The sequence below is a fragment of the Polyodon spathula genome, chromosome 14 (assembly GCF_017654505.1).
Source record: "Polyodon spathula isolate WHYD16114869_AA chromosome 14, ASM1765450v1, whole genome shotgun sequence".
NCBI classification, from domain to species: domain Eukaryota; kingdom Metazoa; phylum Chordata; class Actinopteri; order Acipenseriformes; family Polyodontidae; genus Polyodon; species Polyodon spathula.
In genome coordinates, this window is record NC_054547.1 from 20,497,371 (window position 1) to 20,569,459 (window position 72,089).

The 72,089-nt window shown below is 40.2% G+C and overlaps 1 protein-coding gene across 2 annotated transcripts; it reads left to right on the forward strand.

The window, feature by feature from the left end:
• The first annotated feature begins 11,917 nt into the window (after positions 1-11,917).
• On the forward strand, positions 11,918-50,314 carry LOC121327423 (rab GTPase-activating protein 1-like). Of its 2 annotated transcripts, none has more exons than XM_041271483.1 (8): positions 11,918-14,270; positions 27,896-27,988; positions 40,013-40,123; positions 40,917-40,970; positions 43,234-43,317; positions 44,585-44,656; positions 45,388-45,585; positions 48,967-50,314. In XM_041271483.1, the coding sequence occupies exons 1-8, from the start codon at positions 14,160-14,162 to the stop codon at positions 49,105-49,107; spliced, it is 864 nt and encodes a 287-aa protein (XP_041127417.1). In that variant the 5' UTR covers positions 11,918-14,159; the 3' UTR covers positions 49,108-50,314. The 2 variants fall into 2 exon arrangements, with proteins under 2 accessions (XP_041127417.1, XP_041127416.1); XM_041271482.1 differs by having other exon boundaries at positions 11,921-14,270; positions 40,866-40,970.
• Positions 50,315-72,089: the final 21,775 nt, after the last annotated feature.

A 72,089-nucleotide genomic window follows, 5' to 3' on the forward strand; every position in this document is an offset into this window, starting at 1 on the left:
CTTCCACAAGGGGGAAAAAGTTTTTATTGAGAAATAATTATATATTAAAAACAGAAAAAAACTGAAAGTTCATAATTGGATAAGATTCCACCCCCTGAGTTAATACTTGGTGGAAGCACCTTTGCCAGCAATTACAGCTGTGAGTCTGTTGGGATAGGTCTCTCTCAACTTTGCATACCTAGATTTGACAATATTTGACCATTCTTCTTTACAAAACTGTCCAAGCTCTGTCAATTTCCTTGGGGAGCACTGATGGACAGCAAACTTCAAGTAATGCCACAAATTTTCGATTTGATTTAGGTCGGGGCTCTGACTGGGCCATTCAAGCACATTTACCTTTTTGTTCCTTAGCCAATCCAATGCAGCTTTGGCTGTGTGCTTTGGGTCGTTGTCATGCTGAAAGGTGAACTTCCATCTTTCTTGCAGAGGGCGGCAGGTTTTCCTCAAGGACTTCTCTGTACTTTGGTCCATTCATTTTCCCTTCTATCCTGACAAGGACCCCAGTCCCTGCTGATGAGAATCATCCCCATAACATGATGCTACCACCAGCATGCTTCACAATAGGAATGGTGTTCTTTGGGTGATGTGCTGTGTTGGGTTTGAGCCAAACATAATGCTTTGCATTTAGGCCAAAAAGTTCCATTTTAGTTTCGTCAGACCACAAAACTTTTTGCCACATGGCTACAGAATCTCCTGGGTGTTTTTTTGCATACTTCAAACAAGATTTAAGGTGGGCTTTCTTGAGTAATGGCTTCCTTCTTGCCATCCTACCATATAGTCCAGATTTTTGGAGTGCTTGGGATATTGTTGTCACATGCACACTTTGACCAGTCTTGGCTATAAAAACCTGTAGCTCTTGTAAAGTTGCCATTGGCCTCTTGGCAGCCTCTCTGATCAGTCTCATTTTGCTCGGTCATCCAGTTTGGAGGGACGGCCTGATCTAGGCAGGGTCTTGGTGGTGCCATACATCTTCCACTTCTTAATAATCATCTTGACTGTGCTCCAAAGGATATTCAAGGCCTTTGATATTTTTTTATACCCATCCCCTGATCTGTACCTTTCAACAACTTTGTCCTGGAGTTCTTTTGAAAGTGCCTTGGTACTCATGGTTGTTTCTTTGCTTTGAAATGCACTACCCAGCAGAGGGAACGTATAGGAACTGCTGAATTTATCCTGAAATAATATGAATCACTACAATTTAACACAGGTGGAGGCCAGTTAACTTTGGTTACACCTGAACTAATTTAGGATTGCTATTACAGTTTTTATTTTTAATTAATTTCCTACAAATTTATAGAATATTTTTTTCACTTGGAAGTTGTGGGATAGGATGTGTAGACAAATGAAAAAAAAAAAACTATTTTAATGTCTTTTAATTCTAGGCTATAAGGCAACAAAAGGTGAACATTTGGAAAGGGGATGTAGACTTTCTATAGGCACTGTATTTATATAATATTAATTAACTTTTACAAGTATTGGATTCATGTATGTATTTATTCATACTCTTTCTTTCATTATCTACATATTACTAGACATTCTTTTTTCTTAATACAGTTGCAACTGGCTTGCGAGCATTCTTTTTTTCTCTAATATTCACACAAACAATTTTGTCATTACTTTATTACATTGTAGCATTTCAGTGGAACAAACAAGCAGAAGGCAGGTGACCGCAGCAAGATCTCGTTCAGATGTTTATTCATTCAACGTCAGGACACGACAACACAGCCCCTAGCTGCTCGCAGCTCCGAAATAGAGATCACCCGAGCCCTACACACACAAGTACACATTTACATACACACTGACCAATCGCTCAGACCCTCAGTCCCCGCAAGCAGCTGACTGGCGGAACTGAATACAAACCACAGTGCAGCAAAAACAGACCCCATCTACACAGAGCAGCACTGTGCACTCGACACCCCAGGCAGCACACAAGCACTGCCTAGACACAAAATGCTCTTTACTCACAGATTCATGCAGTGTGACACAAATGGCTGGAATGGCAGGACAGCACACATTAGGGTTGCCAGTACCACTTTAAAACCGCAGAATTGGGCTTCTATTTCCACGGAGTTGCTTACAATTTTACCTTGCCACTTTTTTTACTATATTTTGGGCTTCTTTTCATGCTTGGTCGCTTATGTTGAAAATAATACTGCAAAAGTCTGTTCAATTAAATATCATTCTTTTATACAAAAGCAAAACACATTATCTACCAGGTTTTTGTTTTCTCTGCAAGACATAGGGGGTAGATTGCAGCGTACCAAAATTTGACAACTTGATGTGTCTAACTAGTGGATTAACAGGTTTAGTCCACTTGCTTCGACTAATGTTAGCACACTTGTTAACCCCGATTGCAGCGTACCAGACGATAATCACTACAGGTGGATCATCCGCTAAATCGGACTAAACAAGATCCTGATTGCAGTAGTAGTAGCGTACCAAATCGGACGTGAGATGATCCTGTTCAGGTGGACTAATTTAGTATAACACTAATTTAGTACACTTGGTCATCCTACATTTACAGCTCCATTGTTCTCTGAAATGACATCTGAAAATGAAGCCTTTTTAAGTATTTTTTTAAGTAAGGTTCGCTCTCCAATGCCAAGTCGCATGAAGCGCTTCAGTGCAAGGTACTGTAGACTTCATATCCCAGTGTCTCAAGTGAAAGGCATCACTAAAATGTAACAGAACACAGAATTATATATAATATTTTAAATTATTATATACCTCCCTGTAGCAGGGGGAGATCTGTGCTGCCTCTGCTGGCATGTTCACAGTACTGCAGGAAGAGGGCGGCAGTCGTCCAACAACCGTCTGTGAGTCATGGCAGTGACACAGGGAGGTGGGAAAGTGCATGTGTGGACTTTCCTCCTCTCTGAATGGCTGAGAGGTGAGTCTTGGGAGATTGCTAGCCCTATAAAAAAATGCTGTTTCCTCAGGTCTGCCCTTTTAGATACGCCGTGTGTACAGAAGCACTGGTCGAGGACCGAGAAACCAGCTGGGAGAAACACGGCAACAAACAAGGCAGAGAGTGACAGCGGGGAACCCTTGGGCAGACCCCGAAGTATTGTTTAGAGCAGGCAGAGAGCCGCTAGAGTAGGTCGGTGATCAGGGTCGTGTGGGTAGCAGCGACTGGGATAACGCTGCCGAGTGCAGCACCTTTTATTTGTAGTTTTATTATTGTTATTTTTCCTTGTTCTTTTCGCCTTCTGTTTTCATTATTATTACTTTGTGCACCTGCGAGTGCGCCTGCTGTGAATTCGTTTACCAGCTGTGGTATTTCCGTGGTGCTGACTATCATCGTTGATATGCAGCCCACGGACAACAGTGCCCTCTGCCGGTGAAAAGTAAGAACTGTCCTGAAAATAAAACTGGGCACCTGGGTGGTGTTCCAAGTACAACTGTTCTGTCTCGTGTGTCAGTGAATTACCCACCACCCTTCCACACTCCCTTATTAAAAAAGGAGTATACTGCAAGTATGCCCGGGTCAAAATATTACGGTTTTACTATTTTACTTTCAGTATACCAATATTTTTATGAAGGTTGTCACATATTGCCCAACCATTTTTTTTTTTTTATTTTTATTTTCAAGGTCGGCTGTGTCATAGCCTCGATTGGAAGCTGAGATTTCCAGGTTATAGGGCTCATCCTGCACGCCACGTGGATCCTTCTATTTTTGTGTCATCTGCAAATTTAACAAGTTTGCTTACTATACCAGAATCTAAATCATTAATGTAGATTAGGAATAGCAGAGGACCTAATACTGATCCCTGTGGTACTCCACTGGTTACCACACTCCATTCTGAGGTTTCTCCTCTAATCAGTACTTTCTGTTTTCTACATGTTAACCACGCCCTAATCCATGTACATGTGCTTCCCTGAATCCCTACTGCGTTAAGTATGAGAATTAATCTTTTATGCGGGACTTTGTCAAAAGTTTTCTGAAAATTTAAATAAACCATGTCATATGCTTTGCAATTATCCATTATCGATGTTGCATCCTCAAAAAAATCAAGCAGGTTAGTTTTCAGGTTAGATTCCATTTTGGATCTTATTATAGTTTCCATAAGTTTGCATATAATAGAAGTCAGGCTTACTGGTCTGTAGTTACCTGGTTCAGTTTTGTTTCCCTTTTTGTGGATCGGTACTACGTTTGCAATTTTCCAGTCTATCGGTACCACCCCTGTGTCAAGAGACTGTTGCATGATCTTGGTTAGTGGTTTGTAAATAACTTATTTCATTTCTTTGAGTACTATTGGGAGGATCTCATCCGGCCCAGGGGATTTGTTTATTTTAAGAGCTCTTATTTTAAGATTTTAAGAGTCCCTTTAACACTTCTGCCTCGGTTACGCTAAAGTTATTTAAAACTGGATAGGAACTGGATGACATGTGGGGCATGTTGTCCATATCCTCCTTTGTAAAAACTTGTGAAAAGTAATCATTTAATATATTTGCTATTTTTTTTCTTCAGCTATGGTTTTGCCATTTGTATCTCTTAGACATTTAATCTCCTCTTTGAATGTTTTCTTGCTATTTTAATATTGGAAAAACATTTTGGAATTGGTTTTAGCCCCCTTAGCAATGTTCATTTCTATTTCTCTCTTGGCCTTTCTAACTTCCTTTTTGACTTGCGTTTGCAGTTCCGTGTACTCTTTCTGTGTACAGAATATTTTTTTTAATTGCTCTATTAAACCATTTTGGCAATTTAGTTTTACATTTAGATTTGTCTACTTTAGGGATGTAATTGTTTTGCTCCGCTAGTACTACATTTTTCTGTGGATGTTTTCTCTATTTTACTATAGGCTTCAAGACTGTTTCTTATGTATAGCGCTACCCCTCCACCTCTTCTATCCTGCCTGTCTTTCCTATACAGTGTGTACCCACAAATATTATATTAGTCCCCATCACTCTCAGACAACAAAGTTTCTGTAACACCTATCACATCATAGTTATTTGTTAGTGCATGCTTCAAGTTCTAAAATGTTCTTTCTTATACTTTTAGCATTTAGATAAATACATTTAATTGTTGTCTTACCTGAGTTGTTGTCCTTGTTTTGATGTGGTCTCCCTTGTGTTTTTTGTTGATTTCGCCCCTCATCCTTTCTAGTTTAAATGCTTCTGAACCTGCTCGAGGATCTTTTCTCCAAGTAGACTGGTTCCCTTTTTATTTAAGTGCAGTCCATCCCGTCTATACAGATACACAGTCCTTGTTGTAGAATGTGGTCCAATGATCAAGATAGGTGAAGCCTTCCCGTGTGCACCACGTCTTCAGCCATGCATTTAGATTAATTATTTCCAGCTGTCCATATGGTCCTTTGCAGGGTGCTGGTAGTATCCCAGAAAATTCCTAGCTCTCTAAATTTGTTTTGCAGGGATTTTGGTCTGTCTCTTCCAATGTTGTTTGTACCAATTTTGATGACTACTACCGGGTCATCTCCTGTTCGTTCTAGGAGCCTGTCCACATTCTCAGTGATGTGTGTGACAGAGGCTCCTGGAAGGCAGCACACTGTTGTAGTAAGGGGGTCCAAACTATGAATTGAACTTGCTGTGTTTCTCAATATGTCCCCAACAATCATGACTTCCTGTCACAAATACGGCCGGAGTGGGTGACGTCAGACCAGAAGCAGGAAATAACCGACAGGGAGAGGAGGAGTTTGGTGGAGCTGAGCGAATGGCTTCGCTCAACATTTAATGAGTGAACATAACAGACTGAAAATAAACGGTTGTAATAAACAAAAAACACATAGGACATGGCACATTCGCCAAAACAAAAGAGACAAACAAAATGGACTATACAAAACATGGTGAGCAGATATTTACTTATTTACTTTACGTTATTATCTCCGTCTCCAATCCCGTTCTCCACTCACCGAACACACAACCCTGAGTGAGTGAAAACATGCTGCTTTTATGCAGCTGTACCGAGACTCGACTGCTAATCAATCATTCAATTGGAGTCGCGGTACAACTGCACGTGAATTAATAAAGTGCAATTCCCTGTGCTCACATATTATTACATTTTACTTGCACGTGAAGTGCTGTGCAATCCTTGTGCCTAAATACAAATATACATTTTAAACACTCGTGTTACACAGACCCGTTTATATCCCGTGTACCAATGACTATACACCAATATTAACACACAACACAAAACACACACAGGGGCAGGCACTTTGCCACACCTCCCTTCTTTTTGTTGTCTGGTCACCACTGTTAATAGGGTCCTAGATGTTGTTCCTTTCGTTCTCTTGATGTTGGTTTTGTTCATCAAAATTTTGAAGTGGCTCAAATTTGTTTGACGTTTTGATTTCTGGTGGTTGTGTTTGACGAAGTTTCTTTTTTTCCCTGCTTCTGCCTACCTGAACCCAGCTGTTCTGACCTTCTATTTCCCTGGTGGCTTTCAGTCTGTTAGGGGTGGTACACACTTCCATCAATTGTGGGTGTGACAGCTCCTCAAGATCCTGTTGCTGTCTCATCTCTTCCAGCTCCATTTCTAGCACAGTTACTAGTTTATGCAAGTCCTGGATCGTGCAGCACTTTACTCACACTTGGTTTAGGTCTGCTGTGTTTTCTCGGATTTCCCACATCATGCAGGTGTCACTGATTACTGGCTTGAAGACTGTGTTAATTTTTTTTTTTTTTTAAGTTTGGTTTCTTCTGCAGCTGTCAACCTGCTTTCAAAATGCTTCTAAACTGCTGTGCACTTTTCCACGCCTGTACTTCTCCCACTCGCTGTCGCTGGGAAGACTGCCTTGTTTATAGCTGCGTTGTTCTGCTATGATGTTGGCTCCTCCCCTCCCCCGTGTCTCAGAATGCCGCTGAATTTGAATCAGCTGCTCCGAATTTCAGCTTGCCTGTTAACAGAACAAACATGCAGCTGTTTGACTTTGAGCTGCAGTGTTTTCCCAATGTCCTGTGTTTTTTGATTAAAGCAATTAAAGATGTAATTTCTCCTCACTGCGTTTAAATTGCTCTGCACTTTCCATGCCTGTACTTCTCCCATGCTGTCGTTTCGACTCGCTGTCGCTGGGAAGACTGTTTTGATTGTTTTTGATTGGTATGTCAAAGACCTGTTTAATTCTGCAGTCCAGCAAACGCTAGTTTACCTAGCGTAAACCTAGTTCCCTGAAAGAGAAGATTGCCACCAAACATCATTATGGGATACACTCCTGCCTATTGGTAGGTGTCACTGAGCTCCTATATCAAAGCTGCCAATAGGCCCTCTTCCCCCCAGTGACCTCCTCGGTCCCGATGCCTGAAGTTACTTAACCGTCACGCAGGGGAAGGAACACCCTCTTTCGCGACGAAACCGTGATGTCAGCCGAAGCGACCTTGTGGTTGGTGGCCATCTTCTCTTTCAGGGAACCAGGTTTATGGTAGGTAAACTAATGTTCCCTTTAAATTCGAAGATGGCCACCAAACATTGTTTTGGGAAACATGTACTAGAGCCGTCGCGAGGGAGAAAAGAATGGCAGCATATGAGGGACGCTAAGTCCTGCCTGACCAAGGTTAGTGGCATAAGGGTGTAACCTCGAGGACCCTAGTGCCCACAGAGGGCAATGAGGGATCTACCACATTCAGGCAGTAGAACCTGGCAAAGGTATGCAGGGTAGCCCAGCTAGCCGCACTGCAAATTTCAACCATGGAGGCACTTCAGAAGAGGGCTCATGACATAGCCACTCCTCTCGTGGAATGTGCGGCTATCCGCCCAGGTTGGAGTAAGCCAGCACTATCATACGCAGTCGATACTGTGTCTGCAATCCAATGCGACAGCTGCTGCTTGGAGAGGGGCTGTACCAGGGTCTGTGTTCCATGGCAGACGAAGAGCTGGTCAGACTGACGCAACGCTCTTGTCCTAGCCACATAACATCTCAATGTCCGAACTGGGCAGTGAAGCTTCAACTTTCTATTCTCGTCCGTCGCAAACGGAGGAGTATGGAAGGACACCAGTTCCACGGACTGATTCACGTGGAAGGCTGTAACCACCCTGGGGAGAAAAGCTGGGTTTGCACACAGTGACACTCTGCTACCATTATCCCAAATACGCATACAGGAGCTATGCACAGGTAGCGCCTGCAGCTCACTAAACCGCTTTGTGGAGGTGATAGCCAAGAGGAAGGACAGGTGCTTTAACTTGATGGAGTATATAGGCTCAAATGGGGCCTGCGTGAGAGCCTCCAGTACAATTTCAAGGCTCCATTCGGGGAGAGTGGCCCTCCTAGGAGGGCGTAATCGCCGAGCGCCTTGGAGAAATAGGGTAGCCAACGGGGGCATGACAAGCAGAAATAGCCTCTAGGTAAACCTTCAGTGTGGAAGGTGATCTACCAGCCTCAAGCAGATCTTGCAGAAACTGTGATGGGACAGGAGATTGGATCATGACATTTAGAATGGCACCAATCTTGAAACCGTTTCCACTTACAGGCATACAGTGACCTAGTGGAATGTGCCTTAGCATTCTGCAGCGTACACACGATCATGTCTGACAGTCCTAAGGCTGACCAGCGACCTCTTTCAGAGGCCAGACCCATAGCTGGAGCCTGCCCAGCTCCAGGTGCCAAAGTGTGCCCCTTGCCTGACTGAGAAGATCCCGGCGAAGCAGGATTTCCCAGGGCGGGCTGTTCAATAGCTGGCACAGGGATGAAAATCAGATTCTCCTGGGCCACCTGGGGGCCACGAGGAGAACTGATGCCTTCTCCGACCGGACCTTCTCGAGAAAGGCCGGGAGCAATGGCAGAGGTGGGAACGCGTAAAGGAGCGCTCTGGGCCATACGTGGGCTAGGACGTCGACACAGAGTGGACCGGCGTAGCAGTGGAGGGAGTACCATAGGGGGCAGTGTGTCATCTCTGCCGAGGCGAAGAGATCGACCTGTGCCTTCCCGAAACATTCCCAAATGCACTCCACCACCTGAGGGTTGAGCCACCACTCCGAGGGGTGTGGGCCCTCCCTCGAGAAGAGGTCCGCCGCTCAATTCTCCATGCCTGGAACATGCATCGCCTGAAGGGACTATAAGTTCTGTTAGGCCCAAATAAGCAGCCTGAAGGCTAGGCGGTGCAACCCCGGGGACAGAATGCCACCCTGGTGGTTGACATATGCCACCACTGATGTATTGTCTGTGCGGATGAGCACATGTCTGTTCCGCACCACGGGTAGGAAGCACTGGAGGGCAAGGAACACCGCTTGCAGCTTCAACATGTTAATATGCAGGGACATCCTGCGGCCCGACCAGGGTTCACTGGCTCCTCTGCCTTCGCAGACCGCGCCCCAACCCGAGTTGGAAGCATCTGTCATCACAACCCTGCGGATGTAAACCACTCCCATTTGGACTCCTTGCACAGGTGAGAGGTAATCCTCTACCAGTACAGGCCACAATACATGCGAGACACACTGATAGCCGACGATGCCTGTCGCGCTTGAGATGCAACCTGAACACATTGAGCCACGGGTCCTGCCTCTCGTCTGAGATGAAGCCTGTAGGCGGTGCCTAAGGTCACCTGGCGGGGCTATGGGAACCGGCACCGTCCGGGTGACCGTACACGGCTGCGCTCGACCTGACATCTTGACTGCCACAGTTGTCTGCACGCGACCACTTGGCCCGCCAGGCTCCAGCCGAGGGTCTGACCCTGCAGGCTGGAGATCTGGAGCAACGTGTGCGACAGAAGACACAGTTCCTTGGCCACTGGCTCTGGTAGCGGGGCATTACGCAAAACTCTGTCCAGGTATACAGTGAGCATGCTGGACGTGTCACTAGGTGGGTACTTTGGGCCACATAGGCTCTACGGACGTGTGTCTCCGTTATCATGCAAGGCCGCAATGGTGGAGTCCACAGGAGGAAACCAGGCCAGGCCCAGCTTCTCCCCCCCTTCCAGCGACGCCAGAGGAGAACTATGTCTTAATTGCGCCGGCGCTGTAGCAGGGTGGTTCCAAGAGGAACGCACCTCCTTCATAAAACCGCTTGCACTGAGCACCAGGTTACCGCTTGCACCACGTACCGTGCAGCGTCAGGCACTGCGCACACCGAGCGCACCGAGTACCACGTGCACCGCGTGCACCGAATACAGTGCCACACCGGCACGCTAGCCTATTTATCAGTACAGCAACAGTGGGCACAGTGCGCACCATGGTACCGAAGTAGCACGGGCAGAGTCTTGTGCACCGGGGTATTAAAAAACAACAGGGCACCCTGACCACGTGGTCACATGCCTGAGCAGTGCGTAGTGTACAACAGGGGGACAGGGCCAAAGCCGCGATGGGTGATTGACTTACACACACACACAGTAATAAAAACAGTTTTTAAACAGTTCAATATTACAGGACAGATGAGGGAGAGCACTCTTTCTGTTGATTGAGCGACCTACACCAAGGTGAAGGCCCGCACAGCCTGTTTACATCTCAACCCAACAACGAGGGAAGCCTCGGTGAGGAGTATATGGCCTTCTTGGCGAAAGCAGCCGTGGAGCTGCTAGCGCTCTACGCGAGTACGCAGACGTATTCAGCTACAATCAAAACAAGGCCCAACTGCGGCCCGCTGGCGGCTAGTGGGCACACTCGACAACGGGAACAAGGCAAGCCCGGTCCTGTGGAGTAATAGTGCTCTACGAAGTAAGAAGGGGTGAAAAACAATAATACTTACTGTGCTAAGACAGACCGACAGAAAGAAGCAGCCAGACATGCAGAGCGCGCAGGTGCTGATAGTCAGAAACAGAATAAAAAGGCTACAATTTTTTTAACTACTGATTCTGGAAAAGCGGCGATGCCAGCTTTCAGCATAAAGTGCAGGGGAACTAGCAGTAGCTTATGCAGCACTTTTTATAAGAAGACAGGGCTCAATGCAACACTGAGGTCTTACCTTACCAATGTGAGAAGCGGAAGAGGGTGTTCCTTCCCCTGCGTGATGGTTAAGTACCCTCAGGAGGCGGGACCGAGGATGTCACTGGGGGAAGGGGGCCTATCGGCATCTTTGATATAGGAGCTCAGTGACACCTACCAATAGGCAGGAGTGTATCCCATGTTTTAACGATGTTTGGTGGCCATCTTCGAATTGAAAGGGAACTAATCCGCCATTGCTAGAAGTTCCTCCTATGACGTCACTGGTTGGAGAGGCAGCGGGAGAAGTACGTTAACTGTGAAATAAGTGATTTCTCTAATGCAATTCTTTTGGAAAATGTTACATTTTAACATAGAATTCAGAGCTTTGTAATTGTGATATCTATATACACACAGTATATGCTGTGTTTGAAAGTAATGCATTACTTGTAACGCATTGCTATAATCTGATTATATTTTTCAGTAACTTTTTTCAGACAGGCAACAAAATGTGGTAACGCATTACATTTTATGTGAAAAGAACGTAGATAAGCTACTATTCGATACATTTAATGCATAACATGGAAAATTAGACAGCGCTTCAACAGTGCAAGTCGACATGTCACCTGAACATTGGCATCAGAGGAGGGAACAAGTGGGCTGCAAATCTGGGTCTTCCAAGAATATTTTGAGCTGCAGCCTGAACAAAAAAAAATATCTTTGTAAATTATAAACTGTGTCTGAGATGTAACTATTTGTAACTGTAGCTGCAAGTAGTAATATTTTTGTTCAAGTAACTGTAATGTATAACTTTTTAAAAGTAACTTCCCAACACTGTATATTTGTTATAAGAACAAAAAACTAAACAAAAACAAAAAAAACCTGTTGAAGCTAAGACGTGTATTCTAAGTTAGAAAGAGAGGCCTTTGCATTTGCAAACATTTAGAATTCTTCTTCCTTAGCACTTTGGTTTGTAGTGGGGAGGGGTCTGAGGCTCCAGGCTGTCAGAGTCACTGGTGCTTCCTGGTGCGATTAGACTACGCTTTGGGGTGAAGGAGAGTGAGACTAGAGAAAGAAGAAAGAAGACTAGAGAACTGTGAAAAAATTACTTGGGCTAATGCTGTATCAATTCGTTGGCTGGGAGTGAGTCAGCATTGGAGAGAGGTACTTTCTCATAGAGACGGTGATTCTGCCTAGGCACCTGCTTTTGGCTTAAAAACATTGCAAAACACTTTACATGAACCGTGGGACACCTGCAGAGAAGGGTGAAGTAACCAGGAAGTGCCGTTGCTATATCTGTTTTGGGGGTGGGGCCAGCAGGAATCTGGAAACACCCGCCATTTACTTAGGGCTAACCACATGTATTAGTTAATGTGATTTTTGAAATGCTGGTGTTTATCTAAAGCTGGAATGCTTGTATTTGAATGTTACACAGTACAGCTGTTTTAAAAGTATCTGCATTTTTTTTTTTTTTTTTAAAGGTATTTCACAAAAAAAGCGAACAGGAAATATGCAGGAAGGAGAGACGGTTACAGTGCATTGTCTGTGTTGATTCAGTAGCATGCTTTCTCTGGATATTTTTTTTCTCGGGATAATACATTGAAAAAGTTTAGCATTGGAGCTACAACCCTGAAAAGAAACTGCAGAGAGCTGTGGAAACTCATTTTCCCATGGGGGAGGCCTTTTTAATGTACAAAATAATCCTTCTATGTTTTTAAAATTTACCTGGATGTATCTACTTTATACAAGTATGGGAAACAAAACGTTTTGCATGTGGACAGTGATATCTCCAGCACCTGCTTCTGTTTGAAACTGAAATCAGACAGATGAGTTCTAACCTGCTGGGCTTTTCCACCAAAATTCTAATGTGATTACATTTTGGACTTCACAGCACGGCGCACTTTCAATCGAAATACCTTTATTAAATTGCTCCATTGATACTAAACGTTACATGACATTGTGGCCACTTAGCACCTATTTGAAAACATGCAGTTTAAAAAAGATAGTTATAACATATAGGGGACAATCTAAAGTGCGTCAGGACATTCGCATTATTGCTCTAAAACTGAATGAGATTTCGACATGTAGACTGTTGCTTTGCTACCGGGCTGCCTTCTATGCCTGCTTCAAGGACCTTTCCAACAGTGCTACAACATCAAGCAAGACTTGTGAAGTGCCTGATCAAAGGATATTGGAAAGCAAGAAAATTCAACAGAACTTTAATACTGTGACTACATTTTTATAATTTACAATATTCCTGCATTTCTAACACTTCTTCTGAAGTGTCTGAGTGAAGTGATTTTTTAGATGCTTCTCCTGAAATGGTGATGTATGGCGTTGCGCACCCATTTGCTTTTAAAGATGTAATACAGCTTTAAGAGAGAACTCTGGAGGCAAGACAGGAAACCAACTATACTAGTGTTGTGCTTGTTTGAGTTGATTTTTTATGCAAATAATCTGTATTTTCCTTGCCTTTGCTTTAGGTTAAAAAGATCGCATGCGTTTTGTTTAACAATTATTTTTGAAAATCTTTATCCATTCTCTTTCCTCCAGGGCAAAGTTATTGAGTTATAGGTTAATATTAACCAAGGAATAGGTTAACCTTTAATCGGCTTATATCGTAAGAACTCACTGGCACAGAGTATGTTCTAAAGGCTTTTGTTAATTAACTAATCTGGGATTATATAAGGAATTTGAACTTTCACATTCCCTTTTAAGAAAACAAAGCAAAACCTTTAAAATTGGTCTGTAACTTTTATTTATTTAAACCAACATGACTATGAAGGCTCTGGATTTCAAATTTAAATGAACCATTGCTTTTGTAGGAACTGGAATTTTGGAATTGGAAAATTAAGAATGGAAATATTTCTTATTGAGACCTTACTACTCTCTCCCTGGTTTTCAAAACAAGTGGGAAATCTTGCATTATTTGCTACATAGATCTGCAAAGATAGCAAAACTTGGAACAGAAACGAAAGTATATCAGGAATATGTCACAGAAACCACACTTGCTTGTGAGAAACTTCAGTGGTCATGACTTACAAAAAGAAGTCAACAAGGAGTTTTCCAAGGAGAAAACTAAACAAAAAAAACATGGAAGTCTTTTTTTAATATGAATTAAAAAGCCAGAAAGCAGCTCTTGGTCTCGCTAATGGAAGGAGCTGTTAGTAAAAGCAGGTGCCTTCTCAAATCATTTTGAACACGCCCCCTATCATCTCCGCCTAGTTTCACAGTACAGAGCGGGTGGGAACATTGAGTCTCACACACTCTGTTACAGGCACATGCAGACTTGCACAACCTCTTACTGTAATCTCTGGATATCTATTAGTTGTTGCTGAAGGAACTCTGTGGGAAAATGATGGAAGAGGTGTCCATAACGGTGGCCTATGACGCCCATGTTTTTAGCCAGATTTATGAAGAGGACTTCTTTGCAAAAATGGTGGCTGTCTCTAAACCCAAGCCAGTGGTAGGTACCGCATTTTTAAAGTGGTTTCAGACTATTAACAATATCATTTAATGTGGATGAAGGTGGTTTTATAATTTCTTAATAAACAGAGATTATGTAGTATAGGATGACTTTTGGTTCCAAACTTCAGATTGGATAAACAGAGTTTATATATGTATAAAATCTGTTTGTCCCTTTGATGTCTGTATGATGGGTGATATTAAGTTACGTTAAGTTAACTAATTTAGTAAGTTACCAGTATGACTGAAGACTACTTGAAACATGCGGATGCCTGCCTTTCTACAAGGTGTCTGTAATTCACTTGTATTGAAAAGCAGGTGCAGATGACTGACAATTTGGGAACTTTACAGTAGTCACACGTTGCCGTAAAATGACAGAGGTATATTCTTTGTTTTAGTACACTTTTGTTATAAGTGATTTGTGGATGTGATGGATTAGAATGCAGTGCCATTAACTTAGGATTGTAGCTGATGTTCTTTAGTAAGTCTTTAGTTCCTGTTGGGGTGTTGTCTCCAACATAAAGAATTGGGTATTGGTTTGATGACCTATTGATATTGGTTGGATGAAGTTACGCAAAACATGCTTGGCATCAAGTGTCCTCTAAACTGCATATTAACCAATTTCATATTTTGCCAATTGTGCATAAAGGGAGAGCAGGGTAGCAGGCATCATAAGCCCTGACATTATCACTGTGTCATCCTTTACAGCAATGTATAACACAGTGCTGTCTACACAGATAGGTATGATCAATGAAATTGCCATTTACTTTGGAAGCACATAAGAAATGTTTTTAAGCTGGTTTTAATTTGATCAGATAAAATGCTTTGTCTTTATGAAATTGGTGTAATCTGTTGTTAAAAAACCAATAACAAGAACCATGTCGAGAATATCAAAAACTAGTGAAGCTTTGTATAAAGTGTCCAACTTTTACAACTTTGTTTTTACTGTTTAACACCTGTAGTAATTAATGTAATGCAAAGTCATTAATGTGTGTATTTTACCATGCATTTTACATAATATTTATATATCAAACCATGTAATCTAGACATCTTTAAGACGCAGTCTTTATTGAAAACTGGGATGTTTGATGTGTAAACATGTAAACGTTTATACTATAAACTATTACCATCCCTAATTGAAAACAAGTAATACTGCTGACAATATACTGAGTGGCTGGAAAATCTGTTGGGATTTTCTTCTTGTTTGGATAATCGAATTACAACTATGACATGGTTCCAATCAACAAACCTCCATTAAATATTGTTATATGGATATTCTAAACAACAGTACCTCATCAAATTCCCTATCAAAGAAATAAGAGGAACACTCTTCAGTACAGTGGTTTTAGTGATTTCAGGCCTCATTTACGCACTGGTTTCCTTTGCATCTTTTCCTAAAAAAAAACTCTCAGGTAAAAGTGAAGTGTACCTAAAGACATATAGTAAAGATAAACATATTTTGGCCACGGCATGTTATTTGTGAAAGAAAAGTGCTTTAACATGTACTTTGAAAGGTAATTTAACCAGTTTCTTCATATATACTTATTATTGGTAAGCCTAGAAAAGTAGCTTTTCAACTGAAATCGGGGGAACTAGAATATCCCTACTTCTTTTAGTTCAACCTAACTGATTTCTCATTCTGATCCTACAATGAGGTGGCTCTTTAACTATGGGGGTGCTAGTATTTCAGTCAGGCAACTTGTCTCACTGTGTTTGTTTAAACAATAATGCCACAATAAACACCAGTTAGTACTTCTTTTGAACAATGCATTCATTTTGTAAGGCATATGGAGGGAGGTGACAACTATATATTTTAAGAGGTGAAGTATGATTTCACAGTAAGAGAATATTGAAGCAAGTTAAGGTAAAGGGATATAGTAAATTTGATGGTATTTGGCTGTTTTCCCATGTTTTTCCTATGGTTATACTAGGCATTTACCATAGCTGATCTTGTCTATTAATATGCTTTACTTAGAACATTTTATACAGATAATAACAACGATGGATAAGATTAATTATAAAAGCACAAGAAAATTGTAGAAGCTATGATGTGCTATTATTCATGGTGTTGATTTAGGTTTTGCTTTTAATGGTGTGGGCACCTACAATGTATATTATTTATATGCTTGGCAAGGGATGTGTGTTGACAAATCTTCAGAGTACATCTAATGCAAGTATACAGTTTTATTTAGTTATTATGCATTCACAACCCATTTAAACACACTATATCCTTTGTCAAGTGTTAGAAATCAAAGAATACTACAAAAGCCAATGTGATATCTGCTCAACCCTTCAGCAAGAAACCTCATTAACTTGAAACCTCCAGGACATGAATAGGTAAAGGATATGCTTTGCCACAAACAAAGTGACTACTGAAGAACATCCAAGTCTGAAAGCACAAAACACTGAATGATGTACATTGAATATGTATATTACACTGTAAGTATAACAGCGATCACTAGTCCATCAGCAATGCAAGTTACTGAAACAAAGTTGTAACTAGTTACAATTATAAGTAGTTAATATTTTATAGAAATATTTTATTCGGTTTGGCCAAGTTGTATCTCGTAATATTCATTGAAAATCATTCCATCCTCTGATGCCATTTCTAACAAGATAATATAAAAAGTGCATTCATGTGACATGTAACAACATAACTAGGTAGCCCATTCCATACCCTGTCCTCTCTTTGCTTGAAGAAGTGTCTCCTCCTCTCTCCTAAGTCTGTCTCCACTTAATTTCCAACTGTATCCTCTGGTCCTGGTTACTGTACTGCCCTTAAACTACTGCTATTGGGTCGGGTTAAGTATGTCAACTCTAATGGATATTTATATGCAGTTGATACCACATGTGTGATGTTTAGTGTGTGTTAATTTTTGTTCTGAATGGAAAGTTAGAATTTTGTCGGTTTGAACTTTAAAGTAGGGGGCTTGTTTGCTTAATGTAGACTGCTTGCTTCACACCTCCCCCTAAATGCTAAAACCACCAGCTACCATAAAGTATCTGTGTGATGTTTTATGAAAGCTCAAATCACCTGACCTAGCAGTGACGTTCTAATTCTGTGCACTGTGGGTTGATAGCGGCAGACAGGACTAAATGGAAAGTCAGATCTTAATCTTATAAATATGTTGTACTAAAAATGTTTTTAAGTAAACTCCTGTTTTGTATTTCTAAGTAATTTTTTTCTGGATTCAGAATTTATTACAATAATTTATAAGAAAAAATATATTTGGTAAACTGTGTTTAATTAATTGTAGTTCTTATTGTTTATGTTTTACTTTAGAATAGTGAATGCGTGTTTTCTATGGGCTAGTCTGTAATTGTCCATTATTATTATTTATTATTATTATTATTATTATTATTATTATTATTATTATTATTATTGGTACTACTAGTAGTAGTAGTAGTCGAAGTATTACTGCTACTAGTAAAAAAAAAAAAAAACACTAACCTCTACTGCTGTTATTAATAACAATAACAACAACAATGATAATAATACAAATAATACATTACATTTCACATCATCCATTTAAACTCCACAGAGCACAACAAACAACCTCCGCTCTACAAGCTTTAATACACATCCAATAAAAATGGATATCACAGCATTTCACAGGAAAGCCATTTCCAGCTTCCCAAGGTTAGTATGCAGAGTTGAAAGAATTTGAGCTCAGGTTCCTTTGAGAAACAGACAAGTAATGTGTGTAATGTGCTTTCAGATGTATGTTTTCAAAGGGCCAGTTGATGAAGAGAAATGCATTGTTTTTTTACAGTCTATTTGTAGCAATATTCAAGTTGTAGAGTTTGAGTCCTTGTCCCATTCAGAGATGCATATCCTTGGTGACCCTTCCATATACTATAGCTATTGATCTTCATATTGAATCTAGATGATGATAACCTACAGTATTGATGATTTCTGCTTTGTGATTATGTTAATGAAACATTACACTTTTCTAATCAGTTAAACAAAATACAGTCCTTGCAGATCACACCAAAAATGAGACCACTATGGTTAGCAACTTTAATAAAAACAGAACTAGCATTACTGTATGGCACTAATTTAATATTCCACAAAGATGTATTCTCTGTATCAGTACAGCTGACACTATCTGCTTTAAAAATACCTCTCAAAATTCAACTGTAAAGTCAAAATGGTGACATCACAATCAGCTGCATATCTTCTTGATTTATAGATATTGAATGCTTGAAATACATTTGTTATTCTGGGTCTTAGAAAAAGAAAAACGCCAATCAATGGAATAAAATGGTTAAATAATACTTTAGTGTGTGCTGTTTGCCTAGGAGACCAACAATGATTTGTATGTATAGGGGTTGTTTATCTTAATATAAAATAAACTTGATTGTAGTGCTGCGTTTGTATTTCTAACAGTATTAAAAGTATGTCTCTGCAAGCCTACCTGGAAATTATTAAAATGATCATATCAAAATATCAATACTTGTGCCCATCCCTAATTTAAACCTATATTCAATAGCTTATAACATCAAATTACTTTCCTTAAATCAAATGTATCTGGAACCTTGAAAACTTCTGGGAAGGTTCTAATATGCAATATATATTATAATATAAATATTTATATATATATATATATAATATAATATATATATACAACCAATAAAATTCTGTATTTGAATATCATTTTTTATGATTCTATGATTCTAGTTCAAACTTGAAACTTTTCCAAATGTATATTTTTTGGAAAGCATTAAAGTGTAGGGTTTCTTAAGATGAAGCTTCTTAGAGATGCTTCTTCTTAAGAAACCCTACACTTGAATGACAACAATAATAACATTCATGATAGGGACTTACATAGATAGTATCAGTCAGCTGTATAAATTCAAATTCCTCCTGGCTTTAGTTCTGGTTGGCAGGGCAGTGCTGTCACACTGGAAAAGCAGTGAGATGTGTCTTCTGTGCAGAAGGTAAGGCAGTAGAATTTGATTCCCAGTGCTGGGCTGCCAGCCCTTAAATCTAGGGTTTGCTATTGCAGTGGAGAATTAGATAATACTGCCTTTGCCACTGTAATTATAAACCACAGTTACCTCTTTTATTCAGTTTAATAAAGCATTTTTGTTCGGTTGTCAGACAACATTGTGTCTTGGAGTGATCGAATGGTGCTTGCAGGTTAGCATTTTTTGGTGGCTGGTTCATTGACAGGCCCGGTTTTAGCTGTACGCAGTTCTGATGGTATAAATAAAGATAAAATGTTTAAGAACATCGAGCAGACAAATGTTTGAATGTCATTTGTTTAGGGAGGATTAAAGGTGTAGTCTTTTCTGCCATGTTGTTTTAATTGTTTTTTCCTTACCGTGTATTTCGGATGTCAGACACACTACAACAGTTCCTTGGTAATACAGACGTTGTTATGCCATACATTTAGATATCACGACACAACGTATGTCCCTCTATAATATCCAATTAAGTGTGACGCTAGGTCACTGTGAATTGCATGATCCTAAGAGACACACTATAAAAGGGGCTTTTGTACTGACACCAAAGACAGGATGAAAATTAACTGAAGTTTGAGGAAACAAGTAGCTACTAAATCATTACAATTAAGTACATGATTAACAGAGGGCATATAAACTCAGACTCCATAGAGTTTGAACTAACCATGATCAATCATTTGGAAAAGTCGAGAAGCTTTTAGAAATGCTGTAATGACGGACTCCAGTGGTTCAAAACGCAGATATGAACTACGTAATTAAAATTCTGAATTTAATTGCTTTTGCAAAGAAAGTCTGACTCATATCAACAGAAAACAAAAGTAGCAGACAGGCTATGTGTTTTACTTGCAGCCAGTGAAACACCAACATTTTTAATATACATTTTAAAATGATTTGTTTCTGCAAAGTGTGTGCCATATATGTAAGATTCTGTGTAGTATCATAATGTGTCAATGTGGAATCATGATCTATTTTAGGTCCTGGCTGTGCCAAGTTGCCGGCCTATGCATTGACATTGGCTCTGGTGCTCCTGTGGGTTAGGAAGGCAAGATTGGCAACTGTGTACATACAAATACATACAAAATTATGTATTTTTACTACATCTAATCTGGTTAAGACATGTTTTACCACAAGTTATTGAGATTATGAAAATATAGAGATACCAGTGCATGGAGAACATTTTCTGTCTGTCATATGTCCCATTTTTATTTGGAAATAAGGTAGGTCACAATGATGATTATTATTATTATTACAGTGCACTCCGTTTATAAGAATCGCATCCATCCCAGATGATTTGATAATTATAAGCGGTTGATTCTTAAAAGTGGACCAATATGATTATTGTGGTGAAGTGCTGCACAATCAGTATGTTAGTTTCAGAATGAAAGCTTTGTTCCCTGCAGTGTAATGGGTTGACCACTAGATGTCATGAGTTCCCGCATGTATGCACAGGGACCACATGAAATATTGTTTAGTTTGGGCTCCAATTGAAATCTAGGTTTGTTTGTTTTACTAGTGGCTGTTTCCTTACCACACTGTAAGAAAAATAAAACCAACACCTGTTTTAAACTGTAAATCAAGACTCCAGCCTGATAATTTACACTGCCCTCGGCCACGTCACATTACAGTTAGCAAAAGCGCCTCTGCGCGTCAGCAGTTTAAATACGGTATACAAATGTCAATTGTGCTCAATCACTGAGGAAAATACATCAAAACAAGTCCTCGTGGGTAAGCAACTTGTTATGTGATCCCTATTATGTTTACTCAAGACTGCAGAATCTTATTTTACTATCTTATACTTGAGAAACAATCATCTCGTGAGGGTGCCTAGTTTAACTGCCGTGTGGTGTTACGTGTAATGGCCTTTGAATTAAAATTACATCACAGTACAGTATTTTACTGTCAGGACTACCATGGCATTTAAGCATCTATGGCTTATTTATTTATTTATGTTGTGATGCAAATCTCAGTTTTTCATTAAGCAGAGATGCTGGTACTGGTACAACTGGTGGTCCCTCCTGAAAACACTGGTACTGGAGTTGAAAAGGTTGAAAACCACTGGTATAGAGAAAAGAAGTTGAACTGCATGCTTATGCTATTTGAAACTACCAGTCCAATTGCAGAAAGAAGTGTTTCTGCAGCGCCATCTTGTAACTGAAACTGAAAAAGACGATGTGTTGTGTTTTTCCATCAGCGTTAGCCTTATAATAAACAGAGAGACATCAGACTTGTTCATGTATTTCTGTTTTGTATAAATGTGGCAATTTGGCTGGTGATTGTGAACAGGTGTAGAAGTGATGCAGTGCAGAAGAAATCACAAACAATTGTAATCCGGTAGGAAACGGGGGTTTTAATTATAATCCTGGTCTGGTGACCAAAAAGAAAAACACTACCGGCAATAAACAACAATGTGTAATGCGCGAAGCCAAACAAACGGGTTTACAGTCCCAAACAATAATCGTCGTCCGCCCCACAATACTGAAACACGATCACCAGTCCAGGGTGTGTGTATTAGTGCTCGTGGTGGGTGATAACAGGTTATTTGGTGACAGTTCATGCAGTGCAGTTCCGGCTTGTGTTGGCCCAAAAGCTACAGCTCCGGAACATGTTTAGCTGTCTGGTGAGCCAATAAACAAGACAATTACTAACACTCAAAACAAACAAACACTCACGAATATTCTTAGACAGTTACTACTGAAGCTCTCAGTCCTTCCAGGTTTAAAGCGCAAACCCCAAGCGAAGGAAAAGATTAGCATTTCTCTGGCCCCTTTTATGCTACCCCACATGACCCCTTGGTAAACGATTCAAGCTGTGTCTATTGCTTGCAGCTGCTACCTTGTTTACCTTCCGGGTCAATACGTTCCTGCAACAGTCTCTCTTCCATCCAGGCTGACCGACTTCCCGACCTCGGAAACAAACTGTCAGGCCAGCCCGCTATTTTGCTATTTAGCACCCTCACAGGTCGAAAGGGAGATTTACAATGAGAACTCACTGTATTTCTGTCACAGTAAGTCATAAGAATTAGGCCTATTTCAGTGAAAGATAAATACCGTTGTACATGCAGAGGTAGAAGGGGCTATCCAGCGCTATTCAACATTATTTAAAAGCTCAATTGTACACTATAAAAAAAAAGCTCAACTTTACACTATATATATATATATATATATATATATATGACATAGGATAACGACCCTAAACATACAGCCAAAGCCACGCTGGAGTGGCTTAAAAACAAAAAGGTTTATGTCCTGAAGTGAACGAGACAAAGCCCGGACCACGATCCAATTGAGAATATGTGGAAAGAGTTGACGGAGCTTGAGCAATTTTGCAAAGAAGAATGGGGAAAAATGGCAATGTCCAGATGTGCAAAGCTGGTAGAGACTTATCCAAATAGACTCATGGCTGTAATTGCTGCCAAAGGTGCCTCTACCAAATATTGACTCAAGGGGGTGAATACTTATGCAATCAATTATTTTCTGTTTTATATTTGTAATTAATTTAGAACAATTTGAAGATTTTATTTTTCACTTTGATATGATGGACTTTTTTGTGTTGATCAGTGGCAAAAACTCCTAATTAAATCCATTTTTATTCCATGTTGTAACACAATAAAATGTGGAAAAGTCCAAGGGTGGTGAATACTTTTGAGAGCCAGTGTATATACAGTGCCATGAAAAAGTATTTGCCCCTTGTCTGATTTTCTGCATTTTTGCATATTTGTGACACTGAATGTTATCAGATCTTCAACCAAAACCTAATATTAAATGAAAGGGACTCTGAGTGAACAAATAGCACAAAATTGATACTTATTTCATTTATTTATTAAAGAAAGTTATGCAACACCCAATGCCCCTGTGTGAGAAAGTAATCACCCCTTTAGACTCAATAACTGGGTATGCCACCTCTGGCAGCAATAACTGCAACCAAATGCTTCCTGTACGTATTGATCAGTCTCTCACAGCACCGTGAAGGAATTTTGGACCACCCCTTCATGCAGAACTGCTTCAACTCAGTGACATTTGTGGGTTTTCGAACATAAACTGCTCGTTTCAGGTCCTGCCACAACATCTCAATGTGGCTTAGGTCTGGACATTCCAAAACTTTAAATTTCTTGTTCTTCAACCATTCTGATGTAGACCTGCTTGTGTGTTTTGGATCATTGTCTTGTTGCGTGACCCAGCTTCAGCTCACGGACGGATGGCCTGACATTCTCCTGTAGAATTCTCTGATACAGGGCAGAATTCATGGTTCCTTCAATGATGGAACGTCGTCCAGGTCCTGATGCAGCAAAGCATCCCCAAATCATGACACTACCACCAACATGCTTGACCGTTGGTAATCATCCAGATGCTTTTTGGCAAACTTGAGACGAGCATTCATGTTCTTCTTAGGGAGCAGTAGTTTCCATCATGCTTCTCTGCAATTAGTCCTATTTTTGCCCAATGTTTTTCTGATGGTGGAGTCATGAACACTGACCTTAGCCGAGGCGAGAGAGGCCTGCAGATCCCTGGATTTTGTTCTAGGGTTCTTTGTGACTTCCTGGATGATTTTATGCCTTGCTCTTGGACAGATTTTGGCAGGATGGCCACTCCTGGGAAGATTCACTACTGTCCCAAACTTTTTCCATTTGGACAATATGGCTCTGACTGTGGTTTGGTGAAGCCCCATAGCCTTAGAAATGGCTTTGTAACCCTTTCCAGGCTGATAAGCATCAACAACTTTTTTTTTTTTCCGGAGGTCTTCAGGAATTTTTTTTGATAATGGCATGATGTGCCTTTATAGCCTGTGTGCTGACAACTTCACTCTGATGGTAAGGGCCAAAGTTAGTCAGATTTATATTGGGCAGGGCTGGCCCAAATCAGGCCTGATTGTTAACCAAAGTATTCAAACAGCTGACCGTAACTAACCCTTTAATTCGGTTGAGTTAACTAGGGGAACAATAACTTTTTTCACACCTGAAGTTTGATTACCTTGCACACCAAACAAATGAAAGAAGCACCAAACTCTGGTGTCATTTTTGTTCTCAGACTCCTTCTACAGTGGCTTGAGAAAGTATTGACCCCCCTTGGCATTTTTACTATTTTGTTGCCTTACAACCTGGAATTAAAATGGATTTTTATTTGGATTTCATGTAATGGACATACACAAAATAGTCCAAATTGGTGAAGTGAAATGAAAAAAATAACTTGTTTCAAAAAATTCTAAAAAATAAATAACGGAAAAGTGGTGTGTGCATATGTATTCACTCCCTTTGCTATTAAGCCTCTAAATAAGATCTGGTAAAACTAATTACCTTCAGAAGTCACATAATTAGTAAAATAAAGTCCACCTGTATGCAATCTAAGTGTCACATGATCTGTCACATGATCTCAGTATATATACATCTGTTCTGAAAGGCCCCAGAGTCTGCAGCACCACCAAGCAAGGGGCACCATGAAGACCAAGGAGCTATCCAAACAGGTCAGGGACAAAGTTGTGGAGAAGTACAGATCAGGGTTGGGTTATAAAAAAATATCCGAAACTTTGAACATCCCACGGAGCACCATTAAAGCCATTATTAAAAAATGGAAAGAATATGGCACCACAACAAAACTGGCAAGAGAGGGCCTCCCACCAAAACTCACGGACCAGGCAAGGAGGGCATTAATCAGAGAGGCAACAAAGAGACCAAAGATAACCCTAAAGGAGCTGCAAAGCTCCACAGCGGAGATTGAAGTATCTGTCCATAGGACCACTTTAAGCCGTACACTCCACAGAGCTGGGCTTTACGGAAGAGTGGCCAGAAAAAAGCCATTGCTTAAAGAAAAAAATAAGCAAACACGTTTGGTGTTCGCCAAAAGGCATGTGGGAGACTCCCCAAACATATGGAAAAAGGTACTCTGGTCAGATGAGACTAAAATTTAGCTTTTTGGCCATCAAGGAAAACGCTATGTCTGGTGCAAACCCAACACCTCTCATCACCCCGAGAACACCATCCCCACAGTGAAGCATGATGGTGGCAGCATCATGCTGTGGGGATGTTTTTCATCGGCAGGGACTGGGAAACTGGTCAGAATTGAAGGAATGATGGATGGTGCTAAATACAGGGAAATTCTTGAGGGAAATCTGTTTCAGTCTTCCAGAGATTTGAGACTGGGACAGAGGTTCACCTTCCAGCAGGACAATGACCCTAAGCGTACTGCTAAAGCAACACTCAAGTGGTTTAAGGGGAAACATTTAAATGTCTTGGAATGGCCTAGTCAAAGCCCAGACCTCAATTCAATTGAGAATCTGTGGTATGACTTAAAGATTGCTGTACACCAGCGGAACCCATCCAACTTGAAGGAGCTGGAGCAGTTTTGCCTTGAAGAATGGGCAAAAATTCCAGTGGCTAGATGTGCCAAGCTTATAGATACATACCCCAAGAGACTTGCAGCTGTAATTGCTGCAAAAGGTGGCTCTACAAAATATTGACTTTGGGGAGGTGAATACTTATGCACGCTCAAGTTTTCTGTTTGTTTGTCTTATTTCTTGTTTGTTTCACAATAAAAAATATTTTGCATCTTCAAAGTGGTAGGCATGTTGTGTAAATCAAATGATACAAACCCCCAAAAAATCCATTTTAATTCTGGGTTGTAAGGCAACAAAATAGGAAAAATGCCAAGGGGGGTCAATACTTTCGCAAGCCACTGTATAAACTATTACAACCCACAAAAAGATCTTACCCCCCATCAGACATGGGGCAAATACTTTTTCACGGCACAGTGTGTGTAGTATATATATATATATATATATATATATATATATATATATATATATATATATATATATATATATATATAGTAAGATAGCAGGGAGGGGGTTAAATCCTTCCCTGCGGAAAACATGTGAGAATGCACATTTGGGTGAATGGGCTAATTGGTTTATTGTTTAATTATTTAGTTAATCCCCTGCACCTGGTGGTAATTGCAAATTAGAGGCAGGTGCAGGGTATTTAAAGGATACAGCCAGTCTGTTCATGGCTGCTGAGTGGAGGGAGGCAGAAGGTGTGGTCTGCTTCCGAGCAGTCAAAGTGGAGTGCTGTGTGAAACCTGTGTGAGTTTTTGTGTTTGGTAACAGGTAAACGGCTTAGCTGTCCTGCATGTTAGTCAGGGACCTGTTGGTGTATAGTCAGAGCTCCAAAACGGAGTTAGGTTTTGTTTCTGTTTTGTTTATTTGATTCTTGTTTATTAAAAGTGCGCGCAAGCGCCATAAAAATCAATTTCTGTTTCCTGGGTCTACTTTTTAAAGGGGCAACGAACCGTGAGAGTGCAAGGATCGTTTACAATATATATATACACACAAACAAAACGATGGTACAGCAATACAATCTAAATTAGGAATGCATTTTGCCAGTACATACATGGGGAAATGGGAAGAACAATTACTTAGGAAATCAGAAAGAGAACCTTTAGAATACATTTGGTTTGTAGATGATATTTTTGGGGTTTGGACACATGCAGAAGAATCTCTTTTCCAGTTTCATAAAATGTCAAATGAAATACACAGTAATATTAAGGTGGACCTTCGATGGAGAAGAAAAGAAATATAATTTTTAGATACCGTAGTAAAACTTGAAGAAGGTTCAATTGAGACTGACCTCTTCTATAAACCTACTGACATGCACCAGTATTTACATATGTCCTCTGCACATCCAATACACACTAAAAGGGCAATCCCAAATGATCTAGGAATAAGAATACGAAGAATATGCTCTAAAGAAAGTGAGTATGTAAAACAAAGACATGTATTAAAAACAAATCTTAAAAATAGAGGATACAAAGAAAGAATTATAGAGACAGAGTTAAGAAAAGTGGATAAACTAAAAAGAGATGATCTACTAGATTAAAAAAATAGAGATAGAAAAGGTCAAAAGAGTCCCATTAGTAATGACTTACTTGAAACTTTTGCTCAATATTTCTAAGATAGTTTGGAAGCACTTGTGGATTCTACATGATTCAGAAAAATTGAAAAAAGTATTTCTTAAAGGTCCAGTGTAACATTCAAAAGACAAGCAAATTTAGGTGATATTTTCGTTCACAGTATACATAAAAGAATAATTGACAAAATAGGTTCTACAAATACTTGCACTAGTACATGTAAAGTTTGTAAATACATGGAAAAAGTTAAATTGGGTTGGTTTACTGCTTACAAAATTCTTCCACAGTTTAGCATCTGTGAACACAAATTCAGCAGATAACAGATGGCAGTACAGTTTTTTTTTTTCTGCAACTACTTGCAACAGTAAGAGGTTATAGATTACACATACAACATGTAATGTAGAATAACTACAATATTTCCAAATGGGTTATTTTATAAAAAATATGATGTTCTGCTGTCAATGTCATAGAAATGGCAAGATTTTTGTAATGATGGGTCTTTAATCATAGACAGATGTCTGGTTATTAATGTGCTCTAGTTTTGATAATGATACTTCTCTCATGTAACCAACATCACGGATTGATCCACATGTGTTTATTTATGCTGCTGTCTCACTGAAGCTAAAACGACATAGAAACAAATAGCTCTGTCAGCAATATCTCATTCCTTATAGAATACACTAAACAAATGTTGGAAATAGACCTTAATTGAGATGGGCAGACTCAGCAAACCATTCAGACCATGCATGTTGTTTAATCTCAGGTGCCGACTAAGAAGCTGAAGAAATATAAGAAAGAATACCAAGCCATGCGGGAAAACCAGCTGCAACAGGAAGACCCTGTCGACAGGTATAAGGTAAGAGAACCTCCCGAACATCATTATATTCATCACACTGTTATGATAAGATGATTAAAATGAAGACAAATTAAGCCTACAGTCTTTCGATATTGATAGTATAATTATTATAAGTATTTATAAACTCTTGATTGTTTAATAGTTATGGGTGCTGTATTGTAAAAGTACTGCTGCACTTGTGGAACATCTATGTTTAATGGTATTGTTAAGTGGGGATGATCGATTCGGGTACACCAATTTATTTTTTGTCAAAAAGAGGTTTGATTGGGTTAAATGCCAATCATTTATTTACTATTCCTAGGAAATAAATAATTTTGTGTTGTACTTGTAAGACTTCTTGTTAATCATTTACATACTGTGTATTTGATACATGGATGACTATCAATTCAGGGATACAGAAGTTAGTGTGAATGTAGTAAGCTCTGATCATGGTAAATATACTTTTTAATACAGATTGTCGCTAATGCCTTGTGAATATATTATTAAATGATAACACAAACCATGTCTAAAATGTAATGTTCCTGTGGGTCACCAGTAAACTACAGCAAAGCCCTTTTAACATCACTTCAAAGGGAGCACAAATTATGACAAAAGCAGTTGGAAAAATAAGCATTAAAAACATAACAAATAGACCTGTTTTGCTTTGGAAAATGTATTTCCCATTTACAGTCATGTACAATGCATTGTAATAATGAAAATGATAAGAAAGCTGTAAACATACTGGTTGCATTGTTCTGTAAGCTTTATTGTGCACTCTGGAACATTTCAATAGCACACAGCAGCTACAGGTTCTAATGTTATGCTTTTATTTCACAAAGTAATATTAAGTGGGGTGGAAATTGTTGACTATTGAATGTATTAATATTAACCACAGTGGGATGTGACCAGGAGCGTCTTCGTATTGACTCCCATTATATTGTGTCCAGAATGAGAATGAGCTGTTGCCAGAGAATTGAATGTTCATTTCTCTACCATAAGCTGCCTCAAACGTTGTTTTAGAGAATTTGGCAGTACGTCCAACCGGCCTCACAACCACAGACCACGTGTAATCACGCCAGCCCAGGACCTACACATCCGGCTTCTTCACCTGCGGGATCATCTGAGACCAGCCACTTGGACATCTGATGAAACTGTGGGTTTGCACAACCGAAGAATTTCTGCACAAACTGTCTCAGGGAAGCTCATCTGCGTGCTCGTCATCCTCACCAGGGTCTTGATCTGACTGCAGTTCGGCATTGTAACCAACTTCAGTGGGCAAATGCTCACCTTCAATGGCCACTGGCGCACTGGAGAAGTGTGCTCTTCACAGACAGCGTGTATGGCATCGTGTGGGCGAGTGGTTTGCTGATGTCAACGTTGTGAACAGAGTGCCCCATGGTGGCGGTGGGGTTATGGTATGGGCAGGCATAAGCTACGAATAACTAACACAATTGCATTTTATCGATGGCAATTTGAATGCACAGAGATACCGTGACAAGATCTTCAGGCCCATTGTCATGCCATTCATCCACCGCCATCACTCATGTTTCAGCATGATAATGCACGGCCCCATGTCGCAAGGATCTGTATACAATTCCCAGTTCTTCCATGGCCTGCATACTGGCCTGCATTGATGTGTACGACAACATGTTCCAGTTTCCGCCAATATCCAGCAACTTTGCACAGCCATTGAAGAGGAGTGGGACAACATTCCACAGGCCAAAATCAACAGCCTGATCAACTCTATGCGAAGGAGATGGTATGTGCTGCATGAGGCAAATGGTGGTCACACCAGATACTGACTGGTTTTCTGATCCATGCCCCTACCTTTTTTTTTTTTTAAGGTATCTGTGACCAACAGATGCATATCTGTATTCCCAGTTATGTGAAATCCATAGATTAGGGACTAATGAATTTATTTCAATTGACTGATTTCCTTATATGAACTGTAACTCAGTAAAATCTTTGAAATTGTTGAAAATGTTGCATTTATATTTTTGTTCAGTGTATACGGTTAACTTTCTTTTTTCAGTGTACACAGTCATTGAAGTTGTCTTTTCACAGATTAACAACGGTAAGCATTATGGATTTGTACTGTTTTTTGGGTTTTTTTTTTTTGTCGATTTCACTAAATGTGAATTATTTGACAAGCGAGTCGATGTTTTGATTTAACTTGGGCCCTTCTGTTAAGTATTAAATAGAAATAATGAAACTCCTTTAACTTGTTAGATAAGACATATGGCTTTAATGTTGCTTTAAAAATAAGTTAATCGTAAATAAAATAACACAGAAAACTAAGGACCATCTTTGTACAGAGCTATAATAATTAACATATTCAAGCATGACTTCATGGTTATTTTTTATTATCATTATTAGTAATTTTAGGCAAGAAAGTTCATACAGCATGCAAATGTTTGAACAACAAAGCATGTGGAAAAAAAAACAAACAAAAAAAAATTTGCCATACGCCTCCTCTCTATTTTCTGCGACTCGGCACGTTCATTACAAGTGACGTCATTCGGATGGCTCGGCTCTTCAGTGTAAAAACAACTCAAGGTACCTGAGCCGTACCAGGCTGGCTGGGCTCTGCACCAGCTCGGCTTGGGTGTGCCTGTGTAAAAGGCAAAGTAAAGTACCCAGTGTGCCTGTGCTTCCCTTATCTGGATACTAACAAGGGCCCTCCCTGAACCTCCAGTTGTTATTGCTGAGCAAAATCTTTACAAAGGAGACAACCAGAGGAAGTTTAAAAGACTTGTTTCCCAGAAATGACCATACTCTTGTCCTGTAATAGTTTTGTTTGGTTTTATTTTTATTAGTTTTTTTAATGCAAAGTGTTTTGCATGCTCAAGTAGAACAGTTTTAACACAATTCTGGTAAGGTAAGCAACTGTTTTATTAACTGTATGTGGCAGCATCTGCACAAGCTTGCTTATTTGTAATTTCAGTTCTGTTATCCTGCTGTTCTTTTAAATGCCTACATAAAAGAAAATACAAACCATATTTTAACTAGTCTAGCAGTCAACAGCTACTATATAATCCTGCATAGTCATTTTAAGTGAATTTTGCTTTGCAGTTGTTATTATAAGTTGCTTCTCCAACTGTTTTCAACAGTTCACCAAAAAAGTACTTAACTCTAAAATAATAAGAAGTTGAGCAAATTCAATTTGACTAGAATTTTTTGACACTGAATTTATTAAGTTTAGTATTTCTAAAGCATTTCACTGAAGACCATTAAAAATATTTTGATAACGAAAGCACACTTAGGAATATTGACTAGGCATTGACTTTTAAAATGATCCTAGCACTTTTGAAGCACTTAGACCTCACTGGTTCTTATTGCTCTGTATGTGAATACAAGATAAGAAAGAAAACAGTGAAGAATATAAAAAAAAAACTTTACAAAAATCAGTGTATTTAAGGGTGTGTACAATGACTAATAGGCAGAGTGTTTTTAGATGTTATCTGTATCTCTGTTATTTAGAGGTTCATACCAACCTAGACCCTAATGTTTTTGAAAATGACTAATATTTTCAATAATCAGAAAAAGACACTTGTCATCACTTTAGTTGTATCTGTTTCTCAATGTTTGTGATGCAACAGTAAGACACCCGTTGATCAGCTTGCTTTGCCTAACCCATAGCCAGCCCTGTCAGAGTATCAGCACATGTGGAATGATTAGATTCTAATGAGGACAGTCCAGTTCTTGCAGGCAGCTTCCTGTACACTTCTAGGCAGAGAACTCTATAGCTGAGTTCAGAGGCCAGAAACCACATTTTATTACACAATAATGCCAAGCTCGAGAGAGCTTTCATGTGTACAGCTTTACTGTTTAATCCCTATTCAGTTGTAAACATAAGGTTAAACAGCTTTGTAGTGCCATCTGAACCTGTAGTTCTACAACATTCTGGATAAAAGGAAAGGCATTTTGAGTAACTTCTTTTTCCCTTTCAAGTGGAATGACAACCATTAGCGAATGGGAAGAGCCCTCTCTGACCATCAATCACTGACCATATATAAAAAATCTCCCTTATCAGGTCCCTGCTGTGAGGAGGAAGTCCCTCCCACCTCCTGCTAAGAGGGTCATCCTCATAGCAGCATATCACCATTTTCTCTCACACTCCACTGAGTCAGGTCACAGATTGCCTCGTGCTTTCTTTGTTCTGGAAATTGGCTGATTTTGTTCTGTTTCGACCTACAACGTTTATACTCACGGTAAGCTACACTTTCGAGTGTTTAAGATTGTTCTCTGCCTGAGTTTCGCGTCAGTAGTCGCTACTGATTAGAGTTGGTTTCGGCCCCTCTATTTGAGATTGGCAAGCAGCCTTGTGCTTTTTCACTACCTCGTGTAGTTTATTACTGTTGAAAGAGCTATTGTGGTGCTGTAGGGTGACCCCACGGGCTCACGGCGCCATCCTCTTCTCCGATTTACTCGGCTTCAGCTACCTTCCAGCTCAGGCCTACGTACCCCTCTCAAGCCTCAGGCTTTCCTAGCGCGGCCGTTCTTCCTGTCGACACCACCGCCGATTGATTCGGCTACATCATCACGGCATCGATCGCGCTCTCCTCGATGCCGATTGATCAGCACCGGTGGGAAAACATTTTCGGTGCCGACCCCGAAGCCAATTAAACTCGGCACCTGTCAAAACAGCTCGGCACTTACCACGATCTTCCTCGGCACCGACCTGGGAACTGATTGACTCGGCTCCGACTGCGCTTCCTTGGCGCCGACGCCGATACCCTCGGCACCACTTGTCAGCCCGCCTCCATCCGCTCTTCTCTGGGCACCGACACTGATCGATGCACCCACGACATTGACACTGATTACTCTGCGCCAATTACCATCAGCTCAGCACCGACGCCCCGCACCATGTCAGTGCGCTCTACAGGATCCTCTGCTGGGTTCCACCAGTGTGACCAGTGTGACCAATGTGCGGCAAAGCTCCCCAGGCAGGACGAACACTCCTCCTGCGCCAGATGCCTAGGGCCAGACCACGCGGCCAGGATGCTGGCGGGTGAGTTGGATTGCTCTTCCTGCCATAAGTTCTCTAAACAAACTAAGCATAGGAGGGCAGCCCTCTCCCCAGCAGAGTTTATCTCTGCGGGGCAGGGAAGAATGAGATGGCCCCCCCCCCCAAAGGTCTTTGAGAACCCCGCCTACCACTGTGACCAGAGAGCTCCCCCATACCCCTGGATCACCTTAACTCTCCCCACCACTGGTGCAGAGGCGTAGACACCCATCCATGGAGGCGAGATGGTCGCCGCCTAGGTAAAACCACTCAAGGGGGCGTTCCCCAGGAGATAGGCAGTCACCTAGGAGGTAACGCTCTCCTTCCCCATAGAGGCGCAGGAGCTTTCCATCCCAGTCACCACAATGGCGCCAAAGCTCGGCTGAGCGCGCTTTCAGGAGCTTGCAGAGACGATGAGGGCCCAGCATACGCCAGGCAGCCTCAACTTCCTCATTCCCCCTCTCCATCCCTGGCCCCACCAAGACCCGGAAGCCCAGGCGAGCTGTAATTTACAGCGTCATGGTCAGACGTCTCTGATCCTGCAACTTCAGTTTGGCAGGCCACAGCGGGGCGGGCTCCATACTGCCCCTTCCACATGTATTGCAGAGGGAGGAGTTCCAGGCCTTGATGCAGCGCCCTGGATGTTATCGACAATGAGACACGGTTACACTCTGCATTTCCACAGGCCCGTCACCCTTCAAGGGTGTGCTACTTACCACCGTCAAACCAGCGTGCACAATTCTCCTTCAACAGGAGATCGACAATCTTCAACAGAAGAATGCTGTGCGCTTGGTAAATGCAAGCGATGCCCTCAGCGGCTTCTACTCCAGGTACTTCCTGGTGCCCAAGAGGGACGGCGGTTTCAGACCTATTCTGGACCTCAGAGTCCTCAACATGTTCCTCAAACAAAGGAAGCTCAACATGTTGACCACACATGTTGACAGGTCATAGATCATGTGACGAAGTTAAGGCTCTCCATACAACAGAAGAGCAACCTCATACCGTCTCAGTCCATAATGTTCCTGGGGATCAAACGGAACTCTATGAGCATCCTTGCCTCACTGTTGGAAGACAGGATTCGGTCGTTGGAAGTCATACTCTCCCAATTCAGAGCGGATGCTCTTCTACAGGTCAGAATATTTCAAAGGTTGTTGGGGCTGATGGCTGCCACCGCGAGAATCCTTCCCCGAGGGCTGCTGAGAATGCGCCCGCTTCAAGCCTGGGTAAATACGCTCAAGATGGACCCAGTCCGCGATCGATACCGGCTGGTGTGAGTGTCCAGACAATGCCGGAAGACACTGGAGTGGTGGCTCCGTCCCAGCAATCTGCACCTCGGATCTCCCCTTGGCACCCCTCACAGAAGGGAAGTTGTCACTATGGATGCCTCCAGCCTGGACTGGGAAGCGGTTTGGAATGGGAGGGGAATAAGAAGTCAGTGGCAGGAATATTGGCAGCAAGGGCACATAAATGCACAAGAGCTGCAAGCAGTAGCCTTGGCGTTATCTCATTTTCGTCAGCAGTTAGCGCACAAATATGTGCTGGTCCGGACGGACAACACTAGTGGTAGCCTACATAAACCACCAAGGCGGCCTGCGCTCGCTGGGCCTCCACCATGCCTGTACTGTGTGCACAGAAACTTACGTTCCATCAGGGTGGTTCACCTCCCCAGTGTGGACAACAGGGCAGCAGACCTCCTGTCCAGAGGAGCTCCAGACAGCTTGGAGTGGAGACTGCATCCTCAGGTGGTGAAACAGATTTGGGAGAGATTTCATACTACACAAGTCGACCTCTTCACCACAGCTGAGTCCACTCCTTGCCCTCAATGGTTCTCTCCGGCCACAGGGGATCTTGTATGAATTCTCTTCACTACCACTACACTAGAGAGGATCAGGGTGGAGAGATCCCAGGTTTTACTGGTTGCACCCCTGGTTGGCTCTCCTCTCCAACATGTTGTTGGGCCAACCGTGGCAGCTCCCGCTAAGCAAGGACCTCCTGAGCCAAGTGGAGGAGTTATTATGGCACCCGAACCCAGCCCAGCTCCAACTCTGGGTCTGGCCGTTGAACAGAGCCGTCTATCCAGATGAGGTTTGCCAGATGCAGTGGTAGAGACACTACAGTCTGCTAGGGCGCCAAGCACTAGAGCCCAGTATTCATATAAATGTAAAGTTTTCCAAGACTGGTACATTGCTGAGGGTCACTATCCTGTGACCTACCTACCTGCCCTATTGAGACAATCCTAACCTTCTTACAACACCTGTTTGATGCAGGAAAATCCACATCCACTCTGAAGGTCTACCTGGCAGCATTGTGCCACAATAAAATTGACTCTGTGTCCCCTGGGGCACACTTCCTGGCAGTGCAGTTTCTTAAAGGGGCTCGGAGGCTCTGTCCTATGAAAAGCATGGTCCCTAAGTGGGATCTGGAACTGGTACTGCGGGTCCTTATGGTTCCCCCATTTGACCCCATGGCATCAGCAGAGCTGCGTCCTGTTTCCTTGAAAGTGGCATTTATATTAGCCATTACGTCTGCCAGAAGAGTAAGTGAGCTTCATGCGCTGTCCATCGATGACATATGTATGGCTTTCACTGGAAATGACTCGTGGGTAACATTAAGAACAAACCCAGCCTTTTTGCCAAAGGTGGTCTCTTCATTCCATATTACCCAACCAGTGGTTTTGGAAACTTTCAGACCTCCACCGCACGAGTCAAAGGAGGACCGTAGACAGCACTCACTTTGCCTGGTCCGGGCTCTGCGCTGTTACCTGGATAGGACAGCATCCTGGAGACAGTCCAACTAGCTGTTTGTCTGCTATGGGTCCCGCTCTAGAGGTCAAGCCCTGTCGAAGCAACGTCTAGCTCAATGGGTGGCAGATGCCATACGCTTGGCGTATGAACAGACGGACTCCCCCATTCTGAGGGACATTACGGCCCATTCTACCAGGGGCCAGGCGACTCAGTGGACTTTCCTTCATGGTGCCTCCTTAGGTGAGTTATGCAATGCTGGTACATGGACAGGTAGTCAGACATCTGCTTGTTTTTACCGCCTTGATGTTGCAAACAGAGCGAGGCCTTCTCTGGGCTCTAGGGTGTTGCAGGCGGCATGCCCTTAGGGGCTCTGTGGCTATCTCCGGTGAGGCTGTACTGTCGGTAATCTGGAGCCACGACAGCTTTGGTACAGCTTCCCATTCAGTAATGGCTGTCATTCCACTTGAAAAGGAATGTTAGGTTATTACCATAATCCTGGTTCCCTGAAAAGAATGACAAACAATACTCTTCGAGATCATGTCCCCAGCTGACCTCAGATTTCAAAAGAAAATGGCGATATGCTACTGTGAAGATGACCCTCTTCAGCAGGAGGTAGGAGGGACTTCCTCCTCGCAGAAGGGCCCTGATAAGACAGCTTTTTTATATATGCTCGGTGATTTTCGGTCAGAGAGGGCTCTTCCCATTTGGTAATGGTTGTCATTCTTTTCAGGGAACCAGGGTTGTAGTAATAACCTAATGTTGTGGCTTTCTACACCCCCACCTGTATATAATACATGAGGTATGCTTCAGTGTGCTGCTAAAATCCAGGTCACAGCTAATTGGTGATCAGTGAATCGGTAGACAATATGTAACAATCATCAAAAAGGAAGTGGCTGTCAGCTGTGGAGAATGTGATGGGATTTCGGAAAACTAATTCCGATATCAAAAGTCATGTAAACACAGTTTTCGGAAAATGTATCGAATATTCCAAAAGTCAGTTTTAGAAAAACAGCACCTAGAAATTTCCGAATAAATTCCAAAAACTAGCAAAATGTATATCATGTGAACACACTTTTTGGAAAACTTATTGAAATAGCATACTGCTCATGTACACACTCTGACCATTTTCTCCTGCAAGTGGTTTTAGAAAACAGAAAATAATAATCTGCAGTCAATCTGCATGCATCTGTTTGTCTAGTTAGGGATAAAGTAATACATTTGTTAATATCCCATTCTGAAGCAGCAAATGTTTTCCAGCTTTTAAAATGACGTGAGGATTTAAAATAATGTCTGCAATAGAAACTGGTAATATAGAACAGGATGAGCTGTTGGAAAGGCCGATTGCACATTGTGGGGAATCTGAATAGAGGTACAGTATAGTAATCTTTGAGACTTGTCACTTCGATAAAGCACTTGAGTTATTGGATTGGTTTCAGTTCTATTGCAGAAATGTCCGGTCTTCAAATGCGAAAATATCCTGCGTTTTCCGAAAACTTCAATCCATGTATACAGTTGAATTCTAATTAGATTTTCTATCATTAATCACATAAACACGGAAAAGTGACGTTTTAAGAAAATCAGTTTTCTGATTCAGTTCTGTCATGTAAACACAGATTGTGAAGAACTAACTAGAAGTATGTTTTAATGATCTTTAGTAGAGAACATACCGTTATCAAACTCATGTACGAAAAAAACAATAACACGATTTGATACATTGGTAAAACAATTCTTTAATTTTTTACACTATAATTCTACATTTCAGCTCTATTTATAGAGTAGATCAGTGGGTGACCATTTTGTTTAATATTTGCTTATGGAACATTAAAAGCACCCTATCATTGAACAGGTCAGAAATGAAGTTAAAAATGCAACAACACCGAAATGCACCTACCGCATTATAATCCCAGGTTCAGAAGATAATTAACGTATTATCTTTCAGTGTTCTACAGGTAAACCTCATCTCGTTTAAGAGAGGTTATGTAAACTAGCGGCAGAAATTAACTTTGCGGTCTGACAAGATAGCTACAGCCTCTTTGCGTCGATACACAAGACTGCTAATTCTGTCACTTGTGGTATTTAACTTTGTACTGTTAACTTTTCCTCCTGACAGATGTTGTCTGCAACCAAGTAATTATTGACTGAAATTTGTGTTTGCAGTGTTTGTATTTTGCAACCTTCTGCAGATGTGTGTTTCTCATAGGAAGAAGGTAATCTGTAAATGTACACGTTTTAGAAATGGAGACACCAGTGTTGCTATTGATAAAAATAACCATTAATGGTCTAGAACAGAAATAATATAATCCCACACATTTTCCATGCCATTCACATCTATTCAGTATAAAGGTCTGAAATGTGCAGTTTTCAAAGAAAGCTTAGCAAGCACATATTGTGTTTTGTGAACCTCATATCTGGTACTAGGTTAAGAGATCTCTGTTTACAAGCCATGTTTTTAATCACATTAACAGTGCAGTTGGCTTTGCTACCCATTGTTTTGATTTCCTTGTAAAAAAAACTGACTTTAAATTTGAAATAATCTGTTTATTGGACTTTTACATTTTCAAAGTACTTGAATGCAAACAGAGCCCTCTCCTGTATTTCATAATCTTGATTAAACTATGCATGTGGGGATTACAGAGCATATTTATTTTTTATGAAGGCCAGGTTGTAGTAGTGATGTCATATTATACGCTTCATAAGCCTGAAATTCAGAACTCCTTACAGCAAACATGATTTAATAGGTTAAACAAAAATAAATACTTAAATCTAACAAGCAGTTAATAACACACGATAGAAGCAGAAAAAAAAACAATGGTTCTTCATGGGGGAAAATATTACATTTGTGAGTAAAGACACAACTATAGTCTTCTTTATTCATAGATTACATTACTTTAAATGACCCACTTACAACCATCTTCTCAATCAAATGGCTCTATACCTCCCCCTGGTTAAGTGTGCAGCAGATTCAGGATTGCAGTGCTTAAGGTGTTTTACTCCAAAGACCTTGCTGCAGAACGTGCCATAGCTCAGTAAAACATAAATAAACTGCTGTGGCAGGCTGGCAAGTGGATAGAGGCCCAGAGACAGACTGCAGTTCAACAAAAAATACTAATTTTATTATAAGTAACACAAAATAAACGTGCACAAGGACAAAACAAAGATGTTTAAACACAAATACCTAAACAAAAAGCAAAACTTACAACAAATAAAGGTTTCCAGGCTGGGCGATGCCTTCACTGGATGTAGAATTCACAAAACCAACAAACCAAAAACCACCAACCTGCTTCCTCAGCTCCCTCCTCCTCAATGAGAAGCAGAGGCCTCCTTTTATGTCAGGTGGCTGGGCGCTGATTGATCGTTAATTAACCTAATCAACCCCAGCCACCCGAACATAATAAACCCAGGCAGGTAGGGGAAATTAACCCCATCCCTGCCAATTTAAAAAAGGGCAGAGCTTCGCTCTGTCACAACTGCCCTAAAATTTCCCCCCAAAAAATGATTGAAGAATTATAGCCACGGCGTAGAATTGTGCTAAAATATAATGGTCATGTTATCAGGCTATGAAGTAACTATTGTGCTCAGAACGGGCCCGTGGAATGTTGGAATGATTGATTTGAATTTGACAGAGCCTACTTTAATACTCAAAGGCAGTGAATACTACCACAAAAGAGGTAAAAAGCTAAAATGTCTAGGCTTTTTTTAAGGACTGGAGAATGAAAAAACAAAAGAGAGAACAAAACACTTTTAAGGTAACTTTATAAATTAATATTTTACTTCTAGATATAATGATGGAGGTAACCAGGAGGTTCAGGCAAGTTCAATAGTAGCGTATCACCCTGAAGACTCTGTGGTTATCCCTTAAGTATACAATAAGATGTGATTACAAGCCTGTGCACAATGGTGTGTAATTGAGTTTGTCATGAAATAGCAAAAAGTGGTACGCTTTAATATATGTTTGAAATACACTACGAAATCAAAGGTTGAGGAAGTTGTCATGTATAAAACAAAAGGAGTGACTGTATAGTTTCAGAGTTCAGGATTTGTTCATAGGCTGATACACAAAAATAACCCTCTAGTTCTGCTTTGAATGGTGTTAAAGAAGAAATGCGGTACTGGATATAAAAAGATGTTGTTCAATTATAAAGTGGACTTGCACTTCGTGCAGCAAATGCTTTTTATCTTTTCTAGCTGCAACGTCAATCATTGATTCTCCAACCATCTCCTGCTCATCTCCTGCTGTAACAAATGTAACAAGGACTGATTTCCTGCTTTTTTAAAATTTCTCTCTTCCACCACTAGAGAGAGAACCGTCAGCTTCAAGAGGCAAGCTTGCGTCTGGAACAGGAAAACGACGACCTGGCATATGAGCTCCTCACTAGCAAGATTGTCCTGCGCAACGATTTGGACCAGGTAAACTGGAATGTTCTGAATGAGTTAAGTGACTGCTATCTGAGCTTAGTTTAATGGCTCAGCATTAGTAATGCTAAACTAAAATGAAGCCTATGCATAATATACACACCTTGTAAATTGGATATCAAGGAAGGAAATCCAGCAGCTGCCCTGAATTCTCAAAGATCATTATAGACTAATGAGGCTCTCCTACCCGAATCTGAAACCTGGGAGCCTTTAAGAGCACTATGAACCAGCCCTGCTGTCCACTCACAGATTTATCTGGTGCAGGAATCAGTCTAGTGCAGGGCTTCTCAAACTCGATCCTGGGGACACCCTGTGGCTGCTGGTTTTCATTCCAACTGAGCTCTCAGTTACTTAACTAGACCCTTAATTGAACTGATAATTTGCTTAATTAGACTTTTTTACTTATTTTCAGCTCCTGAACAGTTGCGTATTTCAAGTTAGCTGTAACACTTGATAAATAACTTGAACTGCAACTGTTTAGAGCTGAAAACAAGTAAAAAGGTCTAACTTAGCAAATTATTAGTTCATTTAAGGGTCTAGTTAAGTAACTGAGAGTTCAGTTGGAATGAAAACCAGCAGCCACAGGGGGTCCCCAGGACCGAGTTTGAGAAGCCCTGGTCTAGTGCATTAGTATTTAAAACAAGCCTCTCCACCAGTCTAGTGCATTAGTATTTGAGAGAGCCGCACAGTTGGCAGGAGGCTGGCTGTTGACCTTGTGTTTACCACTGTATTCCAGGCTGAGGACAAAGCTGATGTGCTGAATAAAAAACTTTTCCTCACTAAGCAGAAGCTGGTGGACACAGAGGATGAGAAGAGAAGGCAGGAAGAAGAGACGGCACAGGTACAGTCCTGGCATAACAAGTGTAATATCTTAACACTTTTTTTCTGATATAATCAGGCCCCATTGCCTGAAGGTTCTCAGACTTTTTAAAAACTAATTTAACTAAGGACACCCAACTGAAAACTGTGAAAAGGCAAATCTCAAACATAAAAGATTACTGCAGTGAATGTAAATGATCTCTCTCACCACAACAATCAAAGATTACTTTTTGTACAGCAGTCAAAAGAAAAAAACAACATTTAAGTAGGTTGTTATGTATTACTTTTAAGTGTCACTGATTATATGTATTGAAAAAGAGATCCCATAACATCCTGGAGATCCCCTGGGCAACCTTGAGCCCCTTTTTGAGAACCACTGCACAACAGCACCAAAGTCTTTTCTACATCAACAGAGTACTGTACATCTACAACGGGTTATTTATGTACGGGTCATGATTGCCTTCAGGTATATGAATTCATTCTAGCTGTCTATGGGCTTCTCAGACTGGGAGGTTGGAAAACAAAACCTCATCACACAGACTTAGTTAGCTAACTCCTGCTGGAGATAGAGACAGAGCCCCGTTTTTGTGAGTGTGTCTATTGAACAATGATATCTCCAGTGTACTGTAACAATGCTGTAGTTAAAACAGGTGCAGTGGCTCTCAAAAGTATTCACCCCCCTTGGACTTTTCCACATATTACTGTGTTACAACATGGAGTCAAAATGGATTTAATTAAGATTTTTTGCCACTGATCAACACAAAAAAGTCCATCATGTCAAAGTGAAAAATAAAATCTACAAACTCTTCTAAATTAATTACAAATATAAAACAGAAAATAACTGATTGCATAAGTATTCACCCCCTAGAGTCAATATTTGGTAGAGGCTCCTTTGGCAGCAATTACAGCCATGAGTCTATTTGGATAAGTCTCTACCAGCTTTGCACATCTGGACACTGCAATTTTTGCTCAAGCTCTGTCAAGTTGGATGGGGACCTTTGACAAACAGCAATTTTCAACTCTTTCCATATATTCTCAATTGGATTGAGGTCCGGGCTTTGACTGGGCCACTCCAGGACATTGACCTTTTTGTTTTTAAGCCACTCCAGTGTGGCTTTGGCTGTATGTTTGGGGTCATTGTCCTGCTGGAAGATGAATCTTCTCCCAAGTCCCAGGTTTCTAGCAGACTTCAACAGGTTTTCCTCCAGGATTTTTCTGTACTTCGCTGCATCCATTTTGTCCTCTATCCTCACGAGCTTTCCAGGCCCTGACGCATCCCCATGGTGTTGGCAGCATCCCCATAGCATGATGTTGCCAACACCATGCTTCACGGTAGGGTTGGTGTTCTCAGGACGATGTGCGGTGTTAGGCTTGCGCCAAATATAGCGCTTAGCGTTGAGGCCAAAAAGCTCTAATTTGGTCTCATCAGACCATAGAATCTTCTTCCACTTGGTCTCAGAGTCTCCCACATGCCTTCTGGCAAACTCTAGCCATGATCTGTTGTGAGTTTTTTTCAACAATGGCTTTCTTTTTGCCACTATCCCATAAAGGCCAGTTCTGTGAAGCACCCGGGCTATTGCTGCTGTATGCACAGTGTCTCCCAGCTCAGCTGTGGAAGACTGTAACTCCTTTAGAGTTGCCATAGGTCTCTTGGTGGCCTCCCTGACTAGTGCCCTTTTCTCCCGGATACTCAGTTTTTGAGGATGGCCTGTTCTAGAGAGATTCATAGTTGTGCCATATTCTCTCCATTTCTTAATAATGGACTTTACTGTGCTCCTGGAGATATTCAGTGCCTTGGAAATGTTTTTATATCCTATCCCTGATTGGTGCATTTGAAGATCCTTATTCCGGATTTTCTTTGAACGTTCCTTTGTCTTCATGATGTAGTTTTTGTTAGGAAATGTACTAACCAACTGTGTGACCTCCCAGAGACAGGTGTATTTAACCTGCAATCATGTGAAACACCTTAATTGCACCAGAGCTTATTTATGTGTGTCATAGCAAAGGGGGTGAATACTTATGCAATCAATTATTTTCTGTTTTATATTTGTAATTCATTTAGAACAATTTGTAGATTTTATTTTTCATTTTGACATTTTGTGTTGATCAGTGGCAAAAATTCCTTATTAAATCCTTTTTGATTCCATGTTGTAACACAATAAAATGTGGAAAAGTCCAAGGGTGGTGAATACTTTTGAGAGCCACTGTATGAATCAGAAAGGTAGTCCTGAGGGAGGTGTTCTTCCAGTGTTTTAGACCTAATGAAATGCCTCTCCTCTTTTCAGCTCAAAGAAGTTTTCCGGAGGGAATTGGAAAAAGCAGATTTGGAGATCAAGAAAACTACAGCGATCATCGCTGAATACAAACAGGCAAGCTAATTTTTCTGGCGGTGCTCCTCAGAATTCCCTGGTGTCCTTTTCACAGCCCCATACAACTGCATGAAGGCAGCTATACAGAGTCAAATGCCTTCTGTGTCCACAATTCTATTTCCACATCTCACAGTGGCAGGGACATTGAAACCAGGTTGAAACTGCTTTGTTACATTTAGATTTGCACCCCTCTCTCCAATGTGGCTGGTGGTTAGTCCTGTTGGGATACTAACTGTATAATGCACATATTAAGAGGTAAACTGTCAGCTGCACTACAACGTTGTTTTGCAGTAGGATTCTGGGAGTGTGTTCAATGTTATCAAACTGCAAACATAAGAGGGATACCAAGTACATAGTTAAACAGGGGAGCAGAATTCAGGAAATATAAATACAATCTGAATGAGACTTCCCCACAGGGCTACTGCGTTGAATTTAAGGTAAGTATTTATTATTATTATTAGTCATTTATCAGATGCTTTTATTCAAAGCGACTTACAGAGTCTAGGGGGGTGCACTATGCATCACAACTGCTGCTGCACAGACACTTACAATAGGACCTCGGCTTTACATCTCATCCGAAGGACGAGACTTCTCTTTAGAACAATTGTGTTTGAAATAAATGTTTAAGCATTCCAGGGACATGGCCCATGTACTTACTGTATGTTTTGTCAGGTAACTTGTAAGCACTATAAACAAGCCCACACTGACTCAGAGAAGGGATATAAACTTGTGTCCATCTGCTCTGCTAGTGGAGCCTGGCTCACACACAGACAGTTTTAATCAATCTTTTGTAAAACAGCAGGGGTGAGCTACTCAGTATCCAAACATGTTGTGAAATTGTTTTGAACTTATTTTTGCTTTTTTTGTGAATAAAAGACAGATTTTTATTTTTTATTTTAATTGTTTTATTTAAAAAAGGGTTGTGATGATACAATTCAAATCACCAGAAAAACTTTTTATAAGGATTTCCCCATACTTTCAGTTTGTATTCACATGCATGGTCTGATGGAACTTTATAAGTGGGGTAGCCTAGCAGGCTATTCATTTATTCACTGAAAAAGGTGTTGTAGATGTATTCAGGGATATTTCAGGATACTTCTCAATTAGATAAATTGGTAATCTTGGTAGCTTGAGATTTCCTTTGCTCCCCTATACAGAACTAACTGGACTTACAAAAAAATCTGGCATCTGCTGTGTTAGTTTCTACTGCACATTTGAGCTTTTTTTAATGCAAATAGGAGTTTGACTTGTCTTTTGTGTTTTTAAGATTTGTTCTCATCTGAGCACCAGGCTGGAGAAGCAGCAGGCTGCCAGTAAAAAAGAGCTGGACATTGTGGAGGTGAGTACAAGGCTTGAACCACAGGTGCACAGTCGACTGGTACTGCAGTATACACTGTACAGTGGGTTACTACATTTGTGAAAAACACCCTAAAGAACCGCCAGGTGACGTGTTTCTTTTAGAACTAAAATACACCCTGGCTATACACCAGATGGTAATGTGTCAAATCATGTGGCACTGTATCACGTTTCAAACAGTAACTTAAGCCAACTCTTTGATCCGAAAACAGTACAGCCTAAAAGTCTAAAACAAAAGATAAGTTGGTGACTGCCATTTAAACCTTTTCACATGAGCGTTTGATGACTGACGACTGACCATATGTTTAAAAAACAAACTTTCATCACATGACCGTGCAGTAAGAATTGTCTTATGCACGGCTAGGGGCGAATCAGCTCTGAAGATCAAAGCACATCTGGTTCGACAGCTTAAAAGAAAAACTTCAGGCCCCCTTTCCTGTTAGTAACCAACCAGCTGCTTCCTCTAATAACTGACACGCTTTGCAGCTAGTAAGGTACTTGACCCTGAAGACATGCTGAGGTGAAAGAGCCCAGGAAGTGCAAGTTTCCTGGAAAGCAAACAGAACTTTCATGGACTCTAGTACCAGATGTTTTAAAGTGAGAATACAATTTTTTTTTTTTTTTAAACTGCACATTTGGAATGGTATGGCATTAATATTTGTGAAAGTATTGTGTTAGCTGTGCCTGTACCCTGCCCTGCTCCTGTCCCTGCAGAGGAAGGTGATGGGGTGTGAGCGCTGCAGCGAGGTGTTTTGTAAAGAGGGGATGCCCCGGCTCCCCTCAGTGAGCCAGGACAACCGGGACCAGGACATGGATGAGGAGAAGGACTCTCTGAAGAAGCAGCTTAGAGAGATGGAGCTGGACCTGGCTCAGACCAAACTGCAGCTCGTTGAAGCCAAGTGCAAGATCCAGGTACTCAAAACCAGACCTATGTCATTTTACAAAATATTTAATTTCTGTTCTGTTTATTATAAGAACATAAGAACATAAGAACATAAGAACATAAGAAAGTTTACAAACGAGAGGAGGCCATTCGGCCCATCTTGCTCGTTTGGTTGTTAGTAGCTTATTGATCCCAAAATCTCATCAAGCAGCTTCTTGAAGGATCCCAGGGTGTCAGCTTCAACAACATTACTGGGGAGTTGATTCCAGACCCTCACAATTCTCTGTGTAAAAAAGTGTCTCCTATTTTCTGTTCTGAATGCCCCTTTTTCTAAACTCCATTTGTGACCCCTGGTCCTTGTTTCTTTTTTCAGGCTGAAAAAGTCCCTTGCGTCGACACTGTCAATACCTTTTAGAATTTTGAATGCTTGAATTAGGTCGCCACGTAGTCTTCTTTGTTCAAGACTGAACAGATTCAATTCTTTTAGCCTGTCTGCATATGACATGCCTTTTAAGCCCGGAATAATTCTGGTCGCTCTTCTTTGCACTCTTTCTAGAGCAGCAATATCTTTTTTATAGCGAGGTGACCAGAACTGCACACAATATTCAAGATGAGGTCTTACAAGTGCATTGTACAGTTTTAACATTACTTCCCTTGATTTAAATTCAACACTTTTCACAATGTATCCGAGCATCTTGTTAGCCTTTTTTATAGCTTCCCCACATTGCCTAGATGAAGACATTTCTGAGTCAACAAAAACTCCTAGGTCTTTTTCATAGATTCCTTCTCCAATTTCAATATCTCCCATATGATATTTATAATGTACATTTTTATTTCCTGCGTGCAGTACCTTACACTTTTCTCTATTAAATGTCATTTGCCATGTGTCTGCCCAGTTCTGAATCTTGTCTAGATCATTTTGAATGACCTTTGCTGCTGCAACAGTGTTTGCCACTCCTCCTACTTTTGTGTCGTCTGCAAATTTAACAAGTTTGCTTACTATACCAGAATCTAAATCATTAATGTAGATTAGGAATAGCAGAGGACCTAATACTGATCCCTGTGGTACACCGCTGGTTACCACACTCCATTCTGAGGTTTTTCCTCTAATCAGTACTTTCTGTTTTCTACATGTTAACCACTCCCTAATCCATGTACATGTGTTTCCTTGAATCCCAACTGCGTTCAGTTTGAGAATTAATCTTTTGTGCGGGACTTTGTCAAAAGCTTTCTGGAAATCTAAATAAACCATGTCATATGCTTTGCAATTATCCATTATCGATGTTGCATCCTCAAAAAAATCAAGCAAGTTAGTTAGACACGATCTCCCTTTCCTAAAACCATGTTGACTGTCTCCCAGTACCCTGTTACCATATAGGTAATTTTCCATTTTGGCTCTTATTATAGTTTCCATAAGTTTGCATATAATAGAAGTCAGGCTTACTGGTCTGTAGTTACCTGGTTCAGTTTTGTTTCCCTTTTTGTGGATCGGTATTACGTTTGCAATTTTCCAGTCTGTCGGTACCACCCCTGTGTCAAGAGACTGCTGCATGATCTTGGTTAGCGGTTTGTAAATTACTTCTTTCATTTCTTTGAGTACTACTGGGAGGATCTCATCCGGCCCAGGGGATTTGTTTATTTTAAGAGCTCCTAGTCCCTTTAACACTTCTGCCTCAGTTATGCTAAAGTTATTTAAAACTGGATAGGAACTGGATGACATGTGGGGCATGTTGTCAGTATCTTCCTTTGTAAAAACTTGTGAAAAGTAATCATTTAACATATTTGCTATTTTTTTTTCTTCCTCTACGATTTTGCCATTTGTATCTCTTAAACATTTAATCTCCTCTTTGAATGTTCTCTTGCTGTTGTAATATTGGAAAAACATTTTGGAATTGGTTTTAGCTCCCTTAGCAATGTTCATTTCTATTTCTCTCTTGGCCTTTCTAACTTCCTTTTTGACTTGCATTTGCAGTTCTGTGTACTCTTTCTGTGTACTTTCTTTTTGGTCCTTTTTTAATGCTCTGTAAAGTGCCTTTTTTCGCTGAATATTTTTTTTAATTGATCTATTAAACCATTTTGGCAATTTAGTTTTACATTTAGATTTGTCTACTTTAGGGATATAATTGTTTTGCGCCTCTAGTACTACGTTTTTGAAGAACAACCATCCTTCTTCTGTGGGTGTTTTCTCTATTTTACTCCAATCTACTTCTGTTAGTCTCTGTTTCATGCCTTCATAGTTTGCTTTTCTAAAATTGTAAACCTTAGCTTTAGTCTTTACTTTTGGGGATTTAAAAAACACTTCAAATGAGACCATGTTGTGGTCTGAGTTTGCCAGTGGTTCTCTGACCTCTGTTTTAGTTATTCTATCTTCGTTATTTGAAAAGACTAAATCAAGGCATGCCTCCCCTCTAGTGGGTGCCTTCACAAATTGTGTTAGGAAGCAGTCATTTGTCATTTCCACCATTTCTATTTCATCCTTCGCGCTACCCACCGGGTTTTCCCATTTTATTTGGGGGAAGTTGAAATCCCCCATTAGTATGGCTTCTCCTTTGCTACACACATTTCTAATGTCATTGTATAACAGATTATTGTGCTCACCGTCTGAATCTGGCGGTCTATAGCATGCTCCTATTATTATGCCTTTTGAATTTTTGTCTGTTATTCTGACCCATATTGATTCAGTTTTATTTTCTTTGTCCAGGTTTAACACCTGGGCTTCAAGACTGTTTCTTATGTATAGCGCTACCCCTCCTCCTCGTCTGTCCTGCCTGTCTTTCCTATACAGTGTATACCCACAAATATTATATTCGTCCCCATCACTCTCAGATAACCACGTTTCTGTAACACCTATCACATCATAGTTACCTGTTAGTGCAGTAGCTTCAAGTTCTAGAATTTTGTTTCTGATACTTCTAGCATTTAGATAAATACATGTAATGGTTGTCTTACCTGAGTTGTTGTTCTTGTTTTGATGCGGTCTCCCTTCTGTTTTTTTGTTGATTTCTCCCCCCATCCTATCTGTGTGCTATGTACGGTTGAGTGTCTTGGTAAAACTTGCCAGCAGTTTTCATTGTATTATTAGTGCACCTAAGTGTACTGAGACTAATCCTAGGGCTTAAAAGGTATGAAGGTTGAGGAAGCTGAATATTAAACTTGGAACAAAGGATTATGGGAGACTTGAGTTTTCAGTTGGAACGGTTGGAAGTGAAGAGAGACTTAGTTTTACACAGTGGTAAGGGTGTAAAATGGGTTGCCTAGCCACATTGCTGAACATTGGAATCATTGAAGAATTGGTTATAATTAGTCCTGGGATCCATCAGCTACCAGGAACTGGGCATTGCTGGGCTGAGTGGTTCAAAGTGTTTCTTCTTTCCTGATGATATAATAACAGGTGCTTTCTTTATTTTCAGGAGCTCGAACACCAGAGAGGAGCCCTGATGAATGAGATCCAAGCAGCCAAAAACTCCTGGTTTAATAAAACTGTGAACTCTCTGAAAACTGCCACAGGGACCCAACCACCACCACCCAATCCAACCAAAGAGGGCATGTAGCTCCAAACAGCGCAGTGAGCTATGGGACAATTCCAAACAGCAAGCCTTGAACAAGCTTCCCAGACACCGTGTGACAAACGGAAAAGAAGATTTCAGTGCTCATTGACACAAGGAAGACTTTCAAACACTGCAATGCAGTATCTCCTTTCTCAGGCAGAACTGATTATATACACACTGGTCTTTAGATAATTCAGGTACAGATGAACCACTGTATTCACGGGTTAGGAAACCACAAAGCGATGCCAACCTGAGTAGTTTTATGTAAATACCCAGCCCACCTGACAGCTCCTTCAGATTATGGAAGACTGGGGAAGACGATGGGAAATGGGTCAAGAAAATTAAGTTCTTTTAGTTTGTTACTCAATGGATGAACAGTAATTGTGCTGTTATGTTGTAATGAGAATTTTGGAAATTTGACTAGCAGTCTTCAAAACAAATGTCTTTCTATTTTATATTGAAAAATTATTTTCTTTAATTTTTCCACAATTCAGTACTACTGAGTGTTAGTAGGATGCAATCAGAATTTGAATGCTTCTAGAAATAGAAGAAAGTCTATATTCCAGAAGAATTATGCTAGCAATAAATGTATAAACAAATAGGAACACTGAAAAGTATTCACTTTTTCTTGGTTTGAAATGTCAGCTGAAGGCTGGTATGGAAATTGAAATATACAAATCTTCCTATTCAAGTAGAATTGCATTGCCCTATTAACCCCCTCTAGACCAGAGTATTGATCCTGGTTAGGACTAATAGGGTACCATGCATTTTACGTAAGAGTGTTTGCCTAGGTAGCTAGCATTGCATCTCTGTGAATGTCATAGTTTGTTCACTATGTGATCTGGACTTCAACAGTGCCCCCTGTTGGCAGTATTTACCCTATTGTTATACTGTAATCTTTGCAGAGATAGAAAGAGGTTACTATCTTAACTCTAAGAAAGCAACAAGCGGTGGTAAGTATACTGAAGTCTTGTTTATAAATATAGGCAAAGTCCTAGATAGCAATAAATACTCAAAATATTGTTTAACAAAGTAGAGCTCTGCAGCATTTAGGTTCTGAGGTGCAGTGTTTCACTATAGTGATGTGAGGGCATTGCAGTCCTTTATGCAGTGAAAGGGGATACTGCATCTACGGTGTTGGTGTTGCACCATGTTTGGTGCGTACCTTAACAAATTATATTTATCATTTTATTTAGATTTTTTTTTTTTTTTTTTTTTTGGGGGGGGGGGGGGGTTGTCTTTTTTTATTTATATATATATATATATATATATATATATATATATATATATATATATATATATATACACACACACACACACACCCACACACACATTTAAATTTTTTATATTTGCATAAACATATGTATAACTTTATAATTTGTAATTTTGTACAGCTCTTAAAGAGCTTATTTATTTATTTATTTAAATATCTGCATTTTAATGTCATTCATGAAGCATTTTTCGAACAATAAAGCACATGTAGTTAGGGGAACAGCCAAGTTGCCAAGAGGTCTGCTAAAAAAAACTTAACAGCAAAAAAATGAAACAATCACGAAAATTAATATTACTGCATTCACAATATGTTTTAAGTTTTTATAACTTTATGTGTTTATAATAAGTTACATTTAATAAAACTCTTGCCATTTGTTCTAAAGAATCTGATCCATGCTCCTTATTCCTAATAATGAAAGAGAAGAAAGGAGGATGAATAATTCCAGGCAATTGCTTTAATCCTGATGTTTTTAGACATGACAGTCCTTCAGAAAAGCTTATTCTGCTTATTCCATGGCAGCCACTTATTGGAGGTAACCAGTGTGTATGTAGCTCATCCATGTGGGTACAGGTTGGTCAAATCAGTCCACTGGGCAGGTCAATGTTTCAGCCATTTGAAACTCTGCTGTGCTCTTTTTACAGTCTATGAACTTATCAGGCATTGTCTTTTAAATTGTTGTCCAGAACCCATCTTTAACTGTTGGGTAAACATGGACCTTCGAAATCACTTTGAAAAGTTCAGACTAATTAGCTTATTTGTTTTGTCTTTTGATTAACAAGATATTAATTCTACCACCTTGCATACACTGTCTTGGCTTGCTTTTTTTTTTTTTTTTTTTTTTTTTTAATTTAGTCGTCTCCAATTTTTTTACCCCAGTTTTCTCCCCAGTTTAGTATGCCCAATTGTTATCTGTATCCTCGGCCCACCGCTAGCGACCACCCCCCCCACCGGATCCACAGTGAGGCACCAGACTTATAGTGCCGGAGGACAACACAGACCTGGAGGCGCCCTATCGGCCAGAGGGGTCGCTGATGCCTGGTGAACCGTGGATTCCCCTGCCGACCTAAGCCCTCCCTACCTGGGCAGCACTCAGCCAATTTTGCGCTGCCCCCTAGGAACTCCCGGTCAGGGTCGGCTGTGCCATAGCCGGGACTCAAACCTGCGATCCCCAGACTATAGGGCTCATCCGCATAGAGCGCCTTTGCTTGCTTTTTATCCTTCAAAATAATAATGTATTCATTTTATTTTGTATTTGTTTTTTAGCATTACTGGTAGAATGGTTTTTGTATTGTGATTTGGCATTATGCGTTGGGAGTAAATTAAAGAAGTAGTCTGATGCAGATGGTAAAGAGTTGGTTTGGATCCCAAATGTGGTGGCTGCATCTTGTTCAAAGGAAATGCTGAATCATAACATGGTTATATTCTAATAATAACATTAGAAACTTCATGGATTGCCAATCTAGCCACACAGCCATTATTCTAGATATGGTAGATTCCTTTTTGAAACTCTAATTGCAGCTTGTACAAAAAAAAACACATTTTTGACATGTGCCTGTACTTTCAATAAACCAAGAGCTACACTTAATTTAAGCCATTGTTTCATACATATACTTACACTAAAAATATGATTGTAGCATCTAAAACTGAAACACCACACAAATTTACTGACTATTACTTTATAACATATATAGGTTAGTCCATGTCAGGTCATTCACCCTCTAAACTGAAGGTTCATGGATTTTGATGCTGATTGGCAGGGATATCGTGCCACAGATATATGTCCCCAAGTTTCTCATGTCTCCAGGTCAAAAGGGTTTTATGTGAGAGGTCACAAAAAATTTGACCCGAAATGGCTCCCAATCAGATCAATTACATAATGACAAAAAAGTAAACTTTTACTGTAAGCTCTCTTTGTGCTATTTTTTTTTTATTATTATTTTTAATGTCAAACAGAATTTTGCCCTTTGACCTTGAATTGTTGAGCTTTGACCTCTCTTGGACTGTCAGCCCCAACACAGATGACTAAAATCAAAGCTGGATACTGAAGTTCACACCATCCACTAAGTTTGTACCAAAAATCAGCCTGGACCTTGAAGGGATCAGGAGGTAAGTTTGTACCAAAAATCAGCCTGGGACCTTGAAGGGATCAGGAGGTAAGTTTGTACCAAAAATCAGCCTGGGACCTTGAAGGGATCAGGAGGTATTTACTTGTTACATTGTATCATTGCAGTTTCATACATGATGAATTTGGTAGGACGTAAGTTCTTTGGTTCCCGGCTCTTTTTTTGGAGGCTGGCATAATTGGTGAGGAACTTTTTTGGTGGCCAACACAGACCAACATCAATTCCAGCAAACCCCTCACTCATAGCTCAGTCAGCTGCTTTTCAATCAGCTGTCCACTTTTACTTGGCTCACAAGTATCCTTAGTGAAACTCCCTATGGAGCAAGTCATCTGGAAAGAAGAGAAGACAATTAGCATTTAATAGCTATGGATTCTTGAGTCTGCATCACATTGACTATATGCACCATTACATTAGAGTATAATTACATTTTATACCAGTTTTCCATGCCAATAGTCAACACATGATGCAGCATCAGCACACTACACTGTTAGTAGGCATTAGAAGTGTCCTATACATGTTTGTACAGACTGCCTGAACCTTCTACCCTCTCCCTCTCTAAATTGTTTTTCCTTTCCAGTCATTCCTAATGAAACTGCAATGACACAATGTAATGAGTGAAAACCTCCTGATCCCTTTAAGATCCCAGGCTGATTTGTGGTACAAGCTTAGGGGATGGGGTGAACTTCAGTAGCCAATCTTGATTTTAGTCATCCAAGTTGGGGCTGACAGTCCAAGTAAGGTCAAAGCTCAACAATTCAAGGTCAAAGGGCAAAATTCTGTTTGACGTTAAATATAAAAAATTCAATATTTGGATAGAGCACAAAGAGAGCTTTCCAGCAATAGTTTACTTTTTATTCTCATTATGTCACTAGTCTGAATTAGGAGCTATTTCAAGTCAAATATCTGGTGACCTCTCGCATGAAAAACATTTGACCTAAAGACCTGAAACTTAGGGAAATCTTATATCTCTATGGCACCAACATCCCTGCCAAACAGAATCAAAATTGGACGAAGTCAGTTCAGAAACCTTCCTGAAATGATTGATTTGACATGGACTGACCCTTATTTATACATCAGTTTCTTCTTGTTAATACATAGAAAATGCTGCCAAACATTAATCAAAAGAAACCTGCTAATAAAACAAAATAATAATATGCTTGTTATTAAAAGTGCAATTTATCGAGCATTGTTACTGCAGTTTACCTTGTTGTTTTTATGCGTTGTTTTATGCTGTGATAAATGCTATGTAACAATGTCATTTTGCATCAATTTTGCAAGATTATGCCTGATTTGAAGTTTTAATTTTTTAGTTAAAAAGTTGTCCATTTTAAAATACTGAGCAAAAGCATGGTGGTGTGAAATAATGTTTTCGGTTTTCAGTTTTAGGGTTAAGTCATGAAAACTTCACTGGCAGAGTGTATCATGGTGCTTTTCTTTGTAATAAAAATACTGTACCTCTGTGACAGAAATACAATGAACCTTGGTTGTAAATCTCCCTCCTGACCTGTGAGGGTACTAAGCGAGGACAGAGTTTTTTTGACGGGCTGGCCTGAGTTCTTTCCCCGGGTCAGGAAGTCGGTCAGTCTGGAAAAAGGCGATACTCCATTGCAAGAACATATCGAATTAGAAGGAAAACAATGCAGCAGCCGCAGATTGTAAAGGCATTTGTTTACCAAGGGATCATGCATGACAGCATATAAGGGTTGCGGAGATTCATAATCAGTTCCTTTTCTTGGTTTGTGAACTTGAACCTGAAGGATCATGAGAGATGCAGTAACACTGCTGAAATAAACCTGTTTTAAGAATATTCGTTAGTGTTTTGTTTGTGTCTGTTAGTAATTGTCTGTGTTTATAAACCACCAGATGGCTACCACGTATCCAGAGCTATCACCTTGGGCCAGCACAAAGCCGAATCAGCACTTTCACTTGTATCACTGTGTCACAAAGACGGCCGCAGTGGGTGGCATCAGAACAAGGAAAAGGAAAGAACACAAAGACAGATGATGTGAAATGATGATGGCGCTTGCTTGCGCCGGTTTATTGTAAAATAAAACAGTTGAACAAACAGGAACAACAGGACACGGCACTCTATGCCAAAATAAAAAGACAAACAAAAACAGACTAATGCTTTACAAACGGTGAGCAGATCGACAAACAAACACAGTGAGTTAAATAAACAAGTATCGTGCTGGTCCCACCAGCACGCAATAGCAATTGAAATTATAACTCTCCTACTCTCTCCTGTTCTCCACTCACCGAACACCCAACCCCGGGTGGGTGAAAACATGCTGCTTTTATGCAGCTGTACCGAGACTCGATTGCTAATCAATCATTCAATTAGAGTCTTGGTACAACTGCACGTGAATTAATAAAGTGCAATTCCCCGTGCTCACATATTATTACTTTTTACTTGCAAGTGAAGTGCTGTGCAATCCTCGTGCCTAAATACAAATATACATTTTAAACACTCGTGTTACACAGACCCGTTTATATCCCGTGTACCAATGTCTATACACCAACATTTAACACACCACACGCAACACATAACAAATAATACACAGGGGTGGGCACTTTGTCACACACTGTAAACTGTATTGTATCACAATCACTAATTCATGCACTAAACAGACTTGTGTGTGTGTTTTGTGTTTAATGTGGGGATAAAATAACGAGACTATTATTTCAAGACCAGCCCAGGGTTTATAAATGTAAGTAATACATGTTGCTGTATTACTTACCAGCATTATTATTTCCATGACAACCATGGGGTGCCATTTTTGTGTCATGCATCTTTTTGTCCACAAAAGGACCTTTAGTGCACAAAAAGCACATGTTTGTACATTTTGTGCACAAAAGGAAAACCAAAAGCAAAAAATGTTTAAAAAAAAAAAAAAAAAACATGGATTTAATTGTGCTTTATCTCCCCCCAATCATTTAAAATAAAATATGCTCATTAAGTAGACAAAATACATCATTGTGTGGACGAAATGTGCATTTTGTAGAAGAAATACATCATTTTGTATGGGGCACTGTAGCAGGGCAGCAGAAAAGAGCCCTGCACGTTATTAAAAGGGCAAGGAAAAGCCCTACTTGTATATACGTTTTTCTTGTTATTATTATTATTATTATTATTATTATTATTATTATTATTATTATTATTATTATTTGTATATTTGACAATGTAGCCATGTTTTGTTATTGTTTTGATGGTGTGACAGGCTGGCTGTGAGTGGTGACGTCAGTCCAGAAGCAAGAACAAAAACACAGAGGTAAGGTACTGCAGTTCAAAGATGCGCTGCACGCCATTTATTTAAATACAACAAAAATAAATAAAATATTTGAACAAACATAAACACTCACAGAGCACAAATAAAAAAGATTAACAAAAACAAATCCTGAACACACAAACACACAGGTCTGGCTGGGCAGAGCCTTCACGGATCCTATATATTTTTTTAAATTTCAAATTTCTCTCTCCTCTCGCTCTCATTCCGCCTCTTGAACACCCGCCTGAAACTGACAGCGTAGCAGGCTTTTTATACCATGGCCGAGGGGTTTAACTAGTTAGTAATTATTCTATTACCCCTCGTCCACAATCTGCACGCGTTTTTTTTAATTGCTCCTGGCAGAGAACTAGCTGCTCCCTCGCCTCTGCCAGAACACACTCAAACAAAAACAATAACAAAACGTGGCTCTTTGCTGTCATATATAAATAAATACAATACAATAAATAAGTCATAATAAACAAACACAAAATAAACTGCATTCTTGGGCTGTGCGAGGCAGGTATCCTTGGGCGGTGCAAGGCAGGCATCCTTGGGAGGTGCGAGATGGTGAACTGGCATCCCCAGGCGATGGTGGTAGCGGACCCTTGGGAGGCAACTGTAGGAGGGAAGCCAGGACTAGCGGTGATGCTGGGGTTGGCCCTCTTCACAGCCACTGCGACCGGGTGGTTTTCCCCCGTGCTCCTCTCAGCAACCTATGCAAGGGAAGCTGAGGACTGCCAGCATCTTGTCCTGGCCCTTTTATGGGTGCAGGGAGAGGCAGCTCCTGCTTCTCTCCCTCTGGTGGTGGTGGAAACAGAGGCAGCTCCTACTTCTCTCCCTCTGGTGGTGGTGGAGACAGAGGCAGCTCCTGCTGCTCTGCTCCAGGTTGTTAAGGCAGCAGGGGCTCCTCCCCTTCCGGCGGCAAAGGCGGCAATAGCTCCTCCCCTTTTGGCGGCAAAGGCAGCAGGGGCTCCTCCCCTTCTTGCGGCGAAGGCGGTAGGGGCTCCTCCCCTTATGGCTGCAGTGAGGGAATCAGTAGGCATGCTCCCTCCACTGGTGGAGGTGGGAGTGGAAAGTAGTCCTCCCACACCGATAGAAGTGAAACCAGCAGGTATTTTCCCTCTGCTGGTGGAAGTGGGAGCGGCATGCAGTCCTCCCACGGCGATGGATGCGGAACCAACAGGTATTCTCCCTCTGCTAGTGGAGGTGGGAGTGACAAGCAGTCCTCCCATGAAGATGGAGGTGGAACCAGAAGGTATTCTCCCTCTGCTGGCTGCGGTGGCAGTGACAAGCAGTCCTCCCATGGCGGTGGAAGTGGAACCAGAAGGTATTCTCCCTCTGCTGGTGGCGGTGGGAGTGACAAGCAGTCCTCCCACTGTGGTGGAGGCGGAACCAGCAGGCATTCTCCCTCTGCTGGTGGGTACCTGGGCTGTGATTGATCCCAAGAAGACAATATGTGTGACAGGCTGGCCGTGAGTGGTGACATCAGGCCAGAAGCAGGAACAAAAACACAGAGGTATGTTACTGCAATTCAAAGACGCGCAGCGCACCGATTATTTAAATACAACAAAAATAAACGCTCACTGTTGGAAAACATGGATTGAGAATTGATTAGCAGTTTGCTACGCATGTGGACTGGCAGAGCTATACTGGTGTTCTTTTCTGAAAAGAGACTAATATTGCAGATAGCAGACTGTTTGGGTCAAATTGCATGTACTGCTAACAATTGATAGAGACCTTGTGTCTACAAGCTTCTTGCCCAGCACTGACTGCAAGCTAACAAGATAACAATGCTGTGGACCAGAAGGGGCCAGGCGCTAAGACTTTTGGAATGCGAAGCATAAAGGAGCTAAAAGGCTTCCAGGGAGTGGATTTGGACCCAAAGGTTCTCAGGGAGAATAAGAGATAACGCCACTGGACTCAAAGGGTCTCAAGCAAAACGGAGAGATAAGAACAACGAAGATGACAAAAACTAGATTTATGGACCTTTTTGGGGCGCCAGGGGTTTGAAGAATGCACCGAGTTCAGAGGTTGTCACACAAGACTACACACACAGACACAAGCACACACACACACAAACACATACACACTAAATTAAATATATGGTAACAGAATAATGTGTTGTACCTTTGCAACTGGTTAAATGTCAGAGAAAGAGGAGGTGGACCATCTATACAGAAGGGTATTTAATGTCATGCAAAAACTGTAAGGACGAGTATTCTGTTTGTTCTGTACCTGGGACCAGACTCCCTGCATATTTCAATAAACCTAACAACTGATTGAAAAAAAGGACTCTGTGTATTTTCTTGAATCTGCTTACTCACCATCCTTTTTTTAAGTTACATCACTCACAGAGCACAAATAAAAGAACTTAACAAAAACAAATCACAAACACACAAACAGGTCCGGCTAGGCAGTAGCCTTCACGGATCCTATATATCTTTTTAAATTTCAGATTCTTCTCCTCGCTCCTCTCTCCTCTTGCTCTCGTTCCACCTCTCGAACACCCACCTGGAACTGAGAGCGTAGCAGGTTTTTTATACCGTGGCTGAGGGGTTTAACTGGTGAGTCATTATTCTATTACCCCTCGGCCACAATCTGCATGTGTTTTTTTAATTACTCCTGGCAGAATACTAGCTGCTCTCTCGCCTCTTCTAGAACATACTCAAACAAAAACAATAACAAAACGCTGCGCTTTACCGTCATATATAAATAAATACAATACAATAAATAAATCATAATTAATAAACACAAAATAAAATGCACAATGGCGGAGGGGGTATACCATTCTAAAAATAAATACTTTACAGGGTTGCTTGCCCTGTTACAGACGGCATCGCCAAATGTTTTGTTTTTATACAATTTGGTAGGGTGGATGGGTAGCCCCATCCACTATTTAGAAACCTCGTGCAGAAGGTGGCCATTAATTAAGTGATTAATTTGTTGCTAATTGGGAGATGGTCACCTGCATATAAACCTGCAGTGTTCTCTCATGTATTTAATATTGTCCATAAAAGGCAAAAAACTGTTTTCATTTTATGGACAAAATACACTTTTCCTTAGATCATTTTTTGGACATAATGAATAGTCAAGTTTACATTCCGTCCACAAAAAGCAAAGTAAGTTTTCAGTTTCGTCCCCAAAATTATTTAACATAAAATGATCATTTTTGGGGGCGAAATGCATATTTTGTGGGGCTAACTAATTTTTTGAGACAAAATACACATTTTGTGCACAAAATGTTAATTCTGTGAACAAAATACAGTTTTATGGGACAAAATACACATTCTGTGGGACAAAATGCTCATTCTGTGCACGGAATTCCATTTTGTGGGACAAAATACACATCAGCATGGCGCACTGTTACATGATAAGTGTCGTCCAATGTGCAGACTGCTTTTCTGCGGCGCATGCTTTACTATGGAAGTATGGGTAATATTATCCCAGACTGACAGTAATTATGGCTGATGCTGCAAGTTGCATATTCATCAGCCGGGGTTGTTGATGGGGTCAGCAGCCCAACAAGACTAGTTCAATCATTAGTTGCACCTCAATCTAACAGTGTACAACAACCTGCCACATAACATGCCTCTGCGAGTCCACTGGTACAAGTTCAACTGTCTGATGATAGACAGCGGCCCAGCAGTGAATCACATCTGCCATGGTAAATCAGATTAACATTAGCTTTTTTTATTAAGTCATTAGTGTTTCACCAACAATGCAGAAGGTGTAATTTCTGTGCTCTGTTTTGTTTCACAATGTGGTTTTTTAAAATTTAACTTTGCTACATCTTGCATGACACAGTTTTGCTATTTATGTCCCATGTAAAAAATTCTGAATAGCTGCGTTATCTAGTTTACATTAAATAAATATAAACGCTGATAAACCTTGATTTGCGTTCCCCCAGTTCACATCAGTCTAGAGACAAACACATTTGAATCACGATTAAAATGGAATATAGAATAAGAATCACACCTAATTTAACTCCTGTCACAATTCACACATTTCTCTGTTTTAATCAAGAAACCAAATCACATTTTGGAGCTGTCAGGTCATTTTAAAAGACGAGCCATGGGGAAAATTATAAACTCTGTAACTTAGGGCTGCTTTGTTGCAAAACATGTTTGTCTCAGCATATCTACACGAGCATCAATATTGCTGACAAATTCTGCGATCATGTTGTGGGAATTTTCCATGGCAATTTTACAAACTTTACAAAAAAAAACATTAGGTACATATGTATTATGCACTAATGTATTGTCAAATCCCCCCCCCCCCCCCCCCCCAAAAAAAAATTCCCTAGAATGCTGATGCCCTGGTTTCATTTATTGAAGATGTGCTTGCTCTTCATGTCAACATTATTGATACAGCATGTCACCTAAACATAAGCTGTAGCACTGTGTATCGATTTTTTTTTTTTTTTTTTTTGTTCCTGGGTAGTAAGTGTTATTTCCTAATTGCTTATGCCTCAAAAGTATAGAAAATGGCTATTATTCCCCACAAACTTTGCTTTTGTGACTAGGACAGTGATATTTCAAAATATCACTATTTCCAATGGGAAAACGGGCAAATGTGTGTCTTTTCGTTCACATAAAGTCAGAAAAAAACAACATATGAATCCAAATTAACATGTTAATACAGTTAATTTGGATTCATATGTTGTTTTTTTCTGACTTTCTGTGAACAAAGATACACACATTTGCCCGTTTCCCCATTGGAAATAGTGATATTTTTTAGTGGCATTTTCCCATTGAAAATAGTGATATTTTTTTAATAGCCATTTTCTATACTTTTGAGGCATAAGCAATTAGAAAATAACACTTACTACCCAGGAACAAAAATTGTGTTACATAGTGTAATTAATGATCATAATATCCCATATAAACGTTTTACAGATATTTCTGATAATGATTTAAAGAAAGCAATTCAGGACATGCACAAAACCATCCACATGCAGGAGAGGTATATCTGTTGGGGCATCGTGTCACGTGACATACAGTGCCTATAGAAAGTCTACACTCCTTTCAAAATTTTCACTTTTTGTTGTCTTATTGCCTTAATGCATTAAAATATATATATATATTTTCATTTATCTACATATCCTACCCCACAACTTCCAAGTGAAAAAAATATTCTAGAAATTTATAGAAAATTAATTAAAAATAAAAACTGAAATAGCTTGGTTGGATAAGTGTCCACCCCCCTTGTAATAGCAATCCTAAATTAGCTCAGGTGTAACCAATCGCCTTCAAAATCACACACCAAGTTACGTGGCCTCCACCTGTGTTAAATTGTAGTGATTCACATGATTTCAGGATAAATTCATCAGTTCCTGTAGTTTCCCTCTGCTGGGTAGTGCATTTCAAAGCAAAGACTCAACCATGAGCACCAAGGTGCTTTCAAAAGAACTCCAGGATAAAGTTGGTGAAAAGCACAGATCAGGGGATGGGTTTAAAAAAATATCAAAGGCCTTGAATATCCCATGGAGTACGGTAAAGACGATTATTAAGAAGTGGAAGGTGTAATGCACCACCAAGACCTTGCCTAGATCAGGCTGTCCTTCCAAACTGGGTGCCCAAGCACTCCACAAATCTGGCCTGTATGGTAGGGTGGCAAGAAGGAAGCCATTACTCAAGAAAGCCCACCTTGAATCCCATTTGAAGTATGCAAAAAAACACACAGGAGAGTCTGTCTGTAGAGTCGAAACTAAAATGGAACTTTTTAACCTAAAATGCAAAGCATTATGTTTGGCGCAAACCCAACACAGTGCATCACCCAAAGAACACCATCCCTACGGTGAAGCATGGAGGTGGCAGCATCATGTTATGAGGATGTTTCTCATCGACAGGGACTGGGGCACTCAGGATAGAAGGGAAAATGAATGTAACAAAGTACAGAGTCCTTGAGGAAAACCTGCTGCCCTCTGCAAGAAAGCTGAAACTGGGACGGAAGTACACCTTTCAGCATGACAACGACCCAAAGCACACAGCCAAAGCTACACTGGAGTGGCTAAGGAACAAAAAGGTAAATGTCCTTGAGTGGTCCAATCAGAGCCCCGACCTAAATCCAATCGGAAATTTGTGGCATGACTTGAAGATTGCTGTCCATCAACGCTCCCCAAGGAACTTGACAGAGCTTGAACAGTTTTGTAAAGAACAATGGTCAAATATTCCCTAATCTAGGTGTGCAAATTTGGTAGAGACCTATCCCAACAGACTCGCAGCTGTAATTGCTGGCAAAGGTGCTTCCACCAAGAATTAACTCAGGGGGTGGAGACTTATCCAATTGTGATCTTTCAGTTTTGTATTTTTAATATATAATTTTTTTCTCAAAAAAACTTTTTTTCCCCTTAACAGTGTGGAGTATGGTGTGTAGGTAAGTGGGAAAAAAATCCTCATTTAAATGCATGATACTCTGAGGCACTGACACAACAAAATGTGAAAAAAGTTCAAGGGGTGTAGACTTTCTATAGGCACTGTATGTATGTTTATATGTATATGTATATGTGCGTGTGGCTGTTTGTTCAGGGGCAGGGGTCCCGCAAGAGTATGCTTAGAACATAAGAACATAAGAACATAAGAAAGTTTACAAACGAGAGGAGGCCATTCGGCCCATCTTGCTCGTTTGGTTGTTAGTAGCTTATTGATCCCAAAATCTCATCAAGCAGCTTCTTGAAGGATCCCAGGGTGTCAGCTTCAACAACATTACTGGGGAGTTGATTCCAGACCCTCACAATTCTCTGTGTAAAAAAGTGTCTCCTATTTTCTGTTCTGAATGCCCCTTTTTCTAAACTCCATTTGTGACCCCTGGTCCTTGTTTCTTTTTTCAGGCTGAAAAAGTCCCTTGCGTCGACACTGTCAATACCTTTTAGAATTTTGAATGCTTGAATTAGGTCGCCACGTAGTCTTCTTTGTTCAAGACTGAACAGATTTAATTCTTTTAGCCTGTCTGCATATGACATGCCTTTTAAGCCCGGAATAATTCTGGTCGCTCTTCTTTGCACTCTTTCTAGAGCAGCAATATCTTTTTTATTTTTTTTTTTATTTTTTTCTTGCCTAGGGCCCAGTGATGGGTTAATGAGCCCTGGTTATGTGAGCTGTCGAAACTGTCAGAATAGTTTGTTTTTTTTTAACAGCTAAGGTGGCTAAATTTTATTTAATATGTATTGTGTTTATAAGTTTCAGTTTTATGTTTATTTTTTTTTAGTTAGTCTGTTTTACTAGGATTTTTTAAAACTGTAACGTATAGATCAGGGCTTGTCAAACTCGGTCCTGGGGACCCCCTGTGGCTGCTGGTTTTCATTCCAACTGAACTCTCAATTACTTAACTAGACCCTTACTTGAACTGATAATTTGCTTATTAGACCTTTTTACTTGTTTTCAGCTCTTAAACAGTTGCAGTTCAAGTTACTTATCAAATGTTACAGCTAACTTGAAATATGCAACTGTTCAAGAGCTAAAAACAAGTAAAAAACTCTAATAAGCAAATTATCAGTTCAATTAAAGGTCTAGTTAAGTAATTGAGAGTTCGGTTAGATTGAAAACCAGCAGCCACAGGGGTTCCCCAGGATCGAGTTTGACAAGCTCTGGTATAGAACTATGGATATTGAAATGTATGTGAAAATAATTATGAGGTGGAACTAAGAAGCAATGTGATGTGAGCTGCTGGAATATAGCAATACCTTAAACTGGGTATTAGAAGACAATACAGTGTCTATGCATCCAGAGATCATCATGAGTCAGGTTTGCTGTATTTGTGATCAAGATTACTTTTGTAATCCTACATTTTGTGATCAAAATTACTTTTATCTGGATCGTTTTGATCCATTTTTTTCCAGAAAATGTCACAGCTGGATACATTTACCCAGATTACCAAGAATTACGATAACAAAATGTTGTTTCCCCCCTCCCCCAAAGTAGTTTCGATCACAAAGTACTGGATTACAAAATTCGGATCACTCTTATAAAGATTACACGTTAAAAAAAAAAAAAACTAATGGCATGTTGCATAATATCCCAGCGACAGCGAGTGGGAGAAGTACAGGCGTGGAAAAGTACAGAGCAGTTTCGAAGCAGAAAGGAGAAATTGCATCTTGAATTGCTTTAATCAGAAAACAGAAGACATTGGGGAAACACAGCAGCAGCTCAAAGTCAAACAGCCGCGTGTGTTTTTCTGATAACAAACAAGCTGAAACTCGGAGCAGCTGATTCAAATTCAGCGCCGTTTTGAGACACGGGCGAGGGGAAGAGCCAACAGCACAGCAGAACAACGCAGTTAAACGAGGCAGTCTTCCCAGCGACAGCGAGTGGAAGCGACAGCGAGTGGCAGAAGTACAGGCGTGGAAAAGTACAGAGCAGTTTCGAAGCAGTTTGAAAGCAGGTTGACAGCTGCAGAAGAAACTAAACTTCAAAAAAAAAAACCTCAACATGGTCTTCAAGCCAGTAATCTGTGACACCTGCTTGATGTGGGAAATCCGAGAAAACCCAGCGGAGCTAAACCAAGTGTGCATAAAGTGCCGCGCGATCCAGGATTTGCATAAACTAGTAAGTATGCTAGAAATGGAGCTGGAAGAAGTGAGACAGCAACAGGATCTTGAGGAACTGGCACACCCACAATTCATGGAAGTCTGCATCACCCCTAACAGACTGAAAGCCACCAGGGAGATAGAAGGTCAGAACAGCTGGGTTCAGGTAGGCAGAAGCAGGGAAAAAAAGAAACTTCATCAAACACAACCACCAGAAATCAAAACAACCAACAGATTTGAGTCACTTCAGAATTTTGATGAGCAGAACCAACAACAAGAGAATGAAAGGAACAACATCCAGGACCCTATTGACAGTGGTGACCAGACAGCAAAAAGAAGGGAGGTCATGATTGTTGGGGACTCCATATTGAGAAACACAGCAAGTTCAATTCGCAGTTTGGACCCCCTTACTACAACAGTGTGCTGCCTTCCGGGAGCCTCGGTCAAGCACATCACTGAGAACGTGGACAGGCTCCTAGAACGAACAGGAGACGACCCGGTAGTAGTCGTCCACATCGGTACAAACAACATTGGAAGAGACAGACCAAAATCCCTGCAAAACAAATTCAGAGAGCTAGGAAGGAAATTAAAAGAGAAAACCAAAACTGTGGTATTTTCTGGTATACTACCCGCACCTTGCAAAGGACCATATGGACAGCTGGAAATAATTAATCAAAACGAATGGCTGAAGACGTGGTGCACATGGGAAGGCTTCACCTATCTTGATCATTGGACCACATTCTACAACGAGGACTATCTGTATAGACGGGATGGACTGCATTTAAATAACAAGGGAACTAGTCTACTCGGAGAAAAGATCCTCGAGCAGGTTCGGAAGCATTTAAACTAGAAAGGAAGGGGGGAGAAATCAACAAAAAAACAGAAGGGAGACCACATCAAAACAAGAACAACAACTCAGGTAAGACAACCATTAAATGTATTTATCTAAATGCTAGAAGTATCAGAAACAAAATTCTAGAACTTGAAGCTACTGCACTAACAGGTAACTATGATGTGATAGGTGTTACAGAAACGTGGTTATCTGAGAGTGATGGGGACGAATATAATATTTGTGGGTATACACTGTATAGGAAAGACAGGCAGGACAGAAGAGGAGGAGGGGTAGCGCTATACATAAGAAACAGTCTTGAAGCCCAGGTGTTAAACCTGGACAAAGAAAATAAAACCGAATCAATATGGGTCAGAATAACAGACAAAAATTCAAAAGGCATAATAATAGGAGCATGCTATAGACCGCCAGATTCAGACGGTGAGCAAAATAATCTGTTATACAATGACATTAGAAATGTGTGTAGCAAAGGAGAAGCCATACTAATGGGGGATTTCAACTTCCCCCAAATAAAATGGGAAAACCCGGTGGGTAGCGCGAAGGATGAAATAGAAATGGTGGAAATGACAAATGACTGCTTCCTAACACAATTTGTCAAGGCACCGACTAGAGGGGAGGCATGCCTTGATTTAGTCTTTTCAAATAACGAAGATAGAATAACTAAAACAGAGGTCAGAGAACCACTGGCAAACTCAGACCACAACATGGTCTCATTTGAAGTGTTTTTTAAATCCCCAAAAGTAAAGACTAAAGCTAAGGTTTACAATTTTAGAAAAGCAAACTATGAAGGTATGAAACAGAGACTAACAGAAGTAGATTGGAGTAAAATAGAGAAAACACCCACAGAAGAAGGATGGTTGTTCTTCAAAAATGTAGTACTAGAGGCGCAAAACAATTATATCCCTAAAGTAGACAAATCTAAATGTAAAACTAAATTGCCAAAATGGTTTAATAGATCAATTTAAAAAAATATTCAGCGAAAAAAGGCACTTTACAGAGCATTAAAAAAGGACCAAAAAGAAAGTACGCAGAAAGAGTACACAGAACTGCAAACGCAAGTCAAAAAGGAAGTTAGAAAGGCCAAGAGAGAAATAGAAATAAACATTGCTAAGGGAGCTAAAACCAATTCCAAAATGTTTTTCCAATATTACAACAGCAAGAGAACATTCAAAGAGGAGATTAAATGTTTAAGAGATACAAATGGCAAAATCGTAGAGGAAGAAAAAAAAATAGCAAATATGTTAAATGATTACTTTTCACAAGTTTTTACAAAGGAAGATACTGACAACATGCCCCACATGTCATCCAGTTCCTATCCAGTTTTAAATAACTTTAGCATAACTGAGGCAGAAGTGTTAAAGGGACTAGGAGCTCTTAAAATAAACAAATCCCCTGGGCCGGATGAGATCCTCCCAGTAGTACTCAAAGAAATGAAAGAAGTAATTTACAAACCGCTAACCAAGATCATGCAGCAGTCTCTTGACACAGGGGTGGTACCGACAGACTGGAAAATTGCAAACGTAATACCGATCCACAAAAAGGGAAACAAAACTGAACCAGGTAACTACAGACCAGTAAGCCTGACTTCTATTATATGCAAACTTATGGAAACTATAATAAGATCCAAAATGGAAAATTACCTATATGGTAACAGGGTACTGGGAGACAGTCAACATGGTTTTAGGAAAGGGAGATCGTGCCTAACTAACTTGCTTGATTTTTTTGAGGATGCAACATCGATAATGGATAATTGCAAAGCATATGACATGGTTTATTTAGATTTCCAGAAAGCTTTTGACAAAGTCCCGCACAAAAGATTAATTCTCAAACTGAACGCAGTTGGGATTCAAGGAAACACATGTACATGGATTAGGGAGTGGTTAACATGTAGAAAACAGAAAGTACTGATTAGAGGAAAAACCTCAGAATGGAGTGTGGTAACCAGCGGTGTACCACAGGGATCAGTATTAGGTCCTCTGCTATTCCTAATCTACATTAATGATTTAGATTCTGGTATAGTAAGCAAACTTGTTAAATTTGCAGACGACACAAAAGTAGGAGGAGTGGCAAACACTGTTGCAGCAGCAAAGGTCATTCAAAATGATCTAGACAAGATTCAGAACTGGGCAGACACATGGCAAATGACATTTAATAGAGAAAAGTGTAAGGTACTGCACGCAGGAAATAAAAATGTACATTATAAATATCATATGGGAGATATTGAAATTGGAGAAGGAATCTATGAAAAAGACCTAGGAGTTTTTGTTGACTCAGAAATGTCTTCATCTAGACAATGTGGGGAAGCTATAAAAAAGGCTAACAAGATGCTCGGATACATTGTGAAAAGTGTTGAATTTAAATCAAGGGAAGTAATGTTAAAACTGTACAATGCACTAGTAAGACCTCATCTTGAATATTGTGTTCAGTTCTGGTCACCTCGCTATAAAAAAGATATTGCTGCTCTCGAAAGAGTGCAAAGAAGAGTGACCAGAATTATTCCGGGCTTAAAAGGCATGTCATATGCAGACAGGCTAAAAGAATTGAATCTGTTCAGTCTTGAACAAAGAAGACTATGTAGGGACCTAATTCAAGCATTCAAAATTCTAAAAGGTATTGACAGTGTCGACCCAAGGGACTTTTTCAGCCTGAAAAAAGAAACAAGGACCAGGGGTCACAAATGGAGTTTAGAAAAAGGGGCATTCAGAACAGAAAATAGGAGACACTTTTTTACACAGAGAATTGTGAGGGTCTGGAATCAACTCCCCAGTAATGTTGTTGAAGCTGACACCCTGGGATCCTTCAAGAAGCTGCTTGATGAGATTTTGGGATCAATAAGCTACTAACAACCAAACGAGCAAGATGGGCCGAATGGCCTCCTCTCGTTTGTAAACTTTCTTATGTTCTTATGTTCTTACTTTGAAAACCACTGCGCTAGTACTATATTTTTGAAGAACAGCCATCCTTTTTCTATTAATGTTTTCTCTATTTTACTGAACTCTACTCCAAACATTACTTCCCTTGATTTAAATTCAACACTTTTCATAACATATCCGATAATCTTGTTGGCCTTTTTTATAGCTTCCCCACATTGTCTAGATGAAGACATTTCTGAGTCAACAACAATTCCTAGGTCTTTTTCATAGATTACTTCTCCAATTTGAATTGGGAAAACATTGTGTAAATTCTCCAATACTATTTTTTCAACATATTCCAATATATTTAAGTATCATAAGGCTTTCATACTCTGCTTAATAATTGTATTTGTCAATCATAGAACTGATTTCCAGCATTTGTAACATCAAAAATAAGAAAGGACATGTACTTTTATAAGTTGTTGTACAGGAGGGGTCTCCAACCCTGGTCCTGGAGAGCCCCATATCCTCAGGTTTTATAGTTGTCTATGTCATCAATGCCTAAAGATGTGGAACACCAGTTAGTCTTGACTAAGCCAATAATTGGTGCAATTAAGTAACAGAGCTCAGTTGAAACGGAAACCAACAGACCCAGTAGCTGTTAAGGAGCAGGGTTGGAGACCCCTGACGCATAGTGTAGTAGATTGCTGCATTGCTCTGTATAATAATAAGCCAGCAAACAAAGTACTTGTTGCACCAGAAGGTGTCACTGCAGGTCCTGTTTGATCATAACGTTATGCATCCAAAAGCACAGTGCCACCAAAAATGATTTAGACTGCAATTTTGTTAAAAATAAATCCACAGTAAAGTCATTTTAAATTCTTCTGCATTTGAGTATTGCAATTTGTACACATTCTATATGATTTACACATTACTTGGATACATTATTGTAATTAAATATTCTGATTTATGGCAGATCACTTGAGTATTTAAACACATTTTTGTCAATTGAATAATTAGTTCAGCCAAAGGAAAGTTTCAGGATGTACTGTCCAGTAAAAAACGAGCAAGACAGTAAGATGCAGAAACAGTTTATAATGCAGAAGGAAGACAGCATGAGGGAGGAAACATACTGTGTACTATAGATACTAAAAACTAAGAATATCTCTACATTCAGCTGTTTAATGAATCATTTTCCCACATATCCTTGTTATATAAACTGCGTGAAGTTCAGGGAGTGCTGTGGTAATTTCACTCATGTAGATAGCCTCCTCTTTATTAGTTATTCAGCCTAACCTCATTCCTGGAATATTTGCAGTACTTGGAATTCATGGAGTATCCTGTGTTTTTATCTGGAGGTTATTCATTTTATCTTGTGGTACAGTCAGATTATTATTATTATTATTATTATTATTATTATTATTATTATTATTATTATTATTATTATTATTATGAGTTTTAATTCACAGCCAAAATCTGAAAACCTGCTAGCTTTCTAATGAATAGTTATTATAGTGGTATTGCCCATTTAATACTGTTTGTCTTTCTATAAATTGGTACAGAATTGTGGAAAATTTTGCAATTGTCAGGTACTCTTCTCTCTGTGAAGAAGCCATATCACTCCAATATGTGGCTGTGAGTATCTGCCATACTCTTTGGTTTTGGATTGTTTATGTTTTTGGTATTTCTTTCAGTGTCACTTTTTCATTACATTTTGAAGTTGGCTGGTTATTTTGCTGACATCATCCTCACAATCACACAGTGACACGCATGCACACACATACACATTCACAGTGTCACACACACGCTGACCCACGCTCTACTGAAATTAATCCGAGTGAAGGCAGTGCCGAAGAAATAAACCAGGAAACCTCCGGATAAAGGCACCTGACACTCTGATAACACCGTGCAACAAATTTTTTTTTTTTTTTGTTCCTGGGTAGTAAGTGTTATTTCCTAATTGCTTATGCCTCAAAAGTATAGAAAATGGCTATTATTCCCCACAACTTTGCTTTTGTGACCAGGACAGTGATATTTCAAAATATCACTATTTCCAATGGGAAAACGGGCAAATGTGTGTCTTTTCGTTCACACAAAGTCAGAAAAAAACAACATATGAATCCAAATTAACATGTATTTATACTAAAGTAATACAAAAATGACTACAAAAGATTTAGAAGTGAGTAGTTTTTCGAGATTTACGATTATACTGTATTTACATAAGCATAAGCAATTAGGAATTAACACTTACTACCCAGGAACAAAAATTGTGTTACATAGTGTAATCACTTCCTGCTACAATATGTAAAATCTTCCCTTTAAAAGACCCGTGAATAGTCACAATATCTAATATCAGTCACCAGGGGGCACTGTGACCAAAAATAGCACCCCATTGCAAGTGGAAGCGAATGAAAACAACACTATAAAAGTTGATCTAGCCCAAATATTTGTTGTTGTTTTTACCTTTATTTTTGTGTCGTGTACTTAATGGTTTTCCAGTCCAGATTCCATTTTTAGAATGAAATGTATATTGCTAATATTTTAAGAAAACAAATGTAATAATTGTGGTAAACTTGAAAAAACACATGTAAAAGGGACTGTTAGAAGGTACAAATAAAAAAATATTACACATCAAAGCACGTTCAGTTTTTTCAATGACATATTAGAACTGACAGAAACTACCTTAATATAAAATAGCTTATTTTGCATAAAGCCTCCATTTCCACCAGATCTTGTTGCAACAAAGTGCCTGTAGTGCTGGAATCAAACCAGCTTTCTCCCCAGGTCTTCGTAGCCCAGTCTGAAGGCTGGAAGCCAGCCTTGTTCTTGTTTGACATAGGCTCGTAGATGGAGATGAATGTCTCTCATTCACTCAACTCTTTACACCTCATGACTACTGCTGCAAAACTCATACAGGTCCAATTGTCATTGATAGCAACACCCTCCCCCCCAACATGTGACATAAATAACACAACACTGAAACACTATCACACCCATCCTCCCTCTCTGTCTCTTCCTCCCTCTCTTTAACCTGTAATCAAAGTGCTTCTAGACCCAATCATTAGTGTAAGAAAGCAACGTCACAACTGGTAATTACTCCCAGAGTTGGTAATTCACGTTACTGGTAAGTACGGTACGAGTGAAAGAGTTTTGCGGTCTCAATTGAATAGTTTTTACAGCATAACTCTACACTGAATTACCAAACAATTGGAAATCTGTGCTTGTTTATGGTGCCAACACTTGACCAAAAATATTATCTAATATCCCAGAATAGATGCAAAGATACTGTTTTAAATGTGTGGGAAATAAAATCTAGGTAGATTAAAGCTTCTAGAATCCCCCTCCTCTTTCTCTAAAGAAGCATAGGTTTTCTCCCGGTAATTACTGTACAGTACTGTAGAGCATTGTCTTGATTTGCACACCTGGTATCATAACATAATCTTAAAATCCCCACCAAAAGGGGACATGGACGGCAGCATGCCTCCCACCACCTGCAAACAAACAGGCTATTGTTAGCACAGCTGGGGGGGGAGGAGGGATGATCTCATCACCACAGAATGTGAGCGAATAAACAAAGACAGCAGGGCAATCACAGACCTGGGGGAGGGTTGAGACAATGTGTGAGGAATCCCCCCCACCCCCCCCTCCTATTAAGATGGGATGACCCATATCACTGCAGAGAGATTCCTCCCCAGAGGACTGTTCTAGGATCAGTTTAAAGAACCAGCAGGAAATTACAAGGTACAGGATTCTCAACATCTTCATTTAATTCAATTTGCTGAGACATGTCACAAGATTACAATTAGCCATCAAGAGCAAAACAGGACCCAGTGTGACCAGAAGTGGAGAGTGTGTTTTTATTAACAATTAGCTTTAGTTATACACTTTCTCTGATCTGCATTAGGAGATTTCTCATCAAGGGCAGTGAGAAGTTAGTCCAATCTCAAATGAACCATCAGGGGCTCGTCTCTCAGGTTCCTTTATTGCTTCTTTGATTTGTGGCTCAGATACCTGTGGAGAAGTGGGTGATAAAGACAGCCCTATTGACACCATATGTCCTATGATTGTTTTGCCAGTGATTAATAAGGACATTAATT

Coding starts and splice junctions, on each gene's coding strand:
- LOC121327423 (XM_041271482.1), top strand. CDS start 14,160: ATGATGGAAGAGGTGTCCATAACGGTGGCCTATGACGCCCATGTTTTT. Junction 14,271..27,895: donor TCTCTAAACCCAAGCCAGTG/GTAGGTACCGCA, acceptor GTTTAATCTCAG/GTGCCGACTAAGAAGCTGAA. Junction 44,657..45,387: donor AAGAGCTGGACATTGTGGAG/GTGAGTACAAGG, acceptor CTGTCCCTGCAG/AGGAAGGTGATGGGGTGTGA.